We start from the raw sequence: 72,089 nt of genomic DNA, 5'->3' as shown, positions 1-72,089 counted from the left end.
GATAGAGAATTCACCTTTTTCTCCCCTCCTCATGACAGTCTATCTTGCATCGATTATTTTCTGTGTAATCATATCCACCTCAGACCCCTCTATTGAGCAAATAGCAATTTCGGATCATGCCCCAATATCTATTTCCTTTACGGATCCTAATATGTCCCCCTCCACCCCCATCTTACCTTTCTGACAATAGGGATCTTCAAACACTTCTAGATACCACTTGGTCCTCTTTTCTAAAGGATAACGAATCTCACACTGACGACCCCCTCCTTCTTTGGGAAACAGGGAAAGCGGTTATCCGAGGTAGGATTATTGCTTTTGCTTCAGCCCACAAGAAGGCCACCAATGCCAGCTTTCAGGAAGCTAGCAAAGCTTTGCGTATGGTTCAAGCTCAATTAGCCCACGACAACTCACTCCCCAATCGCCGAAATTGGAAAGAGGCGAAGTCCAAATTTGATCTCTGGGCGGAGGCCAGGGAGAGCTTTCACCGCTCCCTACTAGACCTTGGATTACACAAATTTGGCAATAAATCCGGGAAACTTTTAGCTCACCTATGCAAGGGACCACGCTCTCCAACACATATCGCGTCCATTAAAACATTAACTCCGTGATCAAAGATTTCTTTGCATCCCTTTATGGCCCTGACCCTATCGAGCTGGACACTGCCAAGGCCTTCCTAGATAAAGTCCACATTCCCACACTAGACCCTTCCGCCCTTTCAAAACTTAATGCCCCCATTACTTTGGATGAAGTCCAGGAGATTATAACCTCTCTTACCCCCGGGAAAGCATGGGGCCCGGATGGCTATACCTCCGACTTCTATAAATTGGCCGTAAACTCCATTTCACCTACCCTAACTAAAGTATTCACCCACATTATGACTGGAGGTCCTTATCTAGCAACCGGGTTTCAAGCTCATATCAAACTTATACTGAAACCAGGGAAAGACCCATCAGAACCCAGCTCCTATCGCCCGATCTCTCTATTAAATCTCCACACTAAAATTCTCTCCAAGTTAATTGCCAACAGATTAGCTGAGATAATACCATCGCTCAGCCTCCCTACAGAATCAGGCTTCACCAAGGGCCGCTCAGCCACTTCAAATATCCGGAAGGTCTTGGCAGTCCTGAACAAGGCTCACCTGGACCCCCTCAACGATATGGCTATCATAACGTTAGATGCAGAAAAGGCCTTTGACAATGTTAACTTCTCATGGCTCCAACTGGTACTTGAGAGATTCGGAAATTTGGTGGCTCTTTTCTACATCTAATTTTGGCAATGTACTCTTCCCCCTTTCCCGCTATCTCTCTGCTCACCCCTTGCTTCATGGAATACACATAGGTAATCAGGAAATCCGCACAGCCCTTTTTGCAGATGATATAGAATTTTGGATCTTCCCCTAAATGGGTTTTTATTGCAATGCGCAATACAACAGTATGCAATGGGTGTATCTCACTGTAACATATGCAGACTAAGCTGCAATTAACTTTTTCTCCCCAAAATGTTTTTTTATTGCAATACAACAGTATGCAATGGGTGTATCTCACTGTAACATATGCAGACTAAGCCGCAATTAACTTTTTTTTCCCCTAAATGGGTTTTTATTGCAATGCGCAATACAACAGTATGCAATGGGTGTATCTCACTGTAACATATGCAGCCTAGGCCACAATTAACTTTTTTTTCCCCTAAATGGGTTTTTATTGCAATGCGCAATACAACAGTATGCAATGGGTGTATCTCACTGTACCGTACCATATGCAGACTAAGCCGCAATTAACTTTTTTTTCCCCTAAATGGGTTTTTATTGCAAAGCGGAATGCAACAGTAAGCAATGGGTGTATCGCACTGTAACGTATGAATGAAAATCTGATAAATAATTGTCCCCTTAATTGGTGCTTGTTGAATAGCAGATTTGAAATGCAGTGTCTGTCTAAACACTGTAAGTCACAGTAAAATATGAAGGAAAAAAGTTTTTTGTCTTTTTTAAATGCAGATTAAGCAGACACATATGCACTGAGCTTGCAGTAAATGGCCGCTACACACTGCCCGCCTAACAGGTTGGATACTGTTGTTGTTCTATTCCGCTATTGAATAAAAAAAAACTCATTTGAATGAAAAACTGAAAAATATTTTTTTTTCCCTTAATACTGAAAAATAATTATTTTCCCCTTACATTGGTGCTTTTTGAAGAGCAGGTTAGAAAAGCAGTGTCTGTCTAAACACTGTATGTCTAAGTTAATTATGAAAGAAAACATTTTTTTTCTTTTTTAAATGCAGATTAAGCAACACATATGCACTGAGCTTGCATTAAATGTGAAGCACCGCATGCCGCCCACCTAACAGACTGATAAAAGTTTTTTTTTCTCCTTTCTCCTCCTTACTGGGCTCAGGTCAGGGCATAAAGATTGTGCACTGCACCCCCACACAATACAATCAATGTAGATCGCTGTCTGATTAAAGAATATTGTTCCTATTCTTTCCCTCAAAGCAATCTCTAGCCTGACCCTACAATAATCTCCTATCTCTCCCCCCAGGCAAAAAGATTGTGCACTGCACCCCCACACAATCAAATCAATGTAGATCGCTGTCTGATTAAAGAAGATTCTTCCTTTGTTTTCCCTCAAAGCAATCTCCAGCCTGACCCTACAGTAATCTCCTATCTCTCCCTCAGCAAAAGCAGCAGGAACCTCTCCCTAGTATAGTTATAGCAGAGTGACGCGCGGCGCTATGTGACTCCAGTTTATATAGAGTCTGGGTCACATGCTGCACTGGCCAATCACTGCCATGCTATTAGTAGGCATGGCTGTGATGGCTTCTAAGGGCACACTAGTTAGCCAAAACATGAAATAACATTAAGGAACAATGGACAGTACCCGAACATAGAGTGAAATGTTCGGGTCCGTGTCCAGGTACCGAATGCCCAAAAGTCCGATACGAACCCGAACAATAGTCCGGGTTCGCTCAACCTTCCACAACCTTCTTTCTTGCTTAAGGAGCACTTTAGATCTTAGCATGATGGTACCACATATGCTAATAGCAAAAAGAGCACCAGACCCTAGGCACCAGGGAGGTTTCAATCACTAAATCAATTTCTAAATCACATGTAGCAGTGTAATGATGTTTTCCATGTTTAAAAATCTGCATTTTTGTTTATTTAAAATGTGAAAATGAATACACCATGCCAGTTGAATGGATAATCGGTTCATGTACAGTACTGTTTTAGGTAGGTGTGAAGAAATGCTTTAAAGTAAGAATGCTTTCAAAATTATATATTTTATCTGTTTATTTTTAATAATTTGCAAAATGCAAAGTGAGCGATCAGAAGAAAAAACTAAATGAAATCAATATTTAGTCTGATTACCCCTTTGGCTTCAAACCAGCATCAATTCTTCTAGATACACTTGCACACAGTTTTTGAGGGAACTTGACAGGTAGGTTTTTCCAAACAACTTGGAGAACTAACCACAAAACTTTTGTGGATGTAGGCTGCATTAAATCTGTCTGTCTCTTCATATAATCCCAGACAGACTTGATGATGTTGAGATCAGGGATCTGTGGGGACCAAACCCTCACTTCCAGGATTCCATGTTCTTCTTTATGCTGAAGATATTTTTTAATGACATTGGCTATGTGTTTGGGGTTGTTGTCCTGCTGCAGACTAAATTTGGGGCCAATCAAATGCCTCCCTGGTGATAAGGTATGATGGATAAGTATCTGGCTGTATTTTTAGCATTAAGGCTACCAAATTTCTAAACCCACCCACAAAAGAAATGATATCTATCTATCTATCTATCTATCTATCTATCTATCTATCTATCTATCTATCTATCTATCTATCTATCTATCTATCTATCTATCTATCTATCTATCTATCTATCTATCTATCTATCTATCTATCTATCTATCTATCTATCTATCTATCTATCTATCTATCTATCTATCTATCTATCTATCTATCTATCTATCTATCTATCTATCTATCTATCTATCTATCTATCTATCTATCTATCTATCTATCTATCTATCTATCTATCCAGTGTATTATGCTCTCAGTGTTAGGAGGTAATGCTGCACACTGTGTTCTGGATACAGGGAAAAACAAAATAATAAACAAAAAGAGTGTGCAAAAACCTCAAACCATAATACTCACAATGAAATCAAATGATACAATATATAAATAATATCCATATCAATGAATAAAATAAAAAATAAATTAAAAAGATGAAACCATATAGAAAAAACTCAAAAACACTGTTCTGGAAATGAAAGTCCACTCTCAAAAGAATGTTCTACATTGATCAGGAAAATTCCTTTGGGGTGGACTTTCATTTCTATTACAGTATTGTTGAGTTATATTGCATATGGTTTCATTTTTTCACTTTATTGATTATTTTATTGATTGATATGTATATTGTTTATATCATTTTATTGTGTGATGTTATTGTGAGTTTTATGGTGAAATGGTTTGCTTTTATTAGTACATTTTGGTCAACTGGGTATTTTGAAACTTATGGCAACCATTCGCAGAAGGCTTTTTTCTCTTCCAGCATGACTGTACCCTGTGCACAAAACCAGGTACATAAAGACATAGTTTGATGAGTTTAGCGTGAAGGAACTCAAGTGAACTCAAGTGAGTCCTAACCTCAACCCTATTGAACACCTTTTAAATGAATGGGAATGCCAATTGTCAGCCAAGTTTTTGAGTCCAACATCAATATTTGTTCTCACAAATTCTCTTCAAATTAGCTGAATGGGCTAAATTCAAGAATAAAACCAGTTGTAGCTACACAGGGGGTATCAATTACATGGTAATGGCCATGGTTTTAAATGGGATGTCCAACAAGCTCATGTACTGGGTGTATATATTTAAATCCACAAACATTTAGCTATACAATATATATATATATATATATATATATATATATATATATATATATATATATATATATATATATATATATTTTTTTTTTTTTTTTTTTTTTTTTTCCTTTTTAGCTTTGAATGTACATTTTTGTTCTTCTTGATATATTTACTATAGTCTAGTGTGTTAGCATTAGCTGTTGGTGAAAGTTTACTTATAGTGATAGCATTATACAGCTTTACACAAGAGTGTATGTTAGAATTTGCTTTACAGATTAACAATTAGGTTTTTGTATATCTTCGTTTCTGTGGAACATTTCCCACTGAGCCTATATGGAAAATTGCTCATACATAATGTATGCATCTCCTTTCTTTAAGGAATGTAGTAATTCCATAAATAACACAGTCAATGCTTTATATAGATCATTGATATATATAATTCTCTAGTCTGAATCTGCACAGCATTTGCCATGTTAAATAACCCTTAATCTGTATCTTATTCCTCTTGGATGTTAGCATTTTAATAAATCAGAAGTAATAAAAAGAAGGCAGTGAGGGTAAAATCTTTATCATATGGAGTTTAAAATCACATGTGGCTGATCAATAAAACAGAAGAGTGAGAGGCAACTCTGCAAACATTTGCAGTCCATCTAAAATACTATGAATAATTTTGATTTCTCAAGATCTCTCAGTTGTTAGGTAATAACGAAGCAAAAATATCAGCATGTACTCTATTTTCTGTAAATCAGCTTTTCTTTGCCCTTACAAAAAATACCCCCTCCTTCCTTTTCTTTGAGTGGCACTGCAAATAAAAAGTGGGGCATAGCATAGTAAAAGTTACTTTGTGGAAGATATTTGGCCATGGTGCTTCCTTTTTATTTTTAAGTGTCATTGGCATTTCCTCTGTGATGGAAACTGTGGAGAATGAAGGCAATTTGGGACTATCCAATGTTGCTGGTGACCACTGTGCCCGGGGATTAGTTCTCTTTTTTCTGAAATACAGCTCCGCTATGTACCATTAATGTAACTCTTTTGTAGAAAAGAAAAAGCTTTCTATTTTTCCTAGACTAGGCCATACCTCGATATGAGCAAAGAAAGAAACTGCACTAAAAAGTTACAAAAGTTCCCAAAAGCAGCAATTTAGCTGTGAAAAAGGCACAGTGGATAAATACAGAAAAAATAGAGCTGTGCTATTGAATCCAACCATGGACCATACAATGAATAAGAAAAAGGATGTTCTAAGGTCAGAAAGTCCATCCAGGTAAGTACACCAGTGCAAACAGTGAAGATAAGGAAAAACAAAAAAATAATGTGTAAAGTCCAATTGGGTTATAACAAAATCCGCCCGTGATATTGACAACCGAAGTATCATATAACCTCCAACGTAAAAATTGCCTGCTTACCAGCTTGTATAGACCTCTATAAAGGTCAATAACGCCTTGATTCATCCATGGAAAGAAAAGGATTGGCTAATCCCACCACGCACGGAGTGCACTGAGTGTAGAATCAATAAGCAAGCGATATTCAAACACAGCTGCAGCCCTCCTCGGAACTCATATCCCAAACTCAAGGTGTCACACTCATTGCCGTTCCTACCACACTGGGTTGGCGTTCAGGGAAAAAAGCTCTATGAAGTGATGCAGGCAGTAAAGAAAACATAATAAACAGGCAAAAAATTTGGGGGAGCATACCCATGTATTTCTAAAGCTGCTGCAGCTATGAACCAAAAGACATGTATATTAAAAAAGAATAGCGTGCAAATGCAAAAGAAATAACTACCAAATCTGAAGACAATCCATAAATAAAAATGGGGGTTTGGTCCCACCATATGGCCATATCGTGCTCAAGCCCACTACTGCGTCAAAGTACCCCATTATCAGTGGGTCCTACACTATCCATGAAAAAGAGATGAATCCAGCCTAACCCTTGGAGATAATACTCCTTGCTGGGAAGGATGTGCAAATGCACTACAGGGGACTCCTACTATATCCACTAGATGGTGGACACTGATTGAGTACAGGTGTGTGTGGGGGGGTGGGGAGGGTTGCTCAACCTCGATAGTCTGGTCAGACCGAATACATAATAAACAGGCAAAAAATTTGGGGGAGCATACCCATGTATTTCTAAAGCTGCTGCAGCTATGAACCAAAAGACATGTATATTAAAAAAGAATAGCGCGCAAATGCAAAAGAAATAACTACCAAATCTGAAGACAATCCATAAATAAAAATGGGGGTTTGGTATTCGGTCTGACCAGACTATCGAGGTTGAGCAACCCTCCCCACCCCCCCACACACACCTGTACTCAATCAGTGTCCACCATCTAGTGGATATAGTAGGAGTCCCCTGTAGTGCATTTGCACATCCTTCCCAGCAAGGAGTATTATCTCCAAGGGTTAGGCTGGATTCATCTCTTTTTCATGGATAGTGTAGGACCCACTGATAATGGGGTACTTTGACGCAGTAGTGGGCTTGAGCACGATATGGCCATATGGTGGGACCAAACCCCCATTTTTATTTATGGATTGTCTTCAGATTTGGTAGTTATTTCTTTTGCATTTGCGCGCTATTCTTTTTTAATATACATGTCTTTTGGTTCATAGCTGCAGCAGCTTTAGAAATACATGGGTATGCTCCCCCAAATTTTTTGCCTGTTTATTATGTATTCGGTCTGACCAGACTATCGAGGTTGAGCAACCCTCCCCACCCCCCCACACACACCTGTACTCAATCAGTGTCCACCATCTAGTGGATATAGTAGGAGTCCCCTGTAGTGCATTTGCACATCCTTCCCAGCAAGGAGTATTATCTCCAAGGGTTAGGTTGGATTCATCTCTTTTTCATGGATAGTGTAGGACCCACTGATAATGGGGTACTTTGACGCAGTAGTGGGCTTGAGCACGATATGGCCATATGGTGGGACCAAACCCCCATTTTTATTTATGGATTGTCTTCAGATTTGGTAGTTATTTCTTTTGCATTTGCGCGCTATTCTTTTTTAATATACATGTCTTTTGGTTCATAGCTGCAGCAGCTTTAGAAATACATGGGTATGCTCCCCCAAATTTTTTGCCTGTTTATTATGTATTCGGTCTGACCAGACTATCGAGGTTGAGCAACCCTCCCCACCCCCCCACACACACCTGTACTCAATCAGTGTCCACCATCTAGTGGATATAGTAGGAGTCCCCTGTAGTGCATTTGCACATCCTTCCCAGCAAGGAGTATTATCTCCAAGGGTTAGGCTGGATTCATCTCTTTTTCATGGATAGTGTAGGACCCACTGATAATGGGGTACTTTGACGCAGTAGTGGGCTTGAGCACGATATGGCCATATGGTGGGACCAAACCCCCATTTTTATTTATGGATTGTCTTCAGATTTGGTAGTTATTTCTTTTGCATTTGCGCGCTATTCTTTTTTAATAGTAAAGAAAACATATTTTAAAAACAGGTTAAACCTTAAAGCTGCTATAGATGAGGTAAGTCAGAGATACGCACATAAGGATAGATTGGCCAGAAATGACATTAGAACACTTTTCTATTTATTATGTAAAGGTGAACTTAGCCTTTAAGCTATTTTAATGTGGAGGTTAACCATTGGTAAGTGCTCTCTGATGGTGGCGGTGATTATTTCTCACTCAGAGGTGTATTTCTTATTACCCTTCGCTGCAACAGTGGGGTAGTGTTAGATGGACTCTTTGCTAATATCAATGGACATTTATAATTTTTGTATATTTCACGATATATTAAAGCATTTGTTACCCCAACACTTCATATTCCTGACATGTGCCTGCTGTACCATGTACTTGTATGAGAAAGTATCTTGTTCTCTTTGTATTTTAGCCCCTCTTCTTTCCTATTAAAAACCGACCACACTAAGCAGGAGAGCACAGCGTGGTCAGTTCTCTAGCTATGCTGGAAACTCAGTGTACTCTCCTCCAATGATCAGACTTGTGCTGAACCCCCCTCCCCCTGCTGTACAGCCCTTCACTGGGAAGCTCAGTGTGCTGCTGCTTCTTCTCTCTCCAGCTCTTATGTAGCTGAGAACAGAGGGAATGGATAGACATATAAAAAGGGTATTTATAATGTTTTTTTTTTATATCTATACAAAAATGTTTTGCATTTTATTTCTATTTTAAACTGTATGCGTTGTTTCACAAGGTGATCATTTACAATCACTTTAAATGTTTGACACCGGATCACTTTGTTGATACAACTGTTGACTGGAATTGTTGACTAATTGTATATTTAACAATTTTTCATGATTCATTAATTATTCGTTTGTTTTATCATATTTAACACATTTTGCATTTCATTGGGTTATTTGAACAGACAGTGCACCATTTTGTTTTTTTTTTGTTTTTCTATTTACACATATCTTATACTCAGATATAGTGGTAGCTGCAGTTTTATTCACCACTTGACACCAGGCACAGGTTAATCTATTGTTTTGTATAGAAGTCAATTGGTAGACCAGCTTTCTCATGAGTTTATTGTAATAGTTTTGGGTTTGTGACAAGATCTGTTTAAGAAACATCATACCATTGCAATCTGGGTTAACTAGACCCTCTGGTATATTACAGACCCAGTAATCAACAGGGTCAGCAATTTGCACACATGCTGCGACTCAGGGACAGTCTAGTTACACTGTCAATAGAGTTTCCATTTACTGTTGTACAAGTTAGTAGTATCTAGCTCCTTCGCCATTGTACCCCAGTGGAAGATTGTAAACCTCTATTTCTCCACCAGGTCTGAGCCTGTGCTGCATGCCCACATCTACATTCACAGGTCACTTTTTCTGAACTTTTCTGAACTGAATATATGCCTAAAAAAACATCCTGCATTTTAGTGCCGATTATAGTAACTCAATTTTAGCTTTGCTGGTCTTTACATTTTTTTCAGACGGAGGTCAGCAAATGCAGGCTTCATATTTTTCTCAGTGAAAGTTTCCTAGACAATGCAGTCTTACACAAAACATACACTATATTGTCAAAAGAATTGTGATGCCTGCCTTTACAGGCACATGAAATTTAATGGCATCTCAGTCTTAGTCCATAGGGTTCAGTATTGAGTTGGCCCACTCTTTGCAGCTATATGAACTTCAACTCTTCTGGGAAGGCTGTCCACAATGTTTAGGAGTGTTTCTTTGGGAATGTTTGGCCATTTTTCCAGAAGCGCATTTGTGAGGTCAGACATTGATGTTTGACGAGAAGGACTGGCTTGCAGTCTCCACTCTAATTCATCCCAAAGGTGTTCCATCGGGTTAAGGTCAGGAATCTGTGAAGGCTAGTCAAGTCCCTCGACCCCAAACTCGCTCATCAATGTCTTTATGCACCTTACTTTGTTGCACTGGTGTGAAGTCATGTTGGAACAGGAACGGGCCATTCACAAACTGTTCCCATAAAGTTGGGAGCATAACATTGTCCAAAATGTCTTGGTATGCTAACACTTTAAGAGTTCCCTTCACTGGAATTAAGGGGCCAAGCCCAACCTTTGAAAAACAACCCCACATCATACTTCCCCCTCCACCAAATGATTTGGACCAGAGCACAAAGCAAGGTCCATAAAGACATGGATGAGCGAGTTTGGGGTGGAAGAACTGGCTGGCACAGAGTCTTGAGCTTAACCCGATAGAACATCTTTGGGATGAATAAGAGTGGAGACTATGGGTCAAGCCTTCTCATCAAACATCAGTTCCTGACCTCACAAATGTGCTTATGGAAGAATGGTCAAACATTCCCATAGACACACTCCTAAATCTTGTGGACAGCCTTCCCAGAAGAGTTAAAGCTGTACAAGCTGCAAAGGGTGGGCTAACTCAATATTGAGCCCTTTGGACTATGACTGGGGTGCCATTAAAGTTCATGTGCGTGTAAAGGCAGGTCTCCCAATACTTTCTACAATATAGTATATGTATGCACATTCCCTGTACATGGAAGCATCAATTACAATTTTTTAGAAAAAGTGGCCAAGAGTATACCCCTGCATAAAATGCAGTTTAAAAGCATTACACACTTTCAGATGTTCTTGTTGTTTTAACTAGGCATTTAGCTGGCCATAGATGGATTGAAATTCAGCTGGTTCAGCAGGAAATGGCTGCGTTTTGATCCATCTATTGCCATTCCTGTTCAAGAAGGGTCAATATAATGGACAACTGCTCTCAAACAGGACTGTTGATATATTTTTGTTCTTTCAGTGCTTTCAGCCTACCAGCTGTATCACTGATCAGTGTAATCTGACCTGTGACACGTGATTTCGGGCCCAATAAATCATCCAGGGCTTAAGTACACTTAACCCACTGCTGAGGTTTATAATTTGTGTAAAGCATTAATGCATTCATGGAAGAACCATCAACTGAAAAATCATGCATGCAAAGGATCAAAAAGCCACAAATTGTTTTGCTACTCTTAGACATTAATGGCTGTATGTTGAGTTATTTTGAGGGGACAGCAAATTTACACTGTTATACAAGCTGTACACTAAGAGAAAATGTCCAAATTTTACCCAATTAGCCATTTCCCCTCCCCGGTGTCATGTGATTCATTAGTGTTGCAAGGCTTCAGGTGTGAATGGGGAGCAGGTGTGTTAAATTTGGTGTTATCACTCTCACTCTCTCATATTGGTCACTGGAAGTTCAACATGGCACCTCATGGGAAATAACACTCTGAGGATCTGAAAAAAAAGAGTTGTTGCTCTACATAAAGATGGTCTAGGCTATAAGAAGATTGCCAAGACCCTGAAACTGACCTGCAGCATGGTGGCCAAGACCATACAGTGGCATGGTGGTGGGAGTGTCATGGTTTGGGGCTGCATGAGTGCTGCCAGCACTGGGGAACTACAGCTCATTTAGGAAACCATGAATGCCATCATGTACTGTGACATACTGAAGCAGAGCATGATCCCCTCCCTTTGGAAACTGGGCCGCAGAGCAGTATTCCAACATAATAACGACCCCAAACACAACTCCAAGATGACCATTGCCTTGCTAAAGAAGCTGAGGGTAAAGGTGATGGACTGGCCAAGCATGTCTCCAGACCTAAACCCTATTTAGCATCTGTGGGGCATCCTCAAATAGAAGGTGGAGGAGCGCAAGGTCTCTAACATCCACCAGCTCCGTGATGTCATCATGGAGGAGTTGAAGAGGACTCAAGTGGCAACCTGTGAAGCTCTGGTGAACACCATGCCCAAGAGGGTTAGGAAGTGCTGGAAAATAATCGTGGCCACACAAAATATTGACTCTTTGGGCCCAATTTGGGCATTTTCACTCACTTTCGTTGCCAACAGTTTAGACATTAATGGCTGTGTGTTGAATTATTTTGAGGGGGCAGCAAATTTACACTGTTATACAAGCTGTACACTCACTACTTTACATTGTAGTAAAGTGTTATTTATTCAGTGTTGTCAAAAGATATAACAACTTATTTACAAAAATGTGAGGGGTGTACTCACTTTTGTGAAATACTGTATATTGATGAGGTCTACAAGGTCAGAAATAGTATTTGGGGGTAAATGTAGTTCTTTTGCACTGTTAACCTATCTTGTATTGCAAAGGCTGAAAAATCAAAAATCCTTCATAACTCTGAATCATTCAGGCTGCAACATTTTCTCCTGTTTTTATGGACTCAGGTTTCCATGACAACTTTAATTTTTGTTGCCTCATGTGCTGGTATCATTCACAAAATGACCTGCTGAGTTATACAGGATCAACAGACTCTCTCTAATTTTTCATTTCAGCAAACTGAGCTATGACCAGGTGACACACAACTTCAGGTAAAATTCATTTCATTATTTATTCACTGAAAATACTTTTTAGCTACTGTAGATGTAATGATTAGCATACACATTCAGTGAATGGTTTATTATTAGCTTAGAATTGAATTCTCTTTGACTAATACTTATTGCTTATTATTTTGGAGCTATAAAGCTATTTGAATTTTATAGTTATTACAAAACATAAATATATGTGGTCTAGCTTGAATGTGGAGATCTGGATAGTTTGAAGATGATGCAGGGGTGGGGCGGGGGGGGGGGGTAATTCTCCTTCTTCCTGCCTATACTGCACCAAGGTTAAGGGGTCCTTTACCAACCACACTTTTTGCAACAAAAATGTAGTGCACCCCTCAGCAATTAATATTATCTTCAAAGTGCACCCCTTTCCAAACCTATTTTAAAAATACAGTATCTCACAAAAGTGAGTACGCCACTCACATTTTGGTAAATATTGTATTCTATCTTTTCGTGTGACAACACTGAAGAAATTACACTTTGCTACATGGTAAAGTAATGAGTGTACAGCTTGTATAACAGTGTACATTTGCTGTCCCCTCAAAATAACTCCAATAATAATGTCTAAACTGCTGGAAACAAAAGTGAGTACACTCCTAAATGAAAATGTCCAAATTGGGCTCAATTAGTAATTTTCCCTCCCCAGTGTCATGTGACTCGTTAGTGTTACAAGGTCTCAGGTGTGAATGGGGAGCAGGTGTGTTAAATTTGGTGTTAATGCTTTCACTCTATCATACTGGTCACTGGACGTTCAACATGGCACCTCATGGCAAATAACTCTCCTAGGATCTGAAAAAATAATTGTTGCTCTACATAAAGATGGCCTAGGCTATAAGAAGATTGCCAAGATCCTGAAACTGAGCTGCAGTACGGTGGCTAAGACCATACAGCGGTTTCAGGATAGGTTCCACTCAGAACAGGCCTCGCCATGGTTGACCAAAGAAATTGAGTGCACGTGCTCAGCGTCATATCCAGAGGTTGTCTTTGGGAAATAGACGTATGAGTGCTGCCAGCATTGCTGCAGAGGTTGAAGGGGTGGGGGTCAGCCTGTCAGTGCTCAGACCATACGCCGCACACTGCATTTAAATTGGTCTGCATGGCTGTCATCCCAGGAGAAAGCCTCTTCTAAAGATGATGCACAAGAAAGCCCTCAAACAGTTTGCTGAAGACAAGCAGACTAAGGACATGGATTACTAGAAACATGTCCTGTGGTTTGAGGAGACCAAGATAAACTTATTTGGTTCAGATGGCGTCAAGTGTGTGAGGCGCCAACCAGGTAAGGAGTACAAAGACAAGTGTGTCTTGCCTACAGTCAAGCATGGTGGTGGGAGTCTCATGGTCCAGGACTGCACGGGTGCTGCTAGCACTGGGGAGCTACAGTTCATTGAGGGAACCTATGAATGCCATCATTTACTGTGACATACTGAAGCAGAGCATGACCCCCTTCCTTCGAGGACTGGGCCGCAGGGCAGTATTCTAACATGATAACGACTCCAAACACACCTCCAAGACAACCACTGCCTTGCTAAAGAAACTGAGGTTAAAGGTGGTGGACTGGCAAAGCATGTCTCCAGACCTAAACCCTTTTGAGCATCTGGGGGTCATCCTCAAATGGATGATGGAGGAGCGCAAGGTCTCCAACATTCACCAGCTCCGTGATATCATCGTGGAGGAGTGGAAGAGGACTCCAGTGGCAACCTGTGAAGCTCTGATGAACAACCATGCCTAGAGGGATAAAGCAGTGTTGGAAAATATTGACACTTTGAGCCCAATTTGGACATTTGCACTTAGGGGTGTACTCACTTTTGTTGCCAGCGGTTTAGACATTAATGGCTGTGTGTTGAGTTTTTTTGAGGGAACAGCAAATTTACACTGTTATACAAGATGTACACTCACTACTTTACATTGTAAGAAAGTGTAATTTCTTAGTGTTGTCACATGAAAAGATTTACAAAAATGTGAGGGTGTACTCATTTTTGTGAAATACTGTATATATTTTATTATTGCCAATACAGGTATTCATTAAATTATTGATAATCTTATTGATCAGCTCTGACAAGCTGCTAATAGCGAAAGTATGAGGTACTCTAGACATTCAAAGTATTCACATGTCTGTCACATGGCTATTCATTTGGGGCTACTAGCTTGCAGTAAAACTAAAGTCTTACTAAAGGGCTGAATAGACTTGTAATTAAAAACACTTGGGGCTCCAGTTATAAAGCAGCAGCATGGCCTTATCACAGCCAAAACGCTGCTTTTAATAAAACGCACTTTTATAAATCACAGCTGTATGCTTTACAGATTTACATTGCACACCCCTTGTTTGAGGACAACTCTGAAGCAAGCAGAGTACAATTGAAATGAATGGGGAAAAAAGTGTTGTGAGGATGAGAATCCAGCCATCTGACCTGTCAAAGTCATGTGACTAGATTGCAGTGTTAAATAGAGAGTACACTGTAAACCCAGGATTCACACTGCTGTCTACTTTTTATAAATGGAACACAAAACTCAGTCCAAAGGCTGACATGATTTGGGGTGTCCGGACCAGCACATAAATAGGCTTTTGGAGAGTCTTCTATGGGTCCATTTTACCAAAATAGTAGAAAACATTCATACAATATTGTTGATTAGTTGTTATGGGGTTATGCTCCACTTTTGTTATGGGGTTATGCTCCACTTTTGCTCCAGCTATATTAGTTTACTATTCACTCTGTGCTTAATTTATTTGTAAATGTAGTCACTAAAACATCACATACATTTGCATATGTTAATGTAATTCTATAAGACTTATCTAAGACAATATTATAAAGTGGACCCGGCCTTTTTCTGACACTTGTTGTTTACAAGTTAAAATCCGTTTTTGTTTTTTTGCTAGAAAATTACACAGAACCCCCAAACATTATATATTTTTTTTAGCAGAGACCCTAGAGAATAAAATGGAGATTGTTGTAATATTTTTTATCACAAAGTATTTGCGCAGCGGTCTTCCAAACGCAATTGTGTTGGAAAAAATTCACTTTTCTTGAATTATAAAATAAGAAAACAGTAAAGTTAGCTCAAATTTTTTTCTATATTGTGAAAGATAATGTTATGCTGAATAAATAGATACCCAACATGTCCTGCTTCAAAATTGCGCACACTCGTGGAATGGCGACAAACATTGGTACTTAAAAATCCCCATAGGCAACATTTTAAAAATTTATAGAGGTTACCAGCTTACAGTTACAGAGGAGGTCTAGGGCTCAGATTATTGCTTTTGCTCTAACGATTGTGGTGATACCTCACATGTGTAATATGAACACGTTTACATATGTGGGCTATCGTTTTCCCCGCTGCCAGTTCGGTAAGCGGGGAAAATGGTCTAGAAGCGGCGGGGGGGGGGGGGCACCTCTCCTGCCGCACCATAAGGGTGATCCCATGGCGAATCCGCCACTGGGACCACCCTTATAAGAAACAGGACCGCTGGCGGTTTAAAAAAATACTGGGGTTATGTCAGCTATCTGCTACCATAACGCCAGTATTTAACGTCAAAGTACCGACGTAAAACTGTGGCGGGCGGTTCTGAAGTGGTTAACAAATAAATGTTATTCAGTTGGGATTAAGATCTACTTTACATTTAGTGGTTAGCTCTAAGCTCCTGTTTATATATTGTTTGTATCTATGACTTTATTCAGGTAGCTGCCTTCTTTGATGTTTGCACTCAGGCCACCGTAAACATTAGAAGATTGCCGGTTCACCAAAATATTCTATCACTTTTATTCCTGACAAGTATAGTTTGGCAGTGTCTGCTGGTTGAACTCATAGAAACATATAATGAATATGATTGTCTATTACAGAGGCTGTATTAAATTTACCTTAAAAACACATAAATTGGGCTTACATTGGGTTAAAACCACGTCAAAGTGACCAGAAGAAGAAAAAGATCAGAATGCTAGTGTATAAAGGTTTTCAGTCAAAATTCACACAACTTTCATCCAATATTCACACATTTTTTTACTTGAATCTAAATAATGTAAGGTGTATATTGGGTAAAAACATTGATAAGCAGATCCAAATTAGTCAAGAATGGATTTCCTCCCAACCTTTGCACCTTCTTATTGGTCCTTTAATTAAAGTGTAATAAAAGGCAGAATTTTTTTTTTCAATTTTGGATAGAGTGGAGAGGGATTAAAACACCTGCCAATTTTTATTGCTGTCTCTGCCCCCATTAGGGAGAGTCACCCCATTCATCCTTTTTACTGTTATAATTGAAAGTGAAAGTAAAATGAAATCCCACATTTTGGGTTGACACCAGAACAGTAGTAGAGAGGAAATCTTCCACTGGGGACACTAGTTCTAGTGACCCCTTGATGAGACTCCAGTATTCCAACATTTTAAAGGGATTTTTTTCTCACTTCCTGTTTTGGCTATGGGACGAGAAGTAAAGTAAAATTTTCCCTATGGGGCATCAACGGCAAAAAAACTCAAACTGACATGGATTATAACCCTCCCTTACTCAATCCAAAATGAAAAAAAAAAAAAGTTTTGCCTTTAGTTACACTTTAATGTGATGGAGCTTCACATACGAATAGGGATGGTTAGGAGCTTAAAACAAGTGGGACGATGGTTGACCTTCACATTCACAGTTGAGATTTGCACATAATTTCAATTATTAATATCTCTGGAAATACTTATTATTTTGACATTTGACTTTCACAGAGGTAAGTTCAGTTATGTATTTTTTTTAAGCATTCTGAGCTGTCCAAGATTGTGACAAGTTTTAATTTTTACTTAGAAAATAAAACCTGTATTTTTTACCTAGGGTTATAAAACTTGGAATGATAGTGCTATTGTTAGGTTAATTCGATTGGTTGCTGGCTGGCTGACAAGTTGAACTGGGAATTTTCTTTGGTTTTGTTTTACATGCATTGGCCTTTCCATGTGCTCCTTGTCATGAAGGCCAGTTATAGGTGAGGGCAGTGTCCATTTGTTTGTAATGATAATGCTATTGTCACATACCTGGTGGAGAGCTGGTATGAGGGTACTTTTCTCCCTCTTGCTAGCCCAATCCAAACTCCCTGATAAGGAATGATCAGGCAGAGTAGATCCATAAGTGTCTGCAGAGTAGTCAATAGAGATCCACTTCTTAGGGGAAGTGGTGCAACTGATAAGTGATGTGACTGGTAATCAGCAGGTTGCCAAAAACAGTGCTGGTTCTGGCATAAGGGAAATCAGGACTTGACTGAATTAAAACATCACTGTAAAGTACTGGATTTAAATCTATAGACAAGTGCTGTTTCAAGGAAAAGCCGGGATCAGCAATTGTCGGGCAGTGTGGTACCATATCACATAGTCAGCAGTGGTTAAGGAGCATTTCAGGCAAGGCAGATGAGGAGAATCCCAAAGCAGAGTAAATTGCAAGCCGAGTTAGTAAGAGCAGACATCTACAATGTTCAGGTCATTTTACAACAGTGAAAAAAAAAACCCACAACAAAAGTGCCTGAGTGTTAAAGAATGGTTACTATTGGCAACACTTGTGGCTAATTTAGTGAAGTAAATATGTTAAAAAAAGTTTTATTTAATATTCAAAATTAGTTAAAATATATTAAATATCTCATAACACCTAAAAAAGACTGTACATAAAAACAACATTCGTGTCAGAGCTTTTGAAGACATCCATATATAATACACCGTCAGCTATTACAGTGATAGTAATACCAATTGGAACAACACACGTGGTATATATAACATACAGTAATAGGGATATCACCCCTACGGAAGTTCCAGCATCATCTTTCCTGGCAGGATCACCACCACAGGCACTTTACCAAAAGGACTAGAAAGCACCAAATTTTCAATATGCTCTATAAGGTATAGAGTGCTCTAGTAATTTTGCCCACCTGACACTGACTGTCAATAAAAGGGCTTTAGATCATCCAGAGCCTCCCATTCCAATCTGGGTATCTCATATTGCTGAGTAGGTGCTGTAGCCCTGATGTAAAGTGATTGGTACCAGCAAAGAAACAACCACACAATTCAAACAATTACACCATTCAATAGACCCTTATAACTTCCCCACTTGGGCAAATTCCTTGTAGATGTATGTATATATCTAGGGTTTATATATAGGGGATCTTTAAAACAGGTTGCTCTTATTATGAGAAGTTACCCATCAAGTTGCCTGTTTTAGGCATAAATAACTCAGCCACAGTCACCTGAAACAGCATAAACTTCCACTGCTAAATAGCAATTAGAGATACAATAGCTTGTGTAACAAAGGTATAGCATACTCCCACATATAGACCATACAGGTATCCAAAACCTCTAAAGGTTTAAAAGCTGAAATCCTTGTAATGAATTACGGGGGATGTATGGCAGCATATATGAGCTTACTGTACAGAGGTATAAACTGCAGTGTCCCAGTGGTTAGCGCTAACCTCAAGTAATATATGGTGAGATATATATATATATATATATACACACAACCAAGTTTGCACTATTAGTTCATGAATCCAATCACATCCAGGATGGGTACTGCAGTTTAATGGGCTGAGCAGGAGCCCAATATGAGTGGTCACCGAATTGGTAATTGAAATTACCAATTACCAGTTCTGTTACCACGCACATTTTTTGCCACTCAGCACTTTAAGGTGTTATTTATTAATTTTTACATTATTTGCACCTTTATACATTGGTATATATTTTGCACCATTATTATTTCATAGCACCAGTGGAGAACATCCCGGATGAGCCCCCAACTGTAGCACTATTGTACATTTATTTATATTATTAGATTGTATTAGTCACTTCTGGCCTATTGCCCTGATTCATTGTGCATTTATTTATTTATTGCCACTTACCTTAAGATATTAGTCACTTCTTGCCTACTGCCCTGATTTATTTGTCTCAGATACTAATGAAGCACTCCAGATACCCACATCATATCGTGTTATCACCATTTACTACATATTCCTTTGCATATTTTCACTTATTGGAACAGTCCCCTTATCTTTGTAGTAGACAGCGCCATTCCCCTCTTTTCTCTATGTCAGTCTTGCTGAACCCTGACAGTTTATACAGGGTTTAGCTGACTGGCATACTTTCACTTGCTTATTCACTGAGTAAAAGTCAAAACTCATTTGTACTGTGTCAGTGTGATTCTTAAAGGTGTATACACAATGTCTGAACCTAGAGTGTCAGATGGGCTGGACAGTTTACAGGGTCACAGTAGTGCTGATGAACACCCATTAACCAGCAACCCCCAAGGGGGTAGTGCTACATTTGGAGGCTCATCCGGGATGTTCTCCACTGTTGCGGGCCCTAGTCAGCCCTGCCATGAGCCAATGACAGAAAAGTCTATGAACTTGGCTGCTGCAAATGCCTAGGGAAGGGAGGAGCTTGGCCCATGGAGCTCAGCCCAAGGAGCTCGGTTAGAGCAAAGCACTATTCTGGAGGTCTCAGGAAGTGAATGTATTGAAAAAGGAGATCCAGCATTGGGTGAGGGCCTTAGTGCCAGAGCAGAGGGCCTACATATTGGATGTGAGGGTAGACTATGATCTGGACTTCATGCAGGTATTACTGGAGTGGCAAGAAGATGTACCTGTGTGCTTCCAGAAGGAAGAGGTGACCCTGACGGATGGGGTAAGGGCCCGAGTGTTCTTGTGGCTGGAGAAAGAGGTAGCATCGGAAGAAGGGCCACTGCCTTTACAAGTTAATACTGGACCAGTGAGTACTGATTCTAATGGAGATGGTGCACCTCCTGCCTCATTCTACACCGACATGAGCCGATTAGTCGAGAGTCTGGTGAAGATAGGTCCCAGTAGTGTAGGACAAGGCTATAGAAGGCTTCAGTTCTTTTGAGGCCAGCTACTGACTCCAATTGGAGAAGAGGACTTGAAATCTTGATGAGTCAAGTCACCCAGGCACTAGCAGAGTGGAGTGTGCCAGAGGCTGTGAAGAGGCAGTGGCTTAGCGAGAGTCTGAGGGGCCCAGCAGCTGAAGTGATCCGGAATATGAGAATGGGCAAGAAAGATTGTGTAGCCATGGACTATACTGATGCCTTGTATGCTGTTTTTGGAAGAGTAGAGAAAACTCCAGACCTGCTATACAAATTCAACCATACTCACCAGCAACAAGGGGAGAGATTGTCTGACTATATCTCTCGAGTGGAAAAGATGTTACATCAGATCATCTTGAAGAGGGGCATAGACCCCAAGGATGCCAATCAAGCACGACTGGATAGAGTGCTACGAGGGGCCCATCCAAACCACCCCATTGTACTGAAGTTGCTGTTGAAAGGAGCTCGAGCCACCCCTTCTTACCCAGAATTGATGAGGGAAGTGAGGGAAGAAGAAGCTTTGCTGGAAGAGAAGAGCCAAGGGGCCAGAGAGCTGCTAGTGGGAGGGATAGAAAGAGAAAGCTTTTACCCGCCTTGTCCATGTGGAGCCTAGTCTCTCAAATGAGGAGAGTAAAGTAGACTTGGACCTAGGTCGGTGTGAGAATTCAAACAGTAAGAAGTCAGATGACAACTCAAACTCCGATGATTCAAGTAGCACAGGTCAAAGCTCAAATGTGTCAGGCGTTGATGCAAGTAATGGAAGCTCAAGCGAAAATCCAAAAACCAAGAAGCAGCCCTAGGGGATCAGGACCCCTTCCTTTCAGAGTTAGAGGCTGTTTTTAATGTGGAGAAGTTGGGCGTTTCAGGGCTAAATGTCCCAAGAGGGGGGTTAGCCCCAAACTGTTGGAAGAGGTCGAAAGCCTTACAGAAGATCTTTTTCCAAAAGAAAGCGGAAAACTTCAGGGGACCTCAGTGAAGGAGCCAATTGAGCATCCCCAAACTAAACAGAGCTCCAGTGTTAGTAAAACCTCAAAAAGATGTTGGGGAATAGATGAGGACCCTCTATTCAGCCCCCTCCTATGCCTTGTAAAGAGAAAGGGTCACCCAGGTTTGGGGGAAAGACACAGGGGGTCAACATATCTTCTCCTCCAAGGAAGAAAAAGAGGATCTGGTCACCATCAATGAAATCAGTCAAGGTACAGACAGTTGAATCCCCTGGTAGGAGTACACCAGAACAGCGAGTGGAGATGACCCTATCATCGCGGTCGAATATGGGAATACTAGTGAAAAGCCTGCCAAGATTCACAGAAGAACCAGTTCCGACAGTGCAACTCATTAGGTGGATACTTAAGCTGGAAGTGTACAGAGATTTATATGACAAACACTTGAAACACATTCCTTTGAGCAAGTTGGAAGAGTTGGAGATTTGGGGCCTTGGCACCCAGAAGTTCCCATGTGATGGATACATACCCATCAAGATAGCTTTTGACCCTTCCTTGGCCAGAAAGACAGAGACTTTTAATATGTTGGCAGTGGTCTGTCCCCAACCTCCTGGGGCAAAACAGAACTCCTTGCTCATAGGGACTAATACTGACCTGGTACGAAGAATGCTTACTCCATTAGTCATCAGGGGTTCAGCTGTTAAAGAAGTACACCCGCAGTTAAGGAAAGCCTTTCAACGGGTGGTTCAGGAACAGAAGGCCCCAGCTGAAGGGGTGGTAAAACTGTGGTGACTGTATACACGGGAGCAAGTGTTGCAGCCTGGAGAAAGAACGTGTATGAAGGCTACTGTCAAGTTGTCCTGGGACCAACCGGGTCCATTTGTAATGTTGGAAGGAGATCCTCTGGGAGAAGATTTGGGACTAGAACTGGTTCTGGAGATAGTGCCCACCAAGATGCTGTCAAGAACAGGTGAAAGAGTCCCAGTCAGTGTTCTCAATGTCACTGGGCAACCTGTCAGCCTGAAGCCTCGGATGGTGTTGGGGCGAGTGAGCGTTGCCACCCCAGTGACTTGAACGACCTGGTCCAGAAGGATGAAGGCCAAAGTGAAGATTCTAGAGTCCGACGCCCTGCTGTACCTTTCAAGTGGGGGGAGCAGATAAAGAACCAGCTGGCTAGATGGGATGAGATCTTCTTGAAGAATCACTTTGATGTGGGCTGTGCTAAGAGTGCTCAACACCGAATTTGGTTGAGTGAAGGTAAGCCCTTTCGAGAGAGAGATCGGCGGATTCCTCTGAGTGACCTGGAGGATCTCTGGGAGCAATTAGCTGAACTGAAGAAGATTGGGGTCATCAGAGAGTCTAGAAGCCCATATGCCTCCCCATTGTGGTGGTAAGGAAGAAAAATGGGACCATTCGGATGTGCATTGACTACCAGACTCTGAACCGGATAACCATCCCTGACCAGTATACAACTCCTTCGGATTGAAGATGCATTGCAATGCCTGTCTGGAGCCAAGTGGTTCAGTGTGTTGGATCTGAAGAGTGGGTATTATAAAATACCCATGCATCCAGATGACCGAGAAAAGACAGCTTTTTTCAGCCCGTTGGGATCCTTCGAATTTGATCGCATGCCCCATGGATTGGTGGGTGCTCCTGCCACTTCCAGAGGTTGATGGAGAATACAGTTGGTGATATGAACCTGAATGAGGTCCTTGTGTATCTGGATGATATCATTGTGTTTGACAAGACACTGGAAGAACATGAAGCTCGACTTGAGAAAGTTTTCGAGAGGCTGCATGCAGAAGGATTGAAGTTGTCCTTAGAGAAATGTCAGTTCTATCAGACATCAGTCACCTACTTGGTGCATGTGGTCTCAGCAGACGGGGTTGCCACTGGTCCCCAGAAGTTGGAGGCTGTCACTACTTGGCCTAGACCCAGTGACTGAGCTGCGTTCCTTTCTTGGGTTCTGTTCTTATTATCGGAGGTTTGTGAAGAACTTCGCACAGATAGCAAAACCCTTGAATGAATTGCTACAAAAGTAAAGAGATGAAGAACTACTGCAGTCAAGTCTAAAGGAGCAACGTTCCATGGGGCCCAGAAGACCGTGTGAACCCATTCAGAAACAGTGGACCCGAAAGTTTGAACAAGCCTTTAAACGTTTGAAAGAAAGTCTCACACAAGCACATGTTCTGGCCTATGCTGACCCTTCCAAGCCATATGAGTTGCATGTGGATGCTAACCGGGATGGTCTTGGTGGTGTGTTTTCTATCAGGAAACTGCTGGGAAGCTCCGTCCTGTGGTTTATGTGAGCCGTAGTCTTACACCTTCTGAAAATAATTATCCGATACACAAATTGGAGTTCCTGGCCCTCAAGCGGACAGTAGTGGACAAACTGTGAGACTACTTATATGGAGCCTCCTTTGTGGTGAAGACAGATAATAACCCTTTGACTAATCTGTTGTCTACTGCCAAATTGGATGCTACTGGACATTGGTGGCTGGCTGCCCTGTCTGAGTTTCAATTTAGTCTGAAATCCTGGCCAGGAAAAGGAAATTTTGATGCAGGTGCTTTATCTAGAAGACCCTATGTTCCAGAGGATGGTACTCAAGACTAGATACATTTAACTCCTGAGGGGGTTCAAGCAGTGTGCCAAGGAGTGGAGTACCATCATAGAGGAGCCATGCGAGCTGAAGCAGTGGGAGTTACCCCGGCCGGGATGCCACGCTACTATTGCGATCTTACTCAAGTGCAAAGTTAGGAACTTCCCTATCTGACAAAAGAAGATATGAGGAGGGACCAGCGGGTGAATCCTCTGTGTGCTTTAGTCAAGAAGGCATTGGCTGCAGGGGACTCCAAGATGTTGTTGAACAGTCCGGTTGGAGGTGCTAAAGTGGTTCACAAGGATTGGGACCGCCTAAGGCTGGAGGATGGAATTGTGTATCGGATGTGTCCCATCGAGGAGCCTAAAGGAGTTCAACAATTATTCGTACCGGAGAAGCATCAACTGACTGTATTGATGGCCCTTCACGATGATCATGGACGTTTAGGACCAGACAGAACCTTTAAATTAGTCAGGGATCGGTTCTCCTGGCCTTTCATGAGAACAGAAATTTAAAGCTATTGCCATTCATGTATTTGGTGTATCCAGAGGAAGACATTACCCAGTAGAGCTGCCCCAATAGGTCATTTAGGAAGTTAGGGACCGATGGAGCTTGTCTGCATTGATTTCTTTTTTTTTTTTTTTGTGCATTGATTTCTTGTGTCTTGAACCTGACCTGGGTGGGCTTAGTAATTTCCTGGTTGTGACCGATCATTTTACTAGATACACTCAAGCTTTCCCAACCTGAGATCAGCAAGCTAGTACCATTGCTAAGACACTGGTGGAGAAGTTTTTCACTCATTACGGCTTACCATTCGGATAAAGGCCGGGATTTTGAGAGCAAGTTAATATGATGACTCTGTGAATTGCTGAGTATACAGAAATCAAGAGCTACTCCATATCATCCTCAGGGAGATCCGCAGCTGGAACTGTTTAATCGTACTCTATTGAACATGTAAAGACTACCTTTGGAGCAGAAACAACATTGGGGTGATCACATTGCAGCTGTGATCCATGCCTACAATAGTACTGTGAATGACTCTACTGGATATTCAAAGAAGCAAAGAAACAAATCCCAGCTCAAAGTGCTGACAGCTGGGCTAGTAGGATTCCCAAGTAAACTGTAGTAGTCCTGCAAGACTGGGTGCTCACCAAGGTCCGCAACCTAAGAAGTCCATATGCATGTAGAAAGAAAGTGGCACTTCCAGTCTCAGGAAAGTAGAAACTTGAGTTTTATTTCTTCAAATCAAAAAGTCCAACATCGACATGTGCAAGACAAACAGGATAGCAGCAAACGCGTTTCACACCATGTGCTTATTCATTGCAATGAATAAGCACATGTTGTGAAACGCGTTTGCTGCTATCCTGTTTGTCTTGCACATGTCGATGTTGGACTTTTTGATTTGAAGAAATAAAACTCAAGTTTCTACTTTCCTGAGACTGGAAGTGCCACTTTCTTTCTACATGCATATCTACTGGATATTCCCCATATTGACTGATGTTTGGGAGAGAATCTTGATTGCCGATGGACTAGCTTTTGGGAAATCCCCAGATCATACTTCTCAGGTTTCATATCAGGCTATCTGGATAGACTCAGGAAGAACTTAAAGTTAGCTTATGCGAAAGCTTTAGAAGCATCTGCCACAAGGGAGCAATGCAACAAGAAGAATTTTATTTTGATCTTAAGGTGAGAGTTCAAGATCTGCAACCTGGAGATCAAGTGTTGTTATGAAATTTGGGAGTTCCAGGTAAACATAAGTTGGCTGACTAATGGCGTTCTCAACCTTACATCATCTGCAAAAGGCTGCCTGGATTACCAGTGTATCAGATTCATCCTGAGGGCAACCTTCTACCCATTTGGGATGCTATTCTAGTACCCACAGATCCTTATCCTGATGTACTCCATCCTCCTAATTTGCGATCCAAAACTTGGCGGATGCCAGGGGGCTCTGTCCCTGAAGAGAGGGAGGAGGAGAGTGATGAGAAAGAAATTACTCTTGACTGGTTATGGGCACCTTCACTGGAGGATACCTTTCAATTTTCCAGCTTTCAGTGGAGGATATTCAGATGCCTCCCTCACCTGTGAGAGAGGGACACCAGTTTGAGGAAGTGAGGAGACCTACATCAGCTCCAGAAAGAAGAATTGTAGAGATGAAGACAGAACCCACTGAACACTTTGAATCACCAAGTGTTGAGGAGACTCCAATTCTACCTCCATCGGCTAACTCTGAGGCCATTCAGTAAGTACTGAAGAGAATTTAGCTTTATCATCACTGGACAATGTTGAACCACCCAGTGTTGAAGAAAGTTCGGTCTTACCACCATCAGGTGGAGTTAGACCTGATAGTTTGGAAGAACCACAGCCTGGGTGTGGTTTTTTGGAGCCAGGGACATGAATCTGAGTCTGCAGAGAACGTGTGTTCCAGACTTCGAAGGGAGATTCATCCACCTAAGAAACTCACATATAATACCCTTGGGGAAAGCTTGGATGAACTCATTGCAACTACTCAATGTTTCAGTCAAGCACTAGTCTCTTTTACAGAGCCTTTGGTAGAAGATGACTCTGTTCCACCATCTGACTCTACTAGGTGGGCCACTAACTTATTATTGGCCTGTTGTGAGAAAGTCTCAACTTTTTCTGACACCTTGTATAGTTTATTATCTGAAAATTATTCTATCAGTCAGTTATTAGCTACTGTAGGTTCTGATTAGTGAAGTCATTGTTTTGATTTCCTTTCTGAACTGTTATGCAAAAAGTTTGCCTTAGGGAAAGTTCATCTGTCTTCGGGGACCAAAGACTTTCAAGTGGGGGGAGGATGTAGCCGGGATCGGACTATCATTATAAATATACAGACTTATCTTTCTTGTTGGAATTGTTCCTGTGCCCGTTTAATGCTGGTTTCAGATGGGATCGTCATCTGGCAGGAAGTGGAAGATTGTCATTGTGGGAGCTGTAGCTTTTAGCAGAGAGCTGATCATTGCCTGGATTGCTGAGGAAATTATCTTCCCAGGAACCAAAGGAGGAGTGGAGCATCATGGGAGGAGTTATAAAACTATCTGCTCTACAGCCCGAAAACTCTCTTGTTCCTGGGACCCATGGAATGCACGTCCGCCTGCTGAGTGGGAGTCTGACAGCAGCCTGCGGTCTATTGCCCGAGGCCTGACCCATTTTAAGCACTCAGAGGAGCAGAAACCCGTTGCTGTACTGTTGATGCTTTTGCAGTGCCACTGAGATAGAGGAAGTGGAGGTCGGTTGGACATCCTGAGGTGGCAGAGCGCAGCCAGCTGCCAGACGTTAGAGTGGGGGAGATCATATCGCTTGTTCCATAGGGCCCTCACAGACAAACATCCGAGTCAGAAAGAGGGTGCCTGCACCAGCCCAGACCGCTAGTATTACACCACATCTTTGCACTGAACACAGACATTGCAGCAGACACTAATTCCCTTAGGATTACAATTTAACATCTGGATCTGCTTGTTATCTTAAACCACAGTGGAAACTATTTATGAGCTCAACTTCCAGGTGAAGAACATAGCAAGGCCTTGCTAGAGGGAGGGACATTGGTGCACAGCAGCTCTTAAAGGGGACATGTTCTAGATATACTACTATATCTTTAATTAGAATATTGACAGTATAGATTAGCTTAGAGTTCTTCCTTAAACTTGAGTACTGCTTTATTATAGTAGAGAATATCTATACACTTGCCGAGTTTAGAGTATTGTGTTGAATATTGTTTCCTGATATAAAACCATTCTGTTTATCTGTTGTTTCTGTGTCAGTCTTGCTGAACCCTAACAGTTTATACGGGGTCTAGCTGACTGACATAATTTCACTTGCTTATTCACTGAGTAAAAGTCAAAACTCATTTGTACTCTGTCAGTGTGATTCTTAAAGGTGTATACACAATGTCTTAACCTAGAGTGTCAGATGGGCTGGACGGTTTACAGGGTCACAGTAGTGCTGAAGAACACCTATTAACCAGCAACCCCCAAGAGGGTAGTGCTACATTTAAATAATGATTAAAACTTTTCATAAAATATTTACCTTACTGTATTAGCCACAAGTGTCGCCAATGGAAACCATTCTTTAAAATTCTAGGACTCTTTCTGTAGTTGTTTTTTGCACCATATTTATCTAGGTAACGGCAACCACACCCAAAACTCAGTGTGTGGGCATAAGGAGAAAAAAATACCTGAAGAACATTTTTTCTCATTTGGAACAGTCGCAAGAGAGCATCTGAAGACTGAAGAGGAGAAAATATGTCTGAATTTGGTTCATGAACACACTATGAAGGCAAAAACTGCAAACTTAAAAATCAACACCACTGAAATCTGATTAATGAATCTTGAAAGACAACTCTGGCCATTTTCAAGGTATTTCCAAAAAAGCATGGGAACCACTGCCATAAGGTACATGTACCAAAAAAAGGAAAACTACAACATGGAGAAGGTTCACCTTTTAATGTGACTTTGAAGGTGACTTGGTACTTGACAAAGAAGGCAGAGCATTTTAAACAAGTCCTGCACACCCCGGGTGCTTGACGGGTTCCATACAGCAGATCCGGTTTCCAGTGCATGACAGTTGTTGCACGTCGGCTGACTGCATTACTTCCCTCCAAGCAACACTTCTCTTACTTGATTGAAAGTGTGCATTTGTGTTTTTTTTTAAATAAATATCACAATGTTTTTATTGATTCCTGTACCCTGGCCACTTTTTTATCTTCTACATGACTTTGAGGGTGGCATGGGAAAAGTACCATATGCTGGCATCACATAGTTTTGCATGTGATATAAATTTCATTACTTTTACAAAAATGTTTACTTTAAACACAGCAGCAATCTGATTCATTACAACTAGTGTTGAGCGAACACGGACTGTATTATTCGTGTTCGTACCGAATAATTGGATTTTTTGTACCCGAACACGGACACGGACACTTTACTGTATGTTCGGGTAAAAATCCGTGTTCGGTCGTTTTATTTCCGGGTTTTGCATGCTTTGGCGCTCTTTTCATGGCGGGCTTTCAACAGCCAATCAACAATCGTTTAACTGGTGTGCCTTAAGCCATCCCAGCCATGCCTGCAAATGTCTCAGTAGCTGTGATTGGCCGTCTGAAGCATGTGACCAAGTCTTTATAAGTTCGAGGCAGCCGCAGCGGCGTCATTATGCTGCTTAGATTCAGGGACAGAGCACACATCAACGTGCTGGCTGCTGATTAGGGAAAGATAGGCAGGAAAAAACCATTTGTGTCCGGATAGAATTGAGGGACAGGTCGGAGTGTTTAGGCAGGGCGAGTTGTAGGCATTTTAGGGATAGAGTCTGCTGAATTATAGGGTCAGTGTCTTCTACAAACTACAATCGATATTGCTGTGTGGGGGGTGGGGTGAATCTGCACTCAATCCTGATCTACGATCTCTTCTCAATCCTGTTAGGGACAGAGTCTGCTGAATTTTAGGGAAACTGTGTTCTACAAACTACAATCGATATTGCTGTGTGGTGTGGGATTGGAGATAGGCAGGTGTCAGTGATCCACATCCATTTTTCTGTGTGTGAGCTGCAGTGAACACAATCTTTTTGGGCTGCACTGAACACAATCTTTTTGGGCTGCAGTGAACACAATCTTTTTGGGCTGCAGTGAACACAATCTTTTTGGGCTGCAGTGAACACAATCTTTTTGGGGTGCAGTGAACAAAATCTTTTTGGGGTGCAGTGAACACAATCCTTTTTGGTGTGCAGTGAACACAATCTTTGTGGGGTGCAGTGAACAAAATCCTTTGTGGGGTGCAGTGAACACAATCTTTTTGGGGTGCAGTGAACAAAATCCTTTTTGGGGTGCAGTGAACAACATCCTTTTTGGGGTGCAGTGAACACAATCTTTTTGGGGTGCAGTGAACAAAATCTTTTTGGGGTGCAGTGAACACAATCCTTTTTGGTGTGCAGTGAACACAATCTTTGTGGGGTGCAGTGAACAAAATCCTTTGTGGGGTGCAGTGAACACAATCTTTTTGGGGTGCAGTGAACAAAATCCTTTTTGGGGTGCAGTGAACAACATCCTTTTTGGGGTGCAGTGAACACAATCTTTTTGGGGTGCAGTGAACAAAATCCTTTGTGGGGTGCAGTGAACACAATCTTTTTGGGGTGGAGTGAACAACATCCTTTTTGGGGTGCAGTGAACAAAATCCTTTTTGGGGTGCAGTGAACAAAATCATTTTTGGGGTGCAGTGAACACAATCTTTTTGGGGTGCAGTGAACACAATCTTTGTGGGGTGCAGTGAACACAATCTTTTTGGGGTGGAGTGAACAACATCCTTTTTGGGGTGCAGTGAACAACATCCTTTTTGGGGTGCAGTGAACACAATCTTTTTGGGGTGCAGTGAACACAATCTTTGTGGGGTACAGTGAACAGAATCTTTGTGGGGTGCAGTGAACACAATCTTTGGGGGGTACAGTGAACACAATCTTTGTGAGGTGCAGTGAACACAATCTTTGTGGGGTGCAGTGAACACAATCATTGTGGGGTGCAGTGAACTCAATCTTTGTGGGGTACAGTGAACACAATCTCATACTTCTGAAGGTTTGAGGGTGCTGCCTGTTCCATACTCCCCCTACTCCTCATCTAGCCTTTTAGGGGTACAAACAATAGTAATTGGGGCCTAGTGTGGTTGTGTACGTGTGATATACATACACTTTTTTGGGATCATATTTTCTATTCCGCTATTTAATCAAAAACCTTTGGGGATCAGTTAAATTGGGGGATAGTCTGTGTTGGTACGTGTGAGAGAGATCCACCTTTCCAAGTTGTTGGGGTTCATCTCATACTTCTGAAGGTTTGAGGGTGCTGCCTGTTCCATACTCCCCCTACTCCTAGCCTTTTAGGGGTACAAACAATAGTAATTGGGGCCTAGTGTGGTTGTGTACGTGTGATATACATACACTTTTTTGGGATCATATTTTCTATTCCGCTATTTAATCAAAAACCTTTGGGGATCAGTTAAATTGGGGGATAGTCTGTGTTGGTACGTGTGAGAGAGATCCACCTTTCCAAGTTGTTGGGGTTCATCTCATACTTCTGAAGGTTTGAGGGTGCTGCCTGTTCCATACTCCCCCTACTCCTAGCCTTTTAGGGGTACAAACAATAGTAATTGGGGCCTAGTGTGGTTGTGTACGTGTGATATACATACACTTTTTTGGGATCATATTTTCTATTCCGCTATTTAATCAAAAACCTTTGGGGATCAGTTAAATTGGGGGATAGTCTGTGTTGGTACGTGTGAGAGAGATCCACCTTTCCAAGTTGTTGGGGTTCATCTCATACTTCTGAAGGTTTGAGGGTGCTGCCTGTTCCATACTCCCCCCTACTCCTAGCCTTTTAGGGGTACAAACAATAGTAATTGGGGCCTAGTGTGGTTGTGTACGTGTGATATACATACACTTTTTTGGGATCATATTTTCTATTCCGCTATTTAATCAAAAACCTTTGGGGATCAGTTAAATTGGGGGATAGTCTGTGTTGGTACGTGTGAGAGAGATCCACCTTTCCAAGTTGTTGGGGTTCATCTCATACTTCTGAAGGTTTGAGGGTGCTGCCTGTTCCATACTCCCCCTACTCCTAGCCTTTTAGGGGTACAAACAATAGTAATTGGGGCCTAGTGTGGTTGTGTACGTGTGATATACATACACTTTTTTGGGATCATATTTTCTATTCCGCTATTTAATCAAAAACCTTTGGGGATCAGTTAAATTGGGGGATAGTCTGTGTTGGTACGTGTGAGAGAGATCCACCTTTCCAAGTTGTTGGGGTTCATCTCATACTTCTGAAGGTTTGAGGGTGCTGCCTGTTCCATACTCCCCCTACTCCTAGCCTTTTAGGGGTACAAACAATAGTAATTGGGGCCTAGTGTGGTTGTGTACGTGTGATATACATACACTTTTTTGGGATCATATTTTCTATTCCGCTATTTAATCAAAAACCTTTGGGGATCAGTTAAATTGGGGGATAGTCTGTGTTGGTACGTGTGAGAGAGATCCACCTTTCCAAGTTGTTGGGGTTCATCTCATACTTCTGAAGGTTTGAGGGTGCTGCCTGTTCCATACTCCCCCTACTCCTAGCCTTTTAGGGGTACAAACAATAGTAATTGGGGCCTAGTGTGGTTGTGTACGTGTGATATACATACACTTTTTTGGGATCATATTTTCTATTCCGCTATTTAATCAAAAACCTTTGGGGATCAGTTAAATTGGGGGATAGTCTGTGTTGGTACGTGTGAGAGAGATCCACCTTTCCAAGTTGTTGGGGTTCATCTCATACTTCTGAAGGTTTGAGGGTGCTGCCTGTTCCATACTCCCCCTACTCCTAGCCTTTTAGGGGTACAAACAATAGTAATTGGGGCCTAGTGTGGTTGTGTACGTGTGATATACATACACTTTTTTGGGATCATATTTTCTATTCCGCTATTTAATCAAAAACCTTTGGGGATCAGTTAAATTGGGGGATAGTCTGTGTTGGTACGTGTGAGAGAGATCCACCTTTCCAAGTTGTTGGGGTTCATCTCATACTTCTGAAGGTTTGAGGGTGCTGCCTGTTCCATACCCCCCCTACTCCTCATCTAGCCTTTTAGGGGTACAAACAATAGTAATTGGGGCCTAGTGTGGTTGTGTACGTGCGAGATACATACACTTTTTTTGATCATATTTCCTATTCCGCTATTCAATAAAAACCTTTGAGGATCAATTGAATTGCGGGATAGTCTGTGTCGGTACGTGTGAGAGAGATCCACCTTTCCAAGTTGTTGGGGTTCATCTCATACTTCTGAAGGTTTGAGGGTGCTGCCTGTTCCATACTCCCCCTACTCCTCATCTAGCCTTTTAGGGGTACAAACAATAGTAATTGGGGCCTAGTGTGGTTGTGTACGTGTGATATACATACACTTTTTTTGGATCATATTTTCTATTCCGCTATTTAATCAAAAACCTTTGGGGATCAGTTAAATTGGGGGATAGTCTGTGTTGGTACGTGTGAGAGAGATCCACCTTTCCAAGTTGTTGGGGTTCATCTCATACTTCTGAAGGTTTGAGGGTGCTGCCTGTTCCATACTCCCCCTACTCCTCATCTAGCCTTTTAGGGGTACAAACAATAGTAATTGGGGCCCAGTGTGGTTGTGTACGTGTGATATACATACACTTTTTTGGGATCATATTTTCTATTCCGCTATTTAATCAAAAACCTTTGGGGATCAGTTAAATTGGGGGATAGTCTGTGTCGGTACGTGTGAGAGAGATCCACCTTTCCAAGTTGTTGGGGTTCATCTCATACTTCTGAAGGTTTGAGGGTGCTGCCTGTTCCATACCCCCCCTACTCCTCATCTAGCCTTTTAGGGGTACAAACAATAGTAATTGGGGCCTAGTGTGGTTGTGTACGTGTGATATACATACACTTTTTTGGGATCATATTTTCTATTCCGCTATTTAATCAAAAACCTTTGGGGATCAGTTAAATTGGGGGATAGTCTGTGTCGGTACGTGTGAGAGAGATCCACCTTTCCAAGTTGTTGGGGTTCATCTCATACTTCTGAAGGTTTGAGGGTGCTGCCTGTTCCATACCCCCCCTACTCCTCATCTAGCCTTTTAGGGGTACAAACAATAGTAATTGGGGCCTAGTGTGGTTGTGTACGTGCGAGATACATACACTTTTTTTGATCATATTTCCTATTCCGCTATTCAATAAAAACCTTTGAGGATCAATTGAATTGCGGGATAGTCTGTGTCGGTACGTGTGAGAGAGATCCACCTTTCCAAGTTGTTGGGGTTCATCTCATACTTCTGAAGGTTTGAGGGTGCTGCCTGTTCCATACTCCCCCTACTCCTCATCTAGCCTTTTAGGGGTACAAACAATAGTAATTGGGGCCTAGTGTGGTTGTGTACCTGTGATATACATACACTTTTTTTGGATCATATTTTCTATTCCGCTATTTAATCAAAAACCTTTGGGGATCAGTTAAATTGGGGGATAGTCTGTGTTGGTACGTGTGAGAGAGATCCACCTTTCCAAGTTGTTGGGGTTCATCTCATACTTCTGAAGGTTTGAGGGTGCTGCCTGTTCCATACTCCCCCTACTCCTCATCTAGCCTTTTAGGGGTACAAACAATAGTAATTGGGGCCCAGTGTGGTTGTGTACGTGTGATATACATACACTTTTTTGGGATCATATTTTCTATTCCGCTATTTAATCAAAAACCTTTGGGGATCAGTTAAATTGGGGGATAGTCTGTGTCGGTACGTGTGAGAGAGATCCACCTTTCCAAGTTGTTGGGGTTCATCTCATACTTCTGAAGGTTTGAGGGTGCTGCCTGTTCCATACCCCCCCTACTCCTCATCTAGCCTTTTAGGGGTACAAACAATAGTAATTGGGGCCTAGTGTGGTTGTGTACGTGTGATATACATACACTTTTTTTGGATCATATTTTCTATTCCGCTATTTAATCAAAAACCTTTGGGGATCAGTTAAATTGGGGGATAGTCTGTGTCGGTACGTGTGAGAGAGATCCACCTTTCCAAGTTGTTGGGGTTCATCTCATACTTCTGAAGGTTTGAGGGTGCTGCCTGTTCCATACCCCCCCTACTCCTCATCTAGCCTTTTAGGGGTACAAACAATAGTAATTGGGGCCTAGTGTGGTTGTGTACGTGCGAGATACATACACTTTTTTTGATCATATTTCCTATTCCGCTATTCAATAAAAACCTTTGAGGATCAATTGAATTGCGGGATAGTCTGTGTCGGTACGTGTGAGAGAGATCCACCTTTCCAAGTTGTTGGGGTTCATCTCATACTTCTGAAGGTTTGAGGGTGCTGCCTGTTCCATACTCCCCCTACTCCTCATCTAGCCTTTTAGGGGTACAAACAATAGTAATTGGGGCCCAGTGTGGTTGTGTACGTGTGATATACATACACTTTTTTTGGATCATATTTTCTATTCCGCTATTTAATTTAACTGGGCCTCCATGCGAGACCTGTGTGCCTTGTTGCGCTGTTTTGAGTACTCCACCAACATGGCCAGTGGCAATGACGCCGTTCTCAGCTTAACTATCCCACTTCTATGCCTCCTTGAAAAAACAATTCGGGCGATGATGGAAGAGGATGTGGCACAGGATGAGGAGGAGGAGGAGGATGAAGAGGTAACATTTCCAAGGCTTTCAGGGCAGTCATTCGCAAGGGGCTCCGAGGGTGGGTTCCTGCACACGCAAACGCCAGGGACGCAATTGTCCAGCAGGGGCACAGTTCTGGAGGATGAGGAGGATGAGGAGGAGGAGGAGCTGGAGGAGGAGATGGAACCATGTTCACAGCAGGGTGGCACCCAGGCCAGCTCATGGCCATCACTGGTGCGTGGCTGGGGGGATACAGAGGACACGGACGATACACCTCCCACAGAGGACAGCCTTTCGTTGCCTCTGGGCAGCCTGGCACACATGAGCGATTACATGCTGCAGTGTCTCCACAACGACCGCCGAGTTGCCCACATTCTAACTTGTGCTGATTACTGGGTGGCCACGCTGCTGGATCCCCGTTACAAGGACAACGTACCGTCCTTAATTCACTCACTGGAGCGCGATCGCAAGATGCGCGAGTACAAGCGCACGCTGGTAGACGCCATGCTGCTGGCATTCCCATCTGACAGCGGGGCCACAGTGGAAGCACAAGGCAGAGGAGGAGGAGGAGGAGGTCGCCAACGCAACCAGGGCACCGCCAGCACCTCAGAAGGCAGGGTTAGCATGGCCGAAATGTGGAAAAGCTTTGTCAGCACGCCACAACAAACAGCAGCACCAGCAGCTCAGATGGAACGTCTTAGCAGGAGGCAGCATTTTACCAACATGGTGGAGCAGTATGTGTGCACACGCCTACATGTAGTGAATGACGGGTCTGCCCCCTTCAACTTCTGGGTCTCCAAATTGGGCACATGGCTTGAGCTTGCCCTTTACGCCTTGGAGGTGCTGGCGTGCCCTGCAGCCAGTGTATTATCTGAACGGGTATTTAGCACGGCTGGGGGCGTTATAACAGACAAGCGCAGCCGCCTGTCCAGAGACAATGTGGACAAGCTCACGTTCATTAAAATGAACCAGGCATGGATCCCACGGGACTTTTCCGTACCTTATGCAGAATAGCAATGGATACCGACCTTACCCACCCATTGTTCCATTTTTGCTCTTTCTCACTCTTTTGGGGTGTACCCTCATTTAAAATTTTTGAAAAGAAGCAGTGTTGGCTACCTCGTCCTCCTCCTCAGGGCCAGATTAATGTAGGGGCTATTGGAGCTGCAGCTCCAGGCCCCTACCTTTTATATAGGCCCCGGGTTGGCCATATTCACTGTTACCGCTCTTCTGTCACTTGTAAACACAGAAGTCTGGCTTCTATGCTCGCTTCCCCAGGCAGCACCCTCAGAACCTCCCCACACAGCGTGAAGGCCGGACAAGGAGGGACAGTTGGCGATGCATGGATGTGTTTATGGGCTTCAGAGACAGCATCCCATGTTGAATTAGGCATGCATGGCTGCACCCTTCCTCCTCTGGGTGCATGGCAAGGCACGGCCCTTAAGGCCCTTCAAAATCCTCAGCACCAAGCCCATGATGCTGTTAATCCGGCCCTGGTCCTCCTCCACCGCCGCTTCCACCTACACCGCCCATAGGTGTGCGCAGCCTATTGCATTAAGGTGTGCACCCCAAAGTTGAAATACACATGCATGTGTTTGCCAGCAGGGAGAGTAATGTATCGGGGCCATGTACCTGTAGGCAAGGAGAAATAGAGCAGAGCAGGTCCCAGGGAGATCTTTCCCATCTCCTCACTGGCAATGCTATGTGCCCTAGGTGATTAGGGTGTGCCCAGGCACACCCAGCACACCCTGTGCGCACGCCTATGTCACCGCCACATCCACCACCACCTCAACCTCCCTCCTACTCCATATGGGCCTCGTCCTTCAGAGATGAAGAAGAACATTGTTTTATTTTTCTGTTTTTTTTTTGTTGTTTTAAGTTATTTCCCTATCCACATTTGTTTGCAGAGCACTTGCCATGCTCTTAATTACGTTTTGCTGCCATTTGCAGCACTCTAGCCCTTTCCTTTGGTGTTTTAGAGCCATTTTAGTGCCTTAAAGTTCGGGTCCCCATTGACTTCAATGGGGTTCGGTGTCCGGGAAAAGTTCGGTAAAAGTCCGGGACACGGACCCGGACTTTTTTTTAAAGTTCGGCCGAACCCGTCGAACACGGACATCTACGTGTTCGCTCAACCCTAATTACAACTTAAAAAAAGGCCTTTTTTAGTTTTGGTTGTGACACCTGATATTTTTTTTTATCCAACCTTAATATGCCTGAATTGAAGAGTAGATCACACCAGATCTATAAGTTATTGAAATGTTTACTGTTAAAAAGGTAAAGCACTTAACTTTGTACAAATAGGCCAGTGTTACAATAATAGTATGGTATAATAATAATAATAATATAGTTTGTGAGCTTAAGCCCCCGTTCACACTGGGGCGACCTGTCAGGCGACCTGGTCGCCTGACAGGTCGCCGTAGGTCGCCTTCCATAGAGAAGCTGCGGACCCGTTCTAATAGGAGCGACACAAGTCGCTCCGACTTAGAAAAAGGGTCCGGAGCTTCTTTGGGGCGACCCGGAGCGACCTGCATAGACTTCAATGTTATGAAGTCCGTGCCGGCCGCTCCGAGATCGCGGGGCGAGCAGCGCGCTGCGACCTGTGAGGTCGCCCGGGAAAGTAGCGTCGCCCCAGTGTTAACGGGGGCTCAGGCTTCAGGTATATGTTTGGAAGAGATTGGTTAGCTTCAGGAAAGTATGTAAGCACTTGGATAGGTGGCAAAGAAAAAAGAATTACGCAGTGCGAGCCTTTTTAATGTACCTACTGCTGACAGGACCATATGGTCTGTAGCCTTTGCCTAAAGCATATCAGCTGTAGTAAAAGTATCAGCCATTTGGGTGCCACATGCACAGAGAGACATAGGACTCTGCTCTCACAGAACCTGGTGGGAGCAGAGCCTTGGTGAGTAGTGTTGAGCGAACACGGACTGTATTATTCGTGTTCGTACCGAATAATTGGATTTTTTGTACCCGAACACGGACACGGACACTTTACTGTATGTTCGGGTAAAAATCCGTGTTCGGTCGTTTTATTTCCGGGTTTTGCATGCTTTGGCGCTCTTTTCATGGCGGGCTTTCAACAGCCAATCAACAATCGTTTAACTGGTGTGCCTTAAGCCATCCCAGCCATGCCTGCAAATGTCTCAGTAGCTCTGATTGGCCGTCTGAAGCATGTGACCAAGTCTTTATAAGTTCGAGGCAGCCGCAGCGGCGTCATTATGCTGCTTAGATTCAGGGACAGAGCACACATCAACGTGCTGGCTGCTGATTAGGGAAAGATAGGCAGGAAAAAACCATTTGTGTCCGGATAGAATTGAGGGACAGGTCGGAGTGTTTAGGCAGGGCGAGTTGTAGGCATTTTAGGGATAGAGTCTGCTGAATTATATAGGGTCAGTGTCTTCTACAAACTACAATCGATATTGCTGTGTGGGGGGTGGGGTCTGCACTCAATCCTGATCTACGATCTCTTCTCAATCCTGTTAGGGACAGAGTCTGCTGAATTTTAGGGAAACTGTGTTCTACAAACTACAATCGATATTGCTGTGTGGTGTGGGATTGGAGATAGGCAGGTGTCAGTGATCCACATCCATTTTTCTGTGTGTGAGCTGCAGTGAACACAATCTTTTTGGGCTGCAGTGAACACAATCTTTTTGGGCTGCAGTGAACACAATCTTTTTGGGCTGCAGTGAACACAATCTTTTTGGGCTGCAGTGAACACAATCTTTTTGGGCTGCAGTGAACACAATCTTTTTGGGGTGCAGTGAACAAAATCTTTTTGGGGTGCAGTGAACACAATCCTTTTTGGTGTGCAGTGAACACAATCTTTGTGGGGTGCAGTGAACAAAATCCTTTGTGGGGTGCAGTGAACACAATCTTTTTGGGGTGCAGTGAACAAAATCCTTTTTGGGGTGCAGTGAACACAATCTTTTTGGGGTGCAGTGAACAAAATCCTTTGTGGGGTGCAGTGAACACAATCTTTTTGGGGTGCAGTGAACACAATCTTTTTGGGGTGGAGTGAACAACATCCTTTTTGGGGTGCAGTGAACAAAATCCTTTTTGGGGTGCAGTGAACAAAATCATTTTTGGGGTGCAGTGAACACAATCTTTTTGGGGTGCAGTGAACACAATCTTTGTGGGGTGCAGTGAACACAATCTTTTTGGGGTGGAGTGAACAACATCCTTTTTGGGGTGCAGTGAACAACATCCTTTTTGGGGTGCAGTGAACACAATCTTTTTGGGGTGCAGTGAACACAATCTTTGTGGGGTACAGTGAACAGAATCTTTGTGGGGTGCAGTGAACACAATCTTTGGGGGGTACAGTGAACACAATCTTTGTGAGGTGCAGTGAACACAATCTTTGTGGGGTGCAGTGAACACAATCATTGTGGGGTGCAGTGAACTCAATCTTTGTGGGGTACAGTGAACACAATCTCATACTGAAGGTTTGAGGGTGCTGCCTGTTCCATACTCCCCCTACTCCTCATCTAGCCTTTTAGGGGTACAAACAATAGTAATTGGGGCCTAGTGTGGTTGTGTACGTGTGATATACATACACTTTTTTGGGATCATATTTTCTATTCCGCTATTTAATCAAAAACCTTTGGGGATCAGTTAAATTGGGGGATAGTCTGTGTTGGTACGTGTGAGAGAGATCCACCTTTCCAAGTTGTTGGGGTTCATCTCATACTTCTGAAGGTTTGAGGGTGCTGCCTGTTCCATACTCCCCCTACTCCTAGCCTTTTAGGGGTACAAACAATAGTAATTGGGGCCTAGTGTGGTTGTGTACGTGTGATATACATACACTTTTTTGGGATCATATTTTCTATTCCGCTATTTAATCAAAAACCTTTGGGGATCAGTTAAATTGGGGGATAGTCTGTGTTGGTACGTGTGAGAGAGATCCACCTTTCCAAGTTGTTGAGGTTCATCTCATACTTCTGAAGGTTTGAGGGTGCTGCCTGTTCCATACTCCCCCTACTCCTAGCCTTTTAGGGGTACAAACAATAGTAATTGGGGCCTAGTGTGGTTGTGTACGTGTGATATACATACACTTTTTTGGGATCATATTTTCTATTCCGCTATTTAATCAAAAACCTCTGGGGATCAGTTAAATTGGGGGATAGTCTGTGTTGGTACGTGTGAGAGAGATCCACCTTTCCAAGTTGTTGAGGTTCATCTCATACTTCTGAAGGTTTGAGGGTGCTGCCTGTTCCATACTCCCCCTACTCCTAGCCTTTTAGGGGTACAAACAATAGTAATTGGGGCCTAGTGTGGTTGTGTACGTGTGATATACATACACTTTTTTGGGATCATATTTTCTATTCCGCTATTTAATCAAAAACCTCTGGGGATCAGTTAAATTGGGGGATAGTCTGTGTTGGTACGTGTGAGAGAGATCCACCTTTCCAAGTTGTTGGGGTTCATCTCATACTTCTGAAGGTTTGAGGGTGCTGCCTGTTCCATACTCCCCCTACTCCTAGCCTTTTAGGGGTACAAACAATAGTAATTGGGGCCTAGTGTGGTTGTGTACGTGTGATATACATACACTTTTTTGGGATCATATTTTCTATTCCGCTATTTAATCAAAAACCTTTGGGGATCAGTTAAATTGGGGGATAGTCTGTGTTGGTACGTGTGAGAGAGATCCACCTTTCCAAGTTGTTGAGGTTCATCTCATACTTCTGAAGGTTTGAGGGTGCTGCCTGTTCCATACTCCCCCTACTCCTAGCCTTTTAGGGGTACAAACAATAGTAATTGGGGCCTAGTGTGGTTGTGTACGTGTGATATACATACACTTTTTTGGGATCATATTTTCTATTCCGCTATTTAATCAAAAACCTCTGGGGATCAGTTAAATTGGGGGATAGTCTGTGTTGGTACGTGTGAGAGAGATCCACCTTTCCAAGTTGTTGAGGTTCATCTCATACTTCTGAAGGTTTGAGGGTGCTGCCTGTTCCATACTCCCCCTACTCCTAGCCTTTTAGGGGTACAAACAATAGTAATTGGGGCCTAGTGTGGTTGTGTACGTGTGATATACATACACTTTTTTGGGATCATATTTTCTATTCCGCTATTTAATCAAAAACCTTTGGGGATCAGTTAAATTGGGGGATAGTCTGTGTCGGTACGTGTGAGAGAGATCCACCTTTCCAAGTTGTTGGGGTTCATCTCATACTTCTGAAGGTTTGAGGGTGCTGCCTGTTCCATACCCCCCCCTACTCCTCATCTAGCCTTTTAGGGGTACAAACAATAGTAATTGGGGCCTAGTGTGGTTGTGTACGTGTGATATACATACACTTTTTTTGGATCATATTTTCTATTCCGCTATTTAATTTAACTGGGCCTCCATGCGAGACCTGTGTGCCTTGTTGCGCTGTTTTGAGTACTCCACCAACATGGCCAGTGGCAATGACGCCGTTCTCAGCTTAACTATCCCACTTCCATGCCTCCTTGAAAAAACAATTCGGGCGATGATGGAAGAGGATGTGGCACAGGATGAGGAGGAGGAGGAGGATGAAGAGGTAACATTTCCAAGGCTTTCAGGGCAGTCATTCGCAAGGGGCTCCGAGGGTGGGTTCCTGCACACGCAAACGCCAGGGACGCAATTGTCCAGCAGGGGCACAGTTCTGGAGGATGAGGAGGATGAGGAGGAGGAGGAGCTGGAGGAGGAGATGGAACCATGTTCACAGCAGGGTGGCACCCAGGCCAGCTCATGGCCATCACTGGTGCGTGGCTGGGGGGATACAGAGGACACGGACGATACACCTCCCACAGAGGACAGCCTTTCGTTGCCTCTGGGCAGCCTGGCACACATGAGCGATTACATGCTGCAGTGTCTCCACAACGACCGCCGAGTTGCCCACATTCTAACTTGTGCTGATTACTGGGTGGCCACGCTGCTGGATCCCCGTTACAAGGACAACGTACCGTCCTTAATTCACTCACTGGAGCGCGATCGCAAGATGCGCGAGTACAAGCGCACGCTGGTAGACGCCATGCTGCTGGCATTCCCATCTGACAGCGGGGCCACAGTGGAAGCACAAGGCAGAGGAGGAGGAGGAGGAGGTCGCCAACGCAACCAGGGCACCGCCAGCACCTCAGAAGGCAGGGTTAGCATGGCCGAAATGTGGAAAAGCTTTGTCAGCACGCCACAACAAACAGCAGCACCAGCAGCTCAGATGGAACGTCTTAGCAGGAGGCAGCATTTTACCAACATGGTGGAGCAGTATGTGTGCACACGCCTACATGTAGTGAATGACGGGTCTGCCCCCTTCAACTTCTGGGTCTCCAAATTGGGCACATGGCTTGAGCTTGCCCTTTACGCCTTGGAGGTGCTGGCGTGCCCTGCAGCCAGTGTATTATCTGAACGGGTATTTAGCACGGCTGGGGGCGTTATAACAGACAAGCGCAGCCGCCTGTCCAGAGACAATGTGGACAAGCTCACGTTCATTAAAATGAACCAGGCATGGATCCCACGGGACTTTTCCGTACCTTATGCAGAATAGCAATGGATACCGACCTTACCCACCCATTGTTCCATTTTTGCTCTTTCTCACTCTTTTGGGGTGTACCCTCATTTAAAATTTTTGAAAAGAAGCAGTGTTGGCTACCTCGTCCTCCTCCTCAGGGCCAGATTAATGTAGGGGCTATTGGAGCTGCAGCTCCAGGCCCCTACCTTTTATATAGGCCCCGGGTTGGCCATATTCACTGTTACCGCTCTTCTGTCACTTGTAAACACAGAAGTCTGGCTTCTATGCTCGCTTCCCCAGGCAGCACCCTCAGAACCTCCCCACACAGCGTGAAGGCCGGACAAGGAGGGACAGTTGGCGATGCATGGATGTGTTTATGGGCTTCAGAGACAGCATCCCATGTTGAATTAGGCATGCATGGCTGCACCCTTCCTCCTCTGGGTGCATGGCAAGGCACGGCCCTTAAGGCCCTTCAAAATCCTCAGCACCAAGCCCATGATGCTGTTAATCCGGCCCTGGTCCTCCTCCACCGCCGCTTCCACCTACACCGCCCATAGGTGTGCGCAGCCTATTGCATTAAGGTGTGCACCCCAAAGTTGAAATACACATGCATGTGTTTGCCAGCAGGGAGAGTAATGTATCGGGGCCATGTACCTGTAGGCAAGGAGAAATAGAGCAGAGCAGGTCCCAGGGAGATCTTTCCCATCTCCTCACTGGCAATGCTATGTGCCCTAGGTGATTAGGGTGTGCCCAGGCACACCCAGCACACCCTGTGCGCACGCCTATGTCACCGCTAGGCTTGTGACGGTATCAGATTTTCATGCTGCGATTAATTGATTAAGGTTTTGCCACGGTATACGGTATTATCACGGTATTCTATTATTAAATTTAAATTATTAAATTTCCACCTCACTTCAATTTCATTGCTGAATTTAGGGGCTTTGGTTCACTTATGCACATTATTATATAGTCAGTCAGTACAGACTCTGTGAACCAGGCCTAAAATAGGTCATCAAGCAGTGTCTGGCCTAACTGGTGATAACTGGTTCTGGCGCTCGGCTCCGATCCGATGGCCTGGTCATTAAGAGGGCAAATCCTTGTGGTCAAGAAGTGGTTAAACCTGAAGGAGGTGTTGTTTATAAATTACTTTACTATTGCTTTAGGCCTGGTTCACATGTATGCGGGTTGGTGGTTCACATTTGCACAGGCATAGCAGCCCATTGATTTGAATGGGCTGCTATGCCCTCATTTTCCGCAGAAAAAAGGTGCATGCAGCATTTTTTTAAAATTCAGTGGCCTTGAAATCCATCCTGCTTTTGCACCATGCGACTAACCTGCAGTTCCTGCTCTGGCAAGCTTTCTGCATTTTTTGTATACGTGGGCACGGCATTTAAAAATAAACAGTTTGCGTGTGCAGCAACGGCAGGTAAGTCGCATGGTGCAAAAGAAGGATGGATTTCATGGCCACTGCATTTTTTTAAATTCTGCATGCACCTTTTTTCAGCTGAAAACGCAGGCATAGCAGCTCAAGCCCATTCACATCAATGGGCTGCTATGCCTGTGCAAATGTGGGCCCCCAACCCGCATACATGTGAACCAGGCCTAAAGCAATAGTAAAGTCATTAATTGGTTAAACCTGCAGGAGGACCGGTGTTTTTATCTATTAATGACTTTACTATTGCTTTAGGCCTGGTTCACATGTATGCGGGTTGGGGGCCCACATTTGCACAGGCATAGCAGCCCATTGATGTGAATGGGCTTGAGCTGCTATGCCTGCGTTTTCAGCTGAAAAAAGGTGCATGCAGAATTTAAAAAAATGCAGTGGCCATGAAATCCATCCTTCTTTTGCACCATGCGACTTACCTGCCGTTGCTGCACACGCAAACTGTTTATTTTTAAATGCCGTGCCCACGTATACAAAAAATGCAGAAAGCTTGCCAGAGCAGGAACTGCAGGTTAGTCGCATGGTGCAAAAGCAGGATGGATTTCAAGGCCACTGAATTTAAAAAAAATGCTGCATGCACCTTTTTTCTGCGGAAAATGAGGGCATAGCAGCCCGTTCAAATCAATGGGCTGCTATGCCTGTGCAAATGTGGGCCGCCAACCCGCATACATGTGAACCGCCAACCCGCATACATGTGAACCACCAACCCGCATACATGTGAACCAGGCCTAAAGCAATAGTAAAGTCATTAATAGATAAAAACACCGGTCCTCCTGCAGGTTTAACCACTTCTGGATCGCAAGGATTTGCCCCTTTAAAGACCAGGCCATCGGATCAGAGCGCCAGGACCAGTCATCACCAGGTAGGCCAGACACTGCTTGATGGCTATATAATAATGTAATGTGGGCTGCTAGGCGTGTGTGTGTATATATATATTTATTAGAGCTGCACGATTCTGGCCAAAATGAGAATCACGATTTTTTAGCTTGGAATAAAGATCACGATTCTCTCACGATTCTCTGTGTAACAAAAAAAAAAAAAATTGGGATAACTTTACTGTTACGTTTTTTTTTTTTTTTTTTATTCATTAAAGTCTAATCATTGCGTTTGAAAGACTGCTGCGCAAATACAGTGTGACATAAAATATTACAACAATCGCCATTTTATTCTGTAGGGTCTCTGCTAAAAAAATATATAAAATGTTTGGGGGTTCTAAGTACTTTTCTAGCAAAAAAAAAACTGATTTTAACTTGCAAACAGCAAGTGTCAGAAAAAGATCCAGTCTTTAAGAGGTTAAACTTCCTTTCTCCCTGGCAGAGGGAAGGAAAAGATACAAATGTAATCATTTTTGTTTATAGTTAGGAGACTTAATGCTGAAAGGTGTTAGCTGAGTGAGTGAATGAGTCATCCAGCTCACTGAAATGTATCAATTCACAAGTCAGGCAGACTTGACAGAGAAACTCGGTATTTTAAAAATGCCACAATAACAATACCGTGGCTATGCAATACCGCGATATATCGAATTACCGAAAACCGGCATATGTCTAGTCACCGCCACATCCACCACCACCTCAACCTCCCTCCTACTCCATATGGGCCTCGTCCTTCAGAGATGAAGAAGAACATTGTTTTATTTTTCTGTTTTTTTTTGTTGTTTTAAGTTATTTCCCTATCCACATTTGTTTGCAGAGCACTTGCCATGCTCTTAATTACGTTTTGCTGCCATTTGCAGCACTCTAGCCCTTTCCTTTGGTGTTTTAGAGCCATTTTAGTGCCTTAAAGTTCGGGTCCCCATTGACTTCAATGGGGTTCGGTGTCCGGGAAAAGTTCGGTAAAAGTCCGGGACACGGACCCGGACTTTTTTTTAAAGTTCGGCCGAACCCGTCGAACACGGACATCTAGGTGTTCGCTCAACCCTATTGGTGAGACAAGTGAGGAGCAAAACACACAAAATCCTTCACATGCAGACCAATAATGAGAGGCATTGATTCTGCATGCATAAGTCGTAGGGTTTTCTATTTTTTTTTTTTTTTTAACAGTATGTAAAGATTTGCACGTTTTAAAATTATCATATATTTCATTTATTTCTATTTTTATTCATTTTTTCACACTAAAACTGTCCTTGCCCTGGTCAAGCAAACACAATTATATTGTTCCCTGTATGCATGTAAGACACAAAGCAGCATGTGAATGCTCAAAGCAAGCTGTAGGTAAGCCTTTTTCTCAAAAACTACACATTTGCTAATGATCTTTGTACTAAAACACCACCTGTGACACCATTAGGCTACATTCCCATGTAAAAGATCTTTCCAGGCATAAAGCAACTGATGAACAGCTCACATATAAAACAACATTTTGTACTTTTACTGTATGCATAAATTGCAGAAATTAGCCTTTGTTTGAGATTGTAGAACCAATATACTGTACTAAGCATGCATTTATAGATTTATGTGGCATTAATGTTAATTGCACATTGTTTTTAGGCAATGAGTTTTGTAGTGAGGATCTGTAAAAGAGTGAATTGCTCTTGGTTTAAGCAGTGAGTATACAGATTATGACAAAACTTTGATTATTTATATCTGCAAAATATATAGACTTCCCTTGAAGCTTTATTGATTCTTGCAATAAGAGTGTTTGAAAGTGTGCTTGTGTGGTGTGTTTAAGTTCCAGGGCCAGGTATTGAGTTATGGGGTGTTCTGGTGCCTCAAGCCAGGGGGTGTGGTACATATACCACACCGAGGAGGTGACTGGAATAGAAGGCTATTACAAATGGAGATGAGATGGATAAAATGTCTTAAAGCAACAAAACCCCCCGGATTGAACGAGACGGAAAGTTTCCGTCCATTCCTGGAGGGCTTTTCATCTGGTAAAACGGACTGATCAAAATAACAGACATGGGAAGCCAATTAATAACATATCCATTCATTAATAGCCTTGTAAAATTCTAAATACCATATCCATTCACGATTATCCTCGGTCCTTTTACAGTGAACTTATCCCAAAAAGGCCCCCTTGCATAACCTAGTGCAAGGAACACCTTATCCTGGAAGGGACTTCTAATATGATCTGGTTAATAGGGCCAATCGCAGTAAACTTCCTACTATGTTATAATCCTGGGTTGATATCCTATTCTTGATTTCTGTTAAAACTGAGAAAAAACCCCATGTTGATGTATTTAATACTGATCATATTATAAATCGCTTTATTTTTGTTGTCATTATGCTGTTTATGCCTCCTATTTTTTGCAACCACCTATGCCCCTCAAATCGCACCCGGCACGGCAAAGCCCCTGTCAGCAGGGGCTAAAATGGAGCAGCAAGGGTTAACATCTCCCATTCCCTGACTTCTGCCAGGAGATAGCGACTCCTCCCATCCATGTCAGATCGGCTCCCACTGCTGTGCGCGCATCACCCAGGTGTATGCGCAGTGCGGGCAAGCCACGTCACCGACGTCAGAAGCCCAAGTACGTGCGGCGCCGAGTGCGCATGCGCGAAGGGCTTTATAAGGCCATGGAACCGGCGTCTTCCCTCATTCCCCTCGTGGAGAGGAGAGAGGAAAGACAGAGACTGTGCTGCCTGAAAACTACTATTTATCCTGCAAACCCTGCATAAGAAAGTAAGTTGAATGTGGACCTACTACCCACAAAATACCTCTGAAGTCACAAACTTAACACTGCTCACTTTTCAAAATAAAAACGCTGAATACTTATATTGCCGCTTTACATATCCCAGAAATATCAAGCACAAGGAAAAATTGGAAGAATCTTCCACCACCTTGGAACTGATACGGGACTGCAACTATTTGTCTGCAGCATCAGCTGTAAGTTCAAATCTATATACATACTTCAAAAAACTTTTCTGATCAGTTTTCCCACACATTGTAAATATGTATATACCATTCCAGGCCACAATCATTCCGATTACTGTTGCAATTATGTAAGGACATAGGGAGGTTGCAGAAATAAGAAGCTAAACATATGTATGTATATTTTAGGTACTATTGTCACTTATTTTTGTGACTCTATGCTGTATATACTCCCAATAACTGATTTGTTATTGTTGTGAATTACAGACTGGGTGACAAATCTTTGAAAAAGGCTTCAACTATAGCCGAAACGCGTCAGTATCCTGGATGACCTCTGTGATTATTCCTAAAAATTATCTGGAGGAAATACAGAGATAAAACATCCATACTTAATGTCACCATACCCACACCTGTCACAGATTCGTATGAATATTTCTTCTTCTCTTTCTCACTCTTGGGCCCTTAACCCAAGCACGTATCCAGCACATGTTTTACATGTTTATGTACTCTAGTGAATCATGTATATTTCTTATAAATAAATCTTATTTTCTTTTTTACAAATGTTGTACATAATCACTTGCCCATAAAGTCCCACATCCCCTGGCTTGAGGCACCAGAACACCCCATACTATAATTATAGGGACGGAGGCAAAACCTTTTATTACAAGCTCTCTCGAGATCAAAACCCACCCCCCTCTAGGTATTGATGTATAGTCTCTGGAATGCTGGAATGTGCAGGTCTGTGACTTTTTGTAACAAAAGATAGAAGATCCGTATATGTCTTTAACCTTTTATTACCTCCACACTCACTGAAAGGTGCAAATCTTGTGCAGTGTGTGAAGAGATGTTACCCCAGAACAGTAAAGCCTGCCATACATAGATTAAAATTTGACTGGTTTAGAAGGGACCGACCGAGATTCGATCCATGTATGGGCAGGCTGATTGTACCCATGTCGATTGATTAATCTTTGTTCTGCCGAGCCAAGAAGACTCCCCATCCCCCCACCAGCAGAACACAATAGCGTTGTGGGAGACGTTCCCCCATCAACACTGACTGTGTTAACCTTCCTGGCGGTATGATTATGTCAGGAATTCTGTACCAAAAGCAGTACAATTTTTTTCATGGAAATTTGGCGTTATTTATTATAGGCCTACAATTCTAAGTAATTACTGACTTAAACCTGACCAAAACAAGACTCTAGTAGACATCCCAGATGAGATAAATTTGAAACACAAACGCATGAATTATAATCTAATCAATAATATAATTTTATTATATAACATATAATATAATATATATATATATATATATATATATATATATATATATATATATATATATATATATATAATATTATATAATAAAATGATATTATTGATTAGATTATAATCCATGCGTTATATTATATATATATATATATATATATATATATATATGTGTGTATATATATATATATATATATACACATATATATATATATATATGTGTGTGTGTGTGTGTGTGTGTGTATATATATATATATAATATAAATGTTATGTGTGTGTTTGTGTTTTGTGCAACGTTCAACGTTTTTAATTTCCCTCCCTAGTTCCGCTCCCATGCAGCATTGCTGCTGCAGGGAACGGAACTAGGAAGTCATCACACCGACAGAGGACAGACGAGCGGCGGGGATCTCAGATGGCTGGCGATCACAGCAATGGGAGATCATCGCTGGATCGCCAGGAGAAGGTAAGACATCGCTGCGAGCTCTGCACATCCACCCCGAGCGTGACTCGGGGATACCGATAACAGCATAGAAAATCCACCCCGAGTCACGCTCGGGGATACCGCTAGGCAGGTTAATGGGGAAATCAAGTCATTTTCTTTCCTTCCACCCATGGTGAAAAAAAAAAATGGAGTCATCTATGGGCCGCTTAAAGTGGTTGTAAAGGCTGAAAGTTTTTACCCTCATTCATTCTTAGCTTGAGGGTAAAAACTTTCCTTGTGCTGCTTCCCCCGCAGCCCCCCTAATACTCACCTGAGCCCCATCTTATTACAGAAATGTGCACGGGAGCCTCAGCTGTCCCAGGTCTTTCTCTCCTCCTTGGCTGAGACAGCAACAGGAGCCATTGGCTAATAGAACATTCGTACGAAAATTCTTAGCACAATCTCCAACTTGATGAATGTTGTTCAAAAGTACTCATTTTATTTTCTTTTAGCATTTGACTTTGGAATGAGTGGATTTTCCCAAAGGAAAACAATATACTGTACACTGCTAGAAATGCGAAACAAAATCTCTATTCTGCTCCTTTAAATTTTTTTCCCCACTGTGGTCGGTGTCACCAATGTCAATTCGACCCAACTAATTATTAGAAAATCAAACTAAAAACATTTTAACATATTTCTACTATTACATGTCCAACGCAAGTCTTGCCTTGGTGGAGAATAAAGCAAGAAACCTAGGGTGGATTTATTAAAACTGGAGCAGCCGGAATCTGGAGCAGATGTGCATGGCAAACAGTCATTTTCTAACTCCAGATTTGTTCAGTTAAGCTTTGAAAATGAATGCTAGAATCTGATTGCATGCTATGCACAGCTGCTCCAGATTCTGGCTGTTCCAGTCTTAGTAAATCTATTGTGTCCATGGCTCATTTACCTGTAACGACACTCAACACCACTTTATTTTCAAGCCCAATTCTGTTTAATGTGAACTCAAATAACTGCAATTATATACGTAAAGACTTTTTATTGTGAAGTAATATATAGAGAAGCAGAAAGTATGGGACTTCTGGCAAAATGACATGAAAAATTGCAAACAAATGTAAACATTCCTTTTACGCACAGTTTACACCACTACTAACACTAACTGTTCTTTCTGCAAAGCAGCCAGTTCTCTCTTAAAGTGGTTTTAAACTGCGGATGTTGTAAAATAAAAAAAAAAAAAACACCTGAAAGGCAATGGCATAATGTGCTAGTATGCATCACTCACATTGGGACGAAGCCCTCCAGCGCTGTACTATCACTGCTGAGAGGGCTGACATCTTCCCTTGGTCTTTCTTCTGTGTTCGCGCGCTCCGGTTATGTGATTGTCTGGAGCCGTGATGATGTCACTCAGTTCCTGCATGAAGCTCTGAAGTTTCGGCGTTATGCCGGACCTTCATAACGCATGTGCCAGTGATGTCACTGGCTGCATGTAGGTTGAATATCTCCTAAACGGTGCATATTTAGGGGATATTCATTTTACTTACAGGTAAGCCTTATTATAGGCTTACAGTACCTGTAGGTAAAAATTACCAAGCGGTGACTACCGCTTTAATTAATGAGTGCTTTGCTATGGACATTATCAATGTCAGATAGGTGAATCCAACTTTTACAACATTCTGTGGTTAACATCAAAACATAGTCAGAGTCTATATCATAGTAAGTACAAGTTCATGTACTAAAATTAGTGTCAGTAGAAAGCTCCATGGAATAGTAAAGTGCTAAAGTTAATATGGCGCAAGCTGAAAGTATCTACTGAATATGTTAAGGCATGTTTATAAGGGTCCCCTCTGAAATGGAGACCTTTCATGGTCAAGTCCAGAGATTATAAATGGAGTCGTCTTGGGGGTGGGAGAATACCAAGGCTCTGTAGTAGGTTCTGTTCTATGTAATCTTTTTTCAAGTGATGTAATTGAAGGTTTGGTGAGTAAAGTATGTCTATTTGCTGATGACACAAAAGTGTGCAATAGGGTTAATGCTCCTGGAGGTGTTTGCAACATGGATCATAATTTGGCATTGCTAGAGGATTGGTCAAAGCAGGAAACTGCAGCTCAGTGTATCCTAATGCAAAACAACACATTTAGGGGAAAAATATCTTTGCACAGAGTACAATATTGAAGATACAGTGCTGGCCGGAATGATTGGGAAATCATATCATTTTAACAGGAGCAATGAATGTGGCCTGGCAGTGGAGAAAGTGAATACAATTATGGAGTGCATCACTAGAGGGACCAACAGCAGTGGGATGGAAGTCCTGGTTACACTTTAGAGGTTTTTAGTTAGAACTCATTTAGAATACTGTGTGCAGTTCTGGGGACCTCACTTACAAAAAATATATCAATAAGATAGGATTAGTCCAAAGACATGCAACAATGAAGGTGAAACATCTGAGAAGTAAATATATCATAAGAGACTTCAACAACCAAATAGGTCCTGAGGAAATAATGGAAAGGGGAGACATGACTGAAACCTTTAAATACATAAAGAATGTGGATATACTGTAGTTCAGGAGGGCAATATTTCCAATATGAAAGTAAGATAAAAAACCTAGGGACCTCAGCTCAAACTAGCATGAGGAAATTTTAAAACTAACCTTAGAAATAATACTTTACTAAAAGAATAGTTGATGTTTGCACAGACATTCAGCAAAGGTAGTGAGTCAGGAAAGAGTAAGTGCATTTTACCATTCTTGAGACAAAGAAAGATATATAATTAGACAAAATATTTGAAAAAGAAAATTGAAAAAGACTCCGGCTGGAGAACTGGGCCCTTTCTGCTATCACTCTATATTTCTATGAAATCATAAGCACAACTATGTTCATATAATCACATTCAATTCCAGTAGCTAATGCCTGACCCAGGTAGGGATGAAAGGGTGGAGTGATATTGAACATCAAAACTAAACACATTAAACCTCATAGATACAATAGGACACACTTTTTATTTTTTTGGAGTGTTATGGCCACAGCTTTTATTAACCAATTCCTGCCCACGCTATAGCCGAAAGATGGCTACAGCATGGGCTTATTTTGCTGGGAGGGCGCACAGATGTCCTCCCATGATTGCGCTGCCCGTGCGCTCCCTGCAGCACGCGGATGGCATGCTCTGTGATCGCTTCATCCTGCATACAGCGGATCACAGATCAGTATAAAGGGCCAATCACATCCACCCTTTACCACATGATCAGCTGTGTCCAATGACAGCTAATCATGATGTAAGCAAAAGCTGGTTCTCTACACTGATACTCAGGGTGCTGACTATCAGTGTCCTTATTATCAATGCAGTCCCAACAGTGCCCACCAGTGCTGCCAATCAGTGCCCACCAGTGCTGCCAATCAGTGCTCCCCAGTGCTGCCAATCAGTACCCATCAGTGCCTCCTCATCAGTGTCACATATCAGTGCTGCATCTCAGTGCCCATCAGTGCCGCCTACCAGTGCTGTCTATCAGTGCCAATCAGAGCCCCCTATCAGTGCCCATCAGAGCCCCCTATCAGTGCCCATTAGTGCTGCCTATCAGTGCCACCTATCATTTTTCCCTATCAGTGTCCATTAGTGCCAACTCTCAGGACCCATCAGTGCCGTCTATCAGTGCCCCCTCATCAGTGCCTCCTCATCAGTGCAGCCTATCAGGGCAAATCAGTGCTATATCATTGATGCCACATCATCAGTTCCCATCAGTGCAGCCTTTCAGTGCCGCTTATTCAGTGTACATAAGCGAAGGAAAAAAAAAACTTGTTTGAAAAATTTTATAGCAAACTTTGAAAAACCTTTTTTTTTTCAAAATTTTCCATCTTTTTTCATTTTTATTTTGCAAAAAAATGAAAAAACCCAGTGGTGATTAAATACCACTAAAAAAAGCTCTAATTGTGTGAAAAAATCATAAAAATTTGATATGGGTACAGTGTAGCATGACCGCATAATTGTCATTTTTTTCTGAATTCTGATACAACCATTAAAGTTAGATCCTTGGGTTGTCACCAATAGTGTCACCCAATAATACGGTATGTTCCATTGTAAACCCATACCAGCCATCAGCCATCTACAAGCAGCTTGGTGGGTATACACCAGTAGTTTTTACACTATTATTCAGAAGGAATAAATCTTAGTAATTCCTTTATGAACATCACATAATCATAAAAATGTGTGAACATTAAGGTTAAACCACTTGTCCAAACAACAACAACGATTTTACTTTTTTGGCACCATCAAGAACCCACTAATGCTGTGACAAAAGTACAAAAGTATAATATGCCTCACAAGCCCTCATCCTTTTCATTACCTCAAATACCCAAGTTCCCCATACCCAAACTTATGAACTTACAATCATAGCCATATCCACATATTTATCAAGAGGGTCGACTGTCTGTTCCTCCTTGAGTTATGTTCACATTTTCCCTGCTCTCTACATCATATCCTTAAACTACTTCCCACCCATTATTAAACATTCTCCTGCCTTCCAGCCCATGTGCCCTTTCTCCTATGTGCTCAGTGCAGCCCTTCTTTTCCATCACCTAATGGGTCTTTGAGCAAGGATGTCATAGTTTAGTCCCCAGTACCTGCAGACATCTAGCACTGGATTCAATATAAGTCTGGCGGTCTCTTATAACATGACTCTCTTCTTAGACAACAAAGATGGAAGGGTCATCACCTCTCTCCACTTCCTCATTCTTTGATGTCAATCTGACACTGCATGTCTGGTTCTCTTCCATCTCCCAACCATTGTGATTTCAACAACTGCTGGCACAGGTACCTTCATAATGCAGCTGGATTCAGAAGATAAACCACTGCCACATGCTCAGGAACTTCATTGGAATGTTTCAATCTAGAATGTAGAAATGTCTTCATTCAGCTATTTTTATTAAAAAAGCTAAAAAGGTTGGGTCTTCTTTCTCTGACCAACTGTGTAGAATCACTGCTTCTACCTAGAAACTGGTGCCTTTTCTCCTAATAGGAGGAAAACTCTCTCAGAACCAAACAGGACCTCAGTTACAGACTACAGTGGGATGAAGAGGGACGGAAGTCTGCATTTCTAAATGCTCATAGATTTTTAAGTCAATGCAAAACATTTAAAGTATACCTAATCTTTTTTTATTTTCATTTTAGAGTCAGGGAGGGTTATAAACCCTGTCAGTTATTTTTTTTTTAAACAGGAAGTAAGAGAATCCCTGATTGTTTCACTAGGGAACTATACCAGTGTTAATTTCGTCGACTAAAACCGACTAAAACGTTTTCGTCGACTAACACAATTCAGATGACTAAAATACGACTAAAACTAAAATGGCATTTTAGTCTTAAGACTAAAATACGACTAAAACTAAAATGGCATTTTAGTCAAAAGACTATAACTAAAACTAAATCGAAATTTGCTGCCAAAAATTAACACTGGTGCATGCTCAAAGCATAAATAATAACATATTAGATTTTTCACTCCAGGACCAGCAGTAGTATATAATGAGTTTGGAAATTGTAGAGAAATACTTAAATAATGCATTACAAATTACAATTGAACTACACCCATTTGATTATAGATGACTAAAATGAGTTTTAGTCGACTAAAATATACTGGAGTTTTAGTCGACTAAAATATACTGGAGTTTTAGTCGACTAAATACGACTAAAACTAAAACACTTGCAGAAGACTAAAATAGGACTAAATCTAAAATGCCATTTTAGTCCTAAGACTAAGACTAAAACTAAATTGAAATTTGCTGCCAAAATTAACACTGAACTATACCTAGTGCCCCCATTGTAAAATTTCCCCTTTTTTCCTGTTCATTTGACAACCAAAAATCGGGAAATTTCTTTCACTTTTACTCTCAGGCATAATGGTAAACAGGACTAATAGGGTGAATTTCCCAGGACACCGACAGCATTTAAAACCTGACCTGTGTTCTAATTCCTCTTCACTCTATCCAAAACTAAAAAAAGGTTCCACCTTTGGTTATGAGAACCCTTCTTTAACCACTTGCAGACCACCCACCGTACATATACTGTGGCAGGGTGACCACTCTGTGCCAGATCACATACCTAGTACGTGATCTGACACTTCTGGGTGCGCCACAGTACCCACCACTGGGCTCCTGCTGTGTATGATCAGCAGTGCGCAGTGGGTACCATGGACTCAATGTCTGCCAGCACTCACCAATTACACAGTACACAGTACACAGGCAGAAAGGTAGTCTACCTATGTAACAAGGCAGATTGCTGTTCTGTCAGAAGGGAAGGTATTGATCCTGTATTTCTGCATAGCAGGAACACAGATCTTTGCCTTCCCCTAGTCAAATCCCCTCTCACACAGTGAGTAAGCACAAGCTAAGTTAGGTGATGAAATACCACCAAATGAAAGTTCTATTTGTGGGGAAAAAAGGACACAAACTCTATTTGGGTACAGTGTCGTGTGACAGCGCAATTGTCAGTTATAGTAACGTAGTGTCGTATCGCAAAAAAAATGGCCTGGTCATGAAGGGGTGTAAATTCTCCGGAGGTCAGTTGGTTACTTCAAGCCTCCTTTATTAATTATTTGCAAAAAGGCTTACATTTTTTCAGTTAGGGCCCTTTCCCACTGATCAGTTTTTGAGTTAAAGAAAAGCAGAAGAAAAATGCATCCCTTTGAATCCTATGGGACTCTTCACACTGGTCCATTGCGTTTCAGTTGTGTTTTTAAAGGTTCTGCTTGCTGCATTTTTGGTGCATGTTCCGTAGGATAAAAAAAAAGCACTAAAAACTCACTTTTCTTTGAAGTGAATGGAAACCATGGCAAAAACAAATCAAAATGCAATGTGCCAGTGGGAAGTACTATGTCAAGTCACATGTCCAGGGGAAAAATGCAGCACAAACATGACAAAAACGCATTACAAACACTTAATACTTAAAAAAATACAATGTACCACAGCAAAAACACATATGTTTTTGCAATGGGGCAGAGTGAAAGAGCCTTTACAGGAAGCATGTTTAATAAAGGAACATTAGGTTCACTATTGGCTATTGGCTTTGCAAGTCTTCTGTTGCATCCTATGGACTGTTTTAAAGCTGAAACTTGTTTCATCTCAAATGCATTTATAAAACAATAGTTTTCTGATAATAGGCAAAACTTTAGCAAAGTTAAGCGCACTATATGAAAAATGATGAATACATTTTCCTAAGTTTATTTCAGTTTTTTAACTTTCTTTTTGGTTAAGATGTTATGAAGCTGAAGCAGAATAGACACTCGGTTGTAAAAAATTTCACTCCACAAAGAGATAGAAGTAACCAAAAACATTGAAAATTAAATGCAAATAAATTAAAATAAAGCTTTTTGTTTTTTGTTTTTTTCACAGGAGAAAAGAAATATATTTGAAACTTGCGACTGATGTGACTAAATCTTTTCTGTAATCCATTTTCTACTTCTTTGATATACAGCTTTGGACAATTGTATAAACAGCTCATATTAATGGATTCTCTTGACTTACATAGAAGTGAAAAGATATTCAATTGTTTATATTATGGTTTTCCAATGTATATTTTAAGGTTATGTAAGATAAGAAAGTGTGTTTTTTTTTTTTTTTTTCATTTCACATGTTCCTATTTGTCTGTTATACTCAGAAGCATATATTTCTACAGATCTCGGCTCGGCTATTTATCTTTCTTGACCATATTGACTAAAACCTTTGAATCCATTTAACCAATATCAGTATTAAAAAGGACCTGACCTCAAAAAATGAGGCCATACAATCTACTAGGGAATAACTGAAAATGTTAATTGAACTAAGCAGTTTGGGATCATGAGCTTATGGATCCCATACTTCCTGTTTGAAAAGTCCCTCCCTCTTTAAATAGCAATAGGCCAAAAACTTGTTTGGGTGTTCGGTCACCTGATTAATGGTCTGGTATATATTTTAAAGGAGACCCCCACACATTTTACTTTTTTTTTTTTTCATGGCGCGCCCCCTAAAATCAAAGCCAAACTTTTTTAGTCATTCTTGCTGTAGGATGTGCTACAGCAGAAGTGCTTTAGTGACTTTTACAAAGAAAAAAAATGGCATTTCATTGCTAGCTTCTTAAAAAAAAAGGAGGGGGGGGGGGAGTAAAATAAGAAACTAAAATACTGTGGTTGCATAAGTGTGCACATCCTCTTATAACTGGGGATGTAACTGTGTCCAGAATTAAGCAATCACATTCAAACCTGCCATCATTTAAAGTGCCTGCAATTAACCCCAAATAAAGTTCAGCAGTTCTAATTGGTCTTTCCTTACATTTTCTTAGTCACATCCTACAGCAAAAGCCATGGTCTGCAGAGAGCTTCCAAAGCATTAGAGGGATCTCTTTGTTAACCACTTGCCGACTGCTCACAGTATATTTACTGCGGCAGTCAGCTCCTCACAGGCAAAGCGACGTAGGTCTACGTCGCTAGCCTGTGAGGCTCTGGGGAGCGAGCGCGCACCGCCGAATGCGTGCTCCCGCTCGGTCACGGACCCCCCGCGCGTGTGCCCGGTGGACCCGATGTCCGCCGGGCACTCGCGATCGTCCATGACACTGGGAGAAAGGCAGGCGGCTAATGTAAACAAGCCGCCTGTCATTCTCCCTTGTGTAAGAATGGTGATCATACGGTTCTACTATGTAGGACCGTTGATCACTGTTCTTACAGCTCAAGCCACAGCCAATCACAGATAGAATCACGCCCTTAGGGACACACTCCACCCCTCCCTCTCAAAAAAAGTTAACCCCTTCACTACCAGTGTCATTTTACAGTAACAGTGCATATGTATAGCACTGATTACTGTAGTAATGTCACTGGTAACCCCAAAAGTGTCAAAAATGTCAGTCAAGGGTCCGATCTGTCCGCCCCAATGTCGCAGTCCCGCAAAAAAAATCGCAGATTGCCGCCATTACGCGTTAAAAAAAATGACAAAAATCTTTCCCTTATTTAGTAAATGCAATAACATTTGCGCAAACCAATCAAAATACGTTTTTTGCGATTTTTTTACCAAAAATATGTAGCAGAAAACAAATTTGCCTAAAATGTTAAAAAATTTTGATTTTTAATTTTTTTTGGTGGGAATTTCATATAAAAAAATGTGAAAAATATTGTTATTTTTGCAAAATTGACGCTCTTTTTTGTTTATAGTGCATGATCAAAAAATCGCACAGGTGATCAAATACCACCAAAAGAAAGCTCTGTTTGTGGGGAAAAAAGGACGTCAAATTAGTTTAGTTAAAGTCACGCAGTGCCGATTCGCAAAATAGGCCCTGGTCAGGAGGGGGGTAAAATCTTCCGGGGCTTAAGTGGTTAAAAGGTATCAGTCAGGAGAAGGGTACATCATTTTTTTTCCAAGGCATTAGATATACTATGGAACACAGTGAAGACAGTCATCATGAAGTGGAGAAAATATGGCACATGGCATTACCAAGGACTGGACATCCCTCCAATTGATGAAAATACGAAAAGAAAACTGGACAGTGAGGCTGCCAAGAGGCCTACAGCAACATTAAAGGAGATGCAGGAATATCTGTCAAGTAGTGTGTGGTACGTGTGACAACATTCTCCTGTATTCTTCAAATGTCTGGGCTATAGGGTAGAGTGGCAAGAGGGAAGACTTTTCTTATGAAGAAAAATATCAAAGCCTGGATACATTTTGCAAAAACGCACCTGAAGTCTCCCAAAAGCATGTGGGAAAATGTGTTGGCCATAACTCCAAAAGATATGTTTGGGGCTAAAACAACACTGCACATTACCAAAAGAATACCATACCCACAGTGAAGCATGGTGGTGGCAGCATCATGCTTTGGGGCTGTTTTTCATCAGCTGGAACAGGGGCCTTAGTCAAGGTAGAGGGAATTTTGAACAGTTTCAAATACCAGTCACTACTGACACAAAAACTTCAGGCTTTTGCTAGAAAGCTGAACATGAAGAGGAACTTCATGTTTCAGCATGACAATGACCCAAAGCATACATCCAAATAAACAGAGGGATGGTTTCTCCAGAAGAAGATTAAAGTTTTGGAATGGCCCAGTCAGAGCCCAGACCTAAATCCAATTGAAATCTGTGAGGTGATCTAAAGAAGGCTGTGCGCAAAAGATGCCTTTGCAATTTGACAGAGTTGGAGTGTTTTTGCAAAGAAGAGTGGGCAAATATTGCCAAGTCAAGATGTGCCATAGACTCATAATCATTATAATATTATTTTAGTTTTTTTTTTATTTTTACTTCCCTCCACCTAAAAGATTTTAGTTTGTTGTTCAACTGAGTTGTACAGGTCACATTGAAGGTGGAAAAAGTTATGAAATGATTTATCTTTGTCTAATTTTTTTACATCACAGAAACCTGACATTTTAACAGGGGTGTGTAGACTTTTAATATCCACTGTAGTTGCGATATGGTGCATTTGAATTTTGGTGTTAAATAAGGCAGTCAAGAGGCAACATATTGTCTGTCAAACATCTCTGAAAGTATTCCACCATGGATTTATTTTCAAAGAAGCAGCAAGCACTGCTGCAGGTATAAAATGGTTTATTCATACCTTAATACACAGGCACAGTAATCCCGCCAGCTATGGCTCTCAACAATTAAATAAAATTTACTTAGGCCCGATAAGTTCAGCAGCAGAAGTTGGGGTCAGAGGGCGGAATATTTAAGCCTTTAAGAGTTCCTACTCTGCCCCTGGACCCCCCACTGCACTGATGGGACTTACCTTTTGTCTTGATATTTTCCTGAACATTTGCAGAGAACTTCCTGCATTGTGACATGATATATTCTAAGGCACTGCATTTCTGATTACAAGTCTCCCAAAATAAGGCTAAGATTTGGCAATGCCACTACTGGGCAGTTTGCTGGAGAGAAAGCTGTACCTGTGGTGCAAGCTTCCCATTGCTTTTGCTAGCTGGCAAGAGTGAAACCTGGCATGGTTACACAGTTACATAGTTACATATTTAGGATGAAAAAAGACACAAGTATGTAGTTCGACCAATAGAAAAAAATAAATAGAATGAATTCCCCACCACCACCACCACCACCACCACCACCACCACTGTTATTATTATTAACAAAAACAAATGTAACAAATACTGCAACATTCCCAAAGTACAGAATCAATCAAACTCAGCAGCGCTATATATGTTTGCATATATCATATAATCATAGTTAAATGTCCATATGTAAGCATTCAGGGTAGATAATGTCCCTATGCCACTCTACATGTGAGTGAGTCTATCACAATATACTCCACACAAAATGGTTCAACCAATGATGGTACTCCCAGTGCTTAGATGCATTAAACAAATCCTTAACCACACCTCCAGTGCACCCCGCAGCAATGGGCAATCACCAGATAATAGTAAATCATTGGCATTCAGGTATTTGCTCCATAAGCCCTCTTGGTTCCTCTGGTTATATTATCACCCTTAATCCGACCTGTAACTTCTTATTTCCACTCGGATATCCAGATCTCATGTGATCAAAACCACCTGCTTCTACAAAGTAGGTTCAGAGCGGGGTCATTGCACTAACTTCTGACTGGAGAAAATGGAAGCTCTGCCTGCATATACTTTTGACTTTGTGCCTTTCAGTATCAAAGTCTCCAAGGCCTGTGGATATTCCCCTCCCGGGTCTTTGCAAGGATGATCTGCACCTCCTCTCCTTCACTGCTCCCCTCCACCAAACTCTCTGTGTCAGCTCCTCATGCCACAATCAACCATATAGAGGAACAGAAAGGGAGCCTGGAGGAGTTCAAAGCAGAGAGTATAAGTGTACCAGGAGCTAAAGCAAAAAATCAGAAATGAACAGCCAACAATGTCTTTTGTTCTGGTGACTATTCTACCTGGGATAAAATAAAGAGAAAAATTATCACTCCTTTTTGGCCAACTTCAGTTTATCTCTAGATCTCTAAGCATTAGGGGATGAGCTCAGTGTTCGGTCTGAATGTAAGTTTGGACTGAACACTGGCTGTTCAGACTTTTGTCCCATGGACAAATGAGACAACTGTCAATGGTTGCTAAGGAAACAGTGGGTGCTTGCACCCGCTGCATCCTTACTAACCACTGAATTCATCCATCCTATTCACTTATGTGGCCAGGAATCCAAAGAAACATAAGTAAAGGGGTGAGGAATAGAGCAGGTTACATCATTGACTTAATATGGCCCCATAGCCATATTTGGTCATTTATGTCATCGCTATTCCAGGTCCTTCCCTTAGTTGTTGACAGTTCAGGGGGTTGTCATTGGACTATGTCTGTACTGTCAGGATTGGTTGCGTGTGTCAATTTTTTTTTTTTTTTTTTGGTGAGTCGACGGGTTTTGTGATTGAGAATGGATTTACAACAGGGAACTTTTTAGTTTTTTGTAATATAGTACTTGTCAAGCATTTGGGTGTCTTTATTTCTAGGTGACCTCTTTTTTTTGGGAATGAGTAGGGTCTAGTGTACCCTAGACTCATCCATGTGAGGGGGGCGGTATCTGGGGCCCCCTTATTTTTAAAGCCCCCCTCCTGCAAATCCCCACAACCACTGGGCACAGTGGGCAGGCCCTTGATACCCTTGTCTGGTATGGATTTTTAGGGGGACCTCACATTTATTTATTTATTTATTTTTGTGTGATTTACCCCTTCCTGCCAGCATCAAAGGGTAATGAGTCTACTGCAGCCATTAACTTCTTTTACCTCTTCAGCCTCATGACATGTTAGACAAACCAAATAGGGTGAAGAGGTTAAAGTGTTTTTTTTTCTTTAATTTCATTACACTTTTACCTGGGAAATGCTTAAAATGCAACTTTATTGCTATCACAAAAGGGCTAATAAGTACTTAATCTGCTGTTTATCTAGGCAAAGGAACCAGGGTCTAATGGAGCTGAGCTCTTTTGAGTTCATCCAATGCAGAACATCCATGCCCTGCTGCTGTGTTGCTACTGTATTTGTTGTGCTCCCAGGCTTGCAGAAGGAATGGAAGAGCTTGGGAGCCTGGGGGGGGGGGGGTCAAACTATTGGTGTAGTGCTCTTGTTCATTACACCTCCTGAATTTTGCTGAAAGCACCTGTAAGGTTCCTGCATGTTTGAAAGCTGCCTAGCTGTTATACTCTACAGTGTAAGGTTTTACCTAATCTAGTGCCTCCTACCTACACTTTTACATTTTCATTTGAATAATTGGTACAGAGATGCTAAAATATAAGCTATCTGCATACAAATTTACCAAGACTGATGGGGCTTCAAATGGAATATACCAAAATAGTTTATCCACAGGCACTTCCTTTTCTAGGGTGACAATGCTTTTGAATTCAGTTGCAGCATTGTCACCCTTTGCTGCAAGCTCCAGAAGTGACTTTTAGCAATACTATAAGCAGTAAACAGTTGCACAGTGCAATGACACATTCTACTGAAGTCCTCACCCTAAAACTGTGCGCACACATCAACCAGAGGTTTATATAAAAAAAAGACTACAGGATGTACACAAGATGAAAAACAAGAATAAAGGGGGAAAACTGTTTTTGTTAGCAAAAGAATAAAGTAATCCTTGGTGGGGAAGATGGCAGCGGCAACAGATGCAGCAGCGATCGCAACTGTGGCATGTCATTGCTGGATGAGGGCTTGCTGGCAGGTAAACTGACATCATTTGCAAGAATTCGGTGCCACATTAGGGCCATTTTTGAAATTGCAGATTTGTTGAATATACCAGGGAGTATCAGTGGCTTCTCCCTATGATATCTAACATAGCTTACGGGTCAGAAGCCTGACCAGGACATTGCAGACCTTTATGAAGAATTACCTCTGAGATGCAGCTGTATGGAAAGGTGCCCTATAGAGGATCATCTTTATATGTCCCCTTAACAGTCTGGGAGAACAGATTAATACATTTTGGGGTCCAATGTTTTGAACCCTCCCTTCATATTATTGTGTCTTGAGATGCTGCATGCTGCCCTGTTACATATAAAGGAATTTGTTCTATATTAAGCATAAGATCCATGTAAAAAATATTGCCCTTGTCCATATGCTGCTGAGTAAGTGAGTCAATATTACAAAACATGTAGAGGAAATATAGTCCCTGTGCTGTATGTGATTTAATATGTTTATCTGGTTAAGTATAATTACAGAAGGGACAAGTTTGTTTCCTTTTGTACAACTCAATTCCAAAAAAGTTGGGACAAACAACTACAAATTGTGAGTAAAAAAGGAATAGACTAATTTACAAATCTCATAAACGTATATTTTATTCACGATATAATATAGATAACATATCAAATGTTGAAAGTGAGACATTTTGAAATGTCACTTCATGCAAAATATTGGCTCATTTTGGATTTCATGAGAGCAACACATTCCAAAAAAGTTGGGACAGGTAGCAATAAGAGGCCAGAAAAGTTAAATGTACATATACGGAACAGCTGGAGGACCAATTTGCAACTTATTAGGTCAATTGGCAACATGATTGGGTATCAAAAGAGCCTCTCAGAGTGGCAATGTCTCTCAAAAGTCAAGATGGGCAGAGGATCGCCAATTCCCCCAATGCTGCAGCGAAAAACAGTAGAGCAATATCAGAAAGGAGTTTCTCCGAGAAAAATTGCAAAGAGTTTGAAGTTATCACCATCTACAGTGCATAATATCATCCAAAGATTCAGAGAATCTGGAACAATCTCTGTGCGTAAGGGTCAAGGCCAGAAAACCATACTGGATGCCAGTGATCTTCGGGCCCTTAGACGGCACTGCATCACATACAGGAATGATACTGTAATGGAAATCACAACATGGGCTCAGGAATATTTCCAGAAAACATTGTCGGTGAACACAATCCACCGTGCCATTCGCCGTTGCCGGCTAAAACTCTATAGGCCAAAAAAGAAGCGATATCTAAACATAATCCAGAAGCGTAGGCATTTTCTCTGGGCCAAGGCTCATTTAAAATGGACTATGGCAAAGTGGAAAACTGTTCTTTGGTCAGACGAATCAAAATTTGAAGTTCTTTTTGGAAAACTGGGACGCCATGTCATCCGGACTAAAGAGGACAAGGACAACCCAAGTTTTTATCAGCGCTCAGTTCAGAAGCCTTCATCTCTGATAGTATGGGGTTGCATGAGTGGCTTGTGGCATGGGCAGCTTACACATCTGGAAAGGCACCATCAATGCTGAAAGGTATATCCAAGTTTTAGAACAACATATGCTCACATCCAGATGTCGTCTCTTTCAGGGAAGACCTTGCATTTTCCAACATGACAATGCCAGACCACATACTGCATCAATTACAACATCATGGCTGCATAGAAGAAGGATCCAGGTAATGAAATGGCCAGATCTTTCACCCATAGAAAACATTTGGCGCATCATAAAGAGGAAAATGCAACAAAGAAGACCTAAGACAGTTGAGCAACTAGAAACCTGTTTTAGACAAGAATGGGACAACATTCCTATTCCTGAACTTGAGCAACTTGTCTCCTCGGTCCCCAGACATTTGCAGACTGTTATAAAAAGAAGAGGGGATGCCACACAGTGGAAAACATGGCCTTGTTCCAACTTTTTTGAGGTGTGTTGATGCCATGAAATTTAAAATTAACCTATTTTTCCCTTAAAATGATACATTTTCTCAGTTTAAACATTTGATATGTCATCTATGTTGTATTCTGAATAAAATATTGAAATTTGAAACTTCCACATCATTGCATTCTGTTTTTATTCACAATTTGTACATTGTCCCAACTTTTTTGAAATCGGGCTTGTATATGTTGCAATATATGGCCTACATGATTTCATCTATGTATGTTTATTATATACTTTTAAACATGCTGTAAATATTTACAGTTTTTTAATCGACCTTGTAGATTTTCATTTTTGGTGCCCGGAGAGTTCAATTTTTTGGTATTTGAAAAACATTTGTAGCATATAGTAGGAATGGTGGCACCCCTCTTACATATCCAGGGAGCCTTTGGAACAATTGCACTTTTGAAATTACATTTTTCAAAAAATAAATAAGAATGCAAGTCCTGTTAATTACATTATATATATATATATAAAAAAAAAAAAACTAATACCACTATAAACATTATTTTAGAAAAAATAAAATCAATGCTCTAAAAAAAAACTCTGTACTGTATTAAAGATTTTACAAGAGATTTACTATTCTTGACTTTTTCCACAGTGTACTGAGATTTATTATTAATACAAATAGGAATTAACATTACCTTTACTATTAATAACTGTTCTAGTCTGCAAATGATTACCGAACATGGCCCTGCAGATAATGGGAAATGGTTCCTTTTTCTTATTTTTCTTTTAGATCTGCCACTGGATAACTTTATCTTATTTTAAATGTGATAGTTTAGGACTATGCTTAGCTCTTTTATGTCTGTAAGGAACTGAAAACCTTTTCATTCTGTGTTTTTTTTCTACCTTGAGGGGTCCGTCCTTGCAGCATTCTGCAGAGTCATTATACCCTGGGTGCTGTCTTATGTTCATACAACAGCTCCCAATTCTTGATTCCACTTCATCTACTTCATGGACACAGACATTTGTTAGGCTTATTAGCTCAGCAGGAGCCTTATCATATTTTGTATCTTAGGCTGTTGGAGATGTCAGAAAATGGAAATGCTGCATAGCCTCCCTTTGTACACTTTCTCCCAGAGCCCAATAGAGCATCTAGATTCAGTCCTCCGCTGCCTCTAGATGCTGAGATCTTTTTTAATATGTCTAGCATCTCCATCTGTACCAATATCGCAACGAAGGCTTAGCCATGATTAGGCTGTCAAGATTTATTAAGTTAAAAAGTATCAAAGTTTCTAGTTGAAACCTTGGACCTTTAAATAGTCCACCTTCTTTTGTGTCCCTTCCCCCAACACCACACAGTCAATGTGCTTCACTTGACCTTGACCAATGTATGCACCCGAGGAACACTAATGAATTCGGGACAATTCATCTTGAAACTCCAAATTTAATCAAGATGACATGTTGGGTAAATCAGTCTGTAATTAACTCTTAGCATTTTATGTATTCTGTAAATTATTGTTAAAGAAAAATGTTTTATTTTCTTGTGTGCACACTGTAAGGCAAAGAAACATCCGAGGATAGGTTTATCCAAATAGTGTTACATCCACGGGGTCAGGAAGGGGTTTGTGAAGTGTTAAATGCATAGCAAATCTTCATAGAGCATATAACTTATTGCTGGGTGCAAATAAATATTATTCAAGAAAACAGCTTCTTTTATCTTTGACTTTAGTTTTCACTTTAGCTCAAGTTGTAACCTACTGCCTCTTCCATCTTTCATTCTTTTGACTGCTCTAAGCTGATGGAAAGTGAAAAATGAGTGGTTGCTAAGGGTTACTACATATTTCAATCTTCCTTCCATCTTTAAAGAGCTAGTTTGTACTAGCTCCTTTATGTATATAGTCTTTAGGACAATTTATATAACATTTTAGTTAAAAAAAATATTTCCCATTTAAATTCTATACAAAACATAATACTGTGTGGTTTGATATATTTTATTGGTTTTATGTTTTTTTTTAAATGAGAGAATATCGTTTTTTTTTACATTGCATTTTTTGGAGCCGACCTGAGTTATACTTTTGAAGGTGTGATATACTGCCAGTGGTGCAATAATAGCAATAGCAACCCATGCAGCTGCAGTGCTTCTGAGGCAATTTAAACTTAGAAAATCTATGTGCATCTGAAAATAACACAGGTTGTAGTTTACACTAAACCTATGCCCTAATGATGAGCAAATTGGCCTGGGTGTGATTTTCAGGCCATTCACTGCACCCAACCTGAAATCCACAAGCCCTGATAATAGCATCTCAACCCCACTGAAGTCTAGGGAACCCAAAACATGTTATTTTTTAGGCCCTTTTCATGGCCAGTTTGCAAGCTTTTTGGGAAAAAGGTGCATGAGTAGCTGGGCACTGCCATAAGGGTACATAAATGTACTAATGTAAAAGAAAATGTAAAAAATATTGTAAAAACCAATGGACACTATTTTGTACTCCTATTCCTGGACCTTTCTGCTGCCTTTGATACCGTTGACCACCCCCTCCTCCTCAAAAAGAATCCACGTCTTTGGTCTCTGTGACTGTACTCTTTACTCGTTCTCTTCCCACTTATCCAACCGCACCTTTAGCGTTACTTACAATTCTACTTCCTCCTCTCCTTTTCCTTTCTCTGTTTGGGTCCCCCAATGTTCTGTTCTTGGACCTCTCCTATTTTCAATCTACACCTCCTCTCTGGGTCAGCTGATAGCCTCCTATGGCTTCCAATACCATCTCTACGCTGACGATACCCAAATCTATTTATCTACCCCACAGCTCACTCCCTCAGTCTCCTCACATATCACTAATTTACTATCAGATACATCAGTCTGGATGTCACACCACTTCCTCAAACTCAATCTATCCAAAACTGTGCTCATAATTTTTCCTCCACCACGTGCCCCTTCCCCCGATCTCTCTGTCAATATCGATGCCACAACTATCAGCCCCTCCCTGCATGCCGATGTCCTAGGTGTTGTCCTGAACTCCCTGGTAATCTCGCGCCTCGACTACTGCAATTCCCTTCTCATTGGCTTACCTCTACATAGGCTATCCCCCCTTCAATCCATCATGAATGCTGCTGCCAGACTCATCCACCTTACCAATCGCTCAGTGTCCGCTACTCCTCTCTGTCAAGCCCTCCACTGGTTTCCGCTCACCCAACTAATTCAATTCAAAATACTATCAACATTTTACAAAGCCATCCACAGTTTAGCCCCAACTACCTCACTAGCCTAGTCTCAAAATACCAACCTACTCGCTCTCTTCGTTCCTCTCAAAACCTCCTGCTCTCTAGCTCCCTTGTGACCTCCTCCTATGCTCGCCTCCAGGACTTTTCCAGAGCCTCTCCAATCCCATGGAACTCCTTACCCCAATCTATCAGATTATCTCCTACTCTATTAGCTTTTAGACGATCCCTGAAAACCCTCCTCTTCAGAGAAACCTATCCTACCCACACCTAACAACTATACTTCCATTTTCTCCATCAGCTCATCCCCCACAGTTATTGCCTTTTGTTTCACTTGACCCTCCCTTCTAGATTTTAATCTCTACCGAGCAGGGCCGTCCAATTCCTCCTGTATTGAATTGTATTGTACTGTATTGTCTTCCCTCATATTGTAAAGCACTGCACAAACTGTTGGCGCTATATAAATCCTGTATAATAATAATAATAAAAATGTTTAGCAGGAAACAAGTAATTTTAATGAGACCGAAAAGGCAACACAAAAAAAATACACTATTCCTTTATATAGTATGCTTGGGGGATGCCTCAAACCCACATATGAAGGGGCACACCTATACAATATGCCACTTCACATGTGAGTTTATTTAAAAGTGAAAAAATAAATTGCCACTAAATGTCATGTAAACAAAGCAGCCAGAGGATTTCCCCCAAGATACAAAGCAACCGCTTATCTTGCTTAGGGTCTGAATAAAATTTCAAGGAGGAATCCCACAAAAATAGTGGATGCAGTCCCCCCAAAATGAATACCATTCCTTTACCCATTATGAGATCCATGGATTTTCAGGGGGACACCATACCGGAAAAGAAAGTATCATGGGGTCCCCCTTAAAGGCTATACTAGACACTTTGAGTCTGGTAGAAATTTTAAGTCCCCACACAAAAAAAAAAAACAGCCCTACCCCTCAAAAAAAAAAAAAAAATCCCTAGCAGACTCCCATCCAAGCATTCAGATGCCAGCGAGAGTGTCCTTCAAGAGCAGATCATACTATCTCTTGTTGCATTTTGTTTCAGCTAGGTATTGGGCAATATTTATTGTGATTGATAAAGTCTACAACTCTGGGCAACTTGATTGGTTATGGTTATATCCATTTTTTTTTCAAATTCTTTATTTATGTAAATAAAGTATCCAACAAAGCGATGCAGTACAAAACAGTGACAACATCGCTCTAGGGTAGAAAATCATACAGTAAGAAGACACAGAATATGTACATAAAGTCCAAAGTCCGAAGTACTTGAAACTTGAACCCTTGAAAAGGTTTCCAGTAGGGCCTTGCCCTCATCAGAGTAAACAAACATGTTCTAGTAGAACCATGTTTTGGTATATTGTTTCCGATGGTTCAGTGCAGTAAGGACTAAACCTTCCAGCTGGTTTTCTTCCTCTACCTTATTGAGCCATAATGAGATGGAAGGTGTTTTTGGTCTTTCCATCATAGGGTGAGCTTTTGGAGTAGAAACGATGTAACGCCTCTTTTTTCTCTTTGAATGTTATTTTCTTAAGGAGTCTTTAAGAGACCATAATAACCCTGGAGTGCACACTGAATGGATGGAATGCGGAACTGGAGATTTAACTTCTTATAATACAGCTTAAGTGGCATTTGACGTCCCATCATCTCAGGGGTCTAAAGTAGAAGGTAAGCAGACTGGACACATTATATGGTGGAAGCCCACTCACCTTCACTGATCGGGATGTCTTTTTGAGTGCACGAGTCAGGCATGAGGCCACATAGCTTTTTGCATTGTTTATGTAACCCAATCACCAAAAGAAACAGGATAAAAGTTATTTTCATCTTAGAAAAAAGTTTGTCTTAGAAACCCTAAAATATCCAGTAAGTTTACAGTCATGAACCAACCTGAGGGCTTCTACCTGTGCAGATACATAGAAACAATGTAATTGAGTCCAAAAGCCATTCTTATATTCAAGGTTTCCTTAGGAGTATGATTGAGAAATAGGCCTAAATGCTTGGCTTTCAGACAAGAGTCTGAGCAGGCAATGTTCAGTCTGAACTTACATTCAGACTGAACATTGAGGTCATCCCTAATTAAGACACCCTTTTGTTTTAAGATCGAGGACAGTAGAGTGATTGCCAGGGGTCCCCATTAAAATTTCGCTTTGGGCTTAATGGCTTCATGGTCTGTAGATATAACCCTGTATACTTGCTTACTAAAAGTCTGCTCAACAAAAATTACAAGCTGTTTTTTTTTTTTTTGCAAAACAGATTTAAATGTATTGTTTGGATGATTGAGAAGTGGGTCATTACTATACCATTCTTTGAAAAAATGGAAGAATGTCTTATAACTCATGGCCCTTTTGAGACAGGATCATACATTCAGAGCTGCTTTCCTGGAGAGTCCCAGACAACATCAACACTACTATTCCTTGACCTAGGTCGATACAAGATAATAAATTTGAACCCGGGAAAGTATAGCAAACAACATGCTTGTCTAGAAAACAATCTCTTGGCAGAAGGAATGAATTCTAAATTTTATGATCAGTGAGATCAGTTACAGTATGATTAGTCCCTCCCAGTAGATGCCTTCATTCGGAAAAAACTTCCTTAATTCCCAGAAGCTCCTTATTCCCATTGTCATGATTCCTTTCAATTGAGAACATTAAACATGAGAAATAAGCACAAGGATGAAGCAGCATCTTTTCTCCTATTTGTTCAGACAGGATAGCCCCTACAGCAGAATATGAAGGATCCATGTCCACGATAAAAGGTAGGCTCAGCATCAGGATAAACTTATATTGGTGCTAAAGTGAAAAGAGTCTTTAGTTTGCTAAAATTAGCCTGTGCCTCAGGTGGCCACACAAAAGGCGTCTTGTTCCTTGTCAGCTGAGCAATCACCTTGGAGAGGTTCCTTAAGGAATATCTTTAGAAATTGGCAAAACCAACAAATCATTGTATTTCCTTAATGATTCTAGGGGCAGGCCAGTCCACCACTGCTTTGATCACATTAGGATCAATGCTTATGTATCTCAAAAACTGGATCTGTTTTTTTCACATTCGCATTTATCTATAAGGATGTACGGCTTATTTCCCCTTAACCTTTTGCAGACAGTATGCAATAACAAATTGGTCCAACAGATCATCATCATTGATGAAATGCTGAAAAGTTGCGGCAGCTTTGCAAAGGCCAAAAGGCATGACCAAAGACTTAAATTGACCATATCTAGTTCTAAAAACAGTACATTTTTAATTGTGATTTTATTCAAATCCATTTAGATGATGCATGGACGCAAGGTGGAGTCTTTTTTTTCACCAAAGAACAAGGCTGCCCCTGCAGGAGATGTCTGATAAATCTCTTAAAATTCTCATCAAGCCACTCCCTGAGCACCTTTAAGCACTTTTAATTTAAGTTCTGACAGACTGATAAGGCGACCAAAAAGTATTTCCTCCCCTGGGAGCAGTTCAATAGGAAAGTTGTACGGCGATGCAGAGGTAACTTATCAGCATTCTTTTTATGACAGACATCTCAGAACTCATAGTACTGTAGAGACAGCTTGTCATACGACTGGGTAGTTACCACATCCGCTTGTCATTTCTTGTTCAGTAGATCAGGTTGTTGGACAAGGTTCTCTGCAATGTTCCTTGCAATGAGGGAATTTAAAGTCCATATCCCCCAGTTAATGAAAGGCTTATGGGTGGGAAACCAAGTAGTTCCCAGGATGACAGGAAATTTGGGTGACATTATCAGCTAGAATGTGATAGTCTCACGATGGTCAGCCTCAAACTGGAGTACAAAGGAACCATTTCATAGGTATTTGGCCTTAAGGATAAAGT

The sequence above is a fragment of the Pelophylax lessonae genome (genome assembly GCF_965119305.1).
Source record: "Pelophylax lessonae genome assembly, chromosome: 5".
Taxonomy (NCBI): domain Eukaryota; kingdom Metazoa; phylum Chordata; class Amphibia; order Anura; family Ranidae; genus Pelophylax; species Pelophylax lessonae.
This window is presented reverse-complemented; position numbering follows the sequence as displayed.